Genomic DNA, 60,948 nt, shown 5'->3' with positions numbered 1-60,948 from the left:
CTTTCTTACATGGGTGAAGGGATTCCCAAAATAGACAAGTGAATATTCAAATTTCAATGAGAAGGAATCCATACTGCGTGACAAGTGTTCTCTTTTTATTGCTATTACTGTTTGCCTTATATATTAAGGTGCTCCTCTGTGGGTGCATATATATTTATAATAGTCATATCTTCTTCTTGGATTGATCCCTTGGTCATTATGTAATGTCCTTCCTTGTCTCTTGTAACACTCTTTATTTTAAAGTTGATTTTGTCTGATTTGAGTATTGCTACTCTGCTATTCCAGCTTTCTTTTGGTTTCCATTTGCATAGAATACCTTTTTCCAAATCCTCACTTTCAGTTTGTATGTGTCCCTAGATCAGAAGTGGGTCTCTTGTAGGTAGTGTATATATGGGTCTTGTTTTTGTATCCATTCAGCCAGTCAGTGTCTTTTGGTTGGAGCATTTATTCCATTTATGCTTAAGGTAATTATCAATATGTAAGTTCTTATTGCCATTTTATTAATTGGTTAGGGGTGGTTTTTGTAGGCACTTTTTCTTCCCCTCTTCTTTTTTTCTCTTCTCTTCTGATTTGATGACTAACTATAGTGTTGTGTTTGGATTCCTTTTCCTTTTTTCTGTGTGTATCTATCGTAGATTTTGTTATTTTTTATATTTTTATTTTTTGTGGCACATGGGCTTAGTTGTGCCTTGGCATGTGGTGTCTTCCCAGACTAGGGCTCGTACCTGTGTCCCTTGCATTGACAGGTAGATTCCAAACCACGGTGCCACCTAGGAAGTCCCTATCATAGATTTTTGATTTGTGGTTACCATGAGGTTTCAATATAGCCATCCATATATAAACAAGATTGTTTTAAGATGCTGGTCTTTTAATTTCAATGCATTTCCAATATCCTGCATTTGTGCTCTCCTCTTCTCTCAATTGCTGGTTTTGATATCATATTTGTGTGTGGATGATTTCCTACGTTTACTGTATGTTTGCCTTTACCAGTGAGCGCTTCCATTCATAATTTTCTTGTTTCTAGTTGTGGCTTTTTTTTCTGCCTAGAGAAGTTCCCTTAGCATTTGTTGCAAAGCTAGTCTGGGGGTGCTGAATTCTCCTAGCTTTTGATTTCTCCATCAAATCTGCATGAGCACCTTGCTGGGTAGTGCATTCTTGGTTGTAGGTTTTTCCCTTTCATCACTTTAAAGATGTCCTGCCATTCCCTTCCGGCCTGCAGAATTCTGCTGAGAAATCAGCTGATAATCTTATTGGGATTCCCTTGCATGTTATTTGTTGCTTTTCCCTTGTTGCTTTTAATATTTTTTGTCTTAATTTTATCAATTTGATTACTATGTGTCTCGGCATGTCCCTCCCTGGGTTTATCCTGCCTGGGACTCTGTGCAGCCTGACCTGTTCTTTTTAGGTCAAGTTGAAATAGCCACATTGCTTCCCACCAGGACCAAATGCTCCAGTTCATTCATATGCTGGGAAAATAATAATTGTGATGGAGACGTTTATACCAGGATGGCGGGAATGACAGTGACATAAACTTCCTAATTCCTTAAAGGACCTGATGACCTTACAAGGACTGGGTCTTAGAACATTGATAAATTGTTCAACAGTAACAGGAAACAGATATAGGGTATTTATGATACTGTCCTAATGAGATCCCATTCTTGTACATATTACACAGACATGCAAGGAAAACATCTAAAAGATGGATGATAAGTGCTGAGGGTGAGAAAGGCTTTGGCTTTTACTTTATGCCTTATACTTTCTGGATTGATTGAAAAATATTAAGTGAGCACATATTTAATAATTAGATAGAAAAATAAAGATCATAAAGGGTGAGAAAGAAAAATATGAAAAAGTATATCCAAAGGAGTGTAGTAGATTGAAATCATATAACTGATAAGAATGTTTTTTTGAATTTGTAGAATCATAAAAATACCATTTAGTATATTTTTCTAAGGCCTTGATCTCTCCTCCTCACTTAGAATTAATAGGCAGACTTTAGGTATGCTTAGGTTCAAAATTTTATTTTAAAGAGATTTGTATGCCATAACAAATATCTGTGATACTCTTACTGATCTTTATATATAATGGTCAAATTCTAACAATTTTTGCAGTAGGCTTTCATTACATTTTTCTAAAGAAATGAAAAAGTTCACATTACATACCATTTTGAACTTGATTACTTGCTTACAAATAATTTACTGTAAAATGTTAGTTTCAAAGGAAATTTCTGGGAAATTATAAAGCGACTACAGAGTTCTTTACAATAAAACGTAGGATAAAAATAAATTTTTGTGGGTTGAAAATTTATCAAAATGTATAGGTGGATTATAACTATATTTTGGCAATTTCATGCGTTCAAGGGCACTTTAAAAGTTGTCTAACTAAAGTACTATAGATATAACATTTTAAGTCTAATACCAATGATCACTTCTTCCTGCTGAAACATAGAAATAATTGATCTGAAAACTGTGAGTGCTATGAAGAGTTTGATTTCTTCATAGAGATTCTTTTATAAGTTGGGCTAATCTCTGGAAGGCCTAAAATAGAACAGAGAGAAGAATTAATACAATTAGGATGCTATTTAGGAAAAGTCTGTCATAACGTTAGAAATTTAAACAAAGAGACTCTTTCTTAGGTTGAGATCAGACAATGAAAGTTCAGGCTTAACTACAGCTTCATCTGGGTCAGATGCCATCATGTCCACTAGTACACATAGATTAAAGCATATGAGTCCCAGGAAAATTTTAAAATTCTTATTCCCTCAAGAGCATCATTTTCTCCCACAACATGAATTATTTTTTTCATATACTCTCACCTGCATATACCTTCTGTATAGTTTCAATTATCTAACTTTACCCATATATAACTTATGAAAAGCATATTTGATGATGTGAGAAAGTAAGTAAATTAAGAACACACCCAGAGACAACCCACCTCCAAGGGTAAGTATACACTCTTCTTTTAAAAAAATATTTATTTATTTGGCTGTGCTGGGTCTTCAGTTGTGGCATGTGGGATCTTCTTTTCCATGTGCAGGATCTTTAGTTGCGGCATTTGGGATCTTTCAGTTGTGGCAGGTAGGAATCTTTTAGTTGTGGCATGCAGGCCCTTAGTTGAAGGCATGTGGGATCTAGTTCCCTGACCAGGGATCAAACTTGGGCCCCCTGCATTGGGAGCACGGAGTCTAAACTCCTGGATCACCAGGGAAGTCCCAGAATACACTCTTCTTACAGCTACTGGACTCTCAGTTTATGGCTTTTCTGTGGGTTTGCAGTCACAGAGTCCTTAGGAACTTGCTTGTTTGTTTCCTGTTATCTTGTTTGAAGCTGGGCTTTGTGATTACTCAATTAACTAGCTCTAATCATTGATACTATTCTATTTGACCATTGCTGATACCTTTTCCTTCAGAGATAGAGACTGATGGCTTCATGAATCTGTACTTTGACTCATGTTAATTCTGCGAAGGAGCGAAACAGTTTCTCTTTGTGACATGCTGATAACCTGCCAACACTGTTGACTAGGTCTGAAATCTATTCTTGAAGACAATAAAATTCAACCCCAACTTGGTCTCATCATTTTTCTACAGAAGTCAGGCAACTTCTTTTAATGATAGTTCATGACTTTCCAACTATTCCTGCTTTTCACAAACCAAGGAAGGCATCAAATAATGTTGTAACTCACAAAATGAACACAGTAAATAAACTGACATGCAGTGTTACTCTAAATAGAATATTGTACTCACCACATCCATCTGTTCTGGAGAAGCTGAAGAGAAGGATGCTCTGAAGTAGGGGCAAGGAGCTGAGCTATCAATGTAGAAACTACATCCTGGAACCATGAGTATCTGAGAGAGTTTACAGAAAAAGGCCGATGTACCATTAAAGGAAAACTAAAAATGGAGGTAAATCTAATCTCAGAGTTGGGGAGGACTTTTTAAGTTTAAAAGCAATTAAAGAAATCATAAGAGGAAAATCAATTTATATAAAATTCTGCATGTCATACAATAAAACATATGGCAATTCTATCTCTTCTCTGTATACTGACAAGAATGCACAGAAACAGAAGAAAAACACTTAAATTCTAGCTTTAATGGATAAAGTTCAGCTCCTACAGTTAATAAAAATAGTAATAAACTTGAATAAATGTTTAGTGTAATAGAAAAGTGAAATAAATTCAAACAATGCGATACTCTCTTTGAGTTATCAAATTTGGAGGTGACTTTTAAGCTGGGTCTCAAAAGGTAAGTAGGTGTTCACCAAGCAAAAAGTAGGGGAAGATTCCTTCAGGGAGAAGATACAGAGTGTATAGGCCCCGAGCTGCAAGGATAATTGGACACTCAAAGAGGTGAAAAAACTGCATACCTAAAGTGAAGGGACAAAAATGGTAGGTGGGCGTGTCAAAATGGTGGGACACGTTCTCTTCTTGGTGACCTCTGTATTCTGACAGCTCACTGCCCCAAAACACGGGTCCTATGCTTTCTGGGCATGAAAACACAGGGTTCCCAGCCTCTTTCTAGATGCCTGTGGTCAGGTGATTAAATCCCGGCCAGGAGAGGGGAAGTCGTGGTGCTGCTTCTCGGCCTGGCCCCTGAACATCTCCTCGTGTGACCCACCATGCCCTCTGCATGCTGAGGACATCTTGGATCCATGTGTTGAAAAACACAGAGCAAGAAGGTGGCAGGAAGCTGGGTCCCTGACTCACAGCAGAAGCAGCGGAGTCTGCAGACCACTTTGAAAATTGTGCATGAGTCAGCACCGAACTGGGTTGTGTTAAGTCTCTGAGATTGTTGTCTACAAAAATCATGACATTCAAAACTTTAAGAAGCTGCTTGTTACAAGGTATAAATCTGGGGCTTCTCTGCTGAGGTTAGATGAGCTGGGAATGAAATGATTTGGGGCTCTCTGGGGAGAAGATTTCAAGAGGTGATGAGTTTTTGTGTTTTCATTAACAGTAGAATGAGAACCATCATTTCTCCTAATATCGTGGAACAGTTCAGGGATGTACCAGAAGCAAGTTTCTGCAGAGAAGGAGGGAGTGGTAAAAATCTTGCAAGATGACCAAAATCTGGGCTAAGAGATTATTTAGAAAAGGTAAAGGTTTGTGCAAGAGGGTATATGGAATAAATGAAGGGGACTGAAAAAACTACAACAAAGAATGAAATCTGTATCCTTAGCTCCTAGCCCCGAATACACACAAATAGCCACGTATCAAATGTTCTGGATGATAATGGCACTGATAAGAAAGCAAAGCAAATGTAATAAAGTTGATTTATTGTACTAAAATGCACTTACTTAAGTCATTTAAGTATTTATTAAACACTTTCTATGTGCCGTTATTAGCATTAAAACAATTCATAAAGCAGGAGTCCTGTGCTCAGGTACGGTGATTAGAGAGGATGAGTGAGTTTCCCTGGGGAGTGGACTGGGTCTCGGGTCCAGGCAGCCAGCTCCCAGCTCTGACCTCTAGACTGTCTCTTATGCTCTAGCCTAGGAGTTTGCCAATAACAACATGATCTGTTCTTTTTTACTCACTTCTCAAGAAAAACGTGATACCAGAAACAGATCGTGGTATCTGTTAACAGTGACAAACATGATGAAAGAATTAACTGATAGAGAAAGGATAATTTATTTGGTAAGTTGAAAGCTATACAAGAAAAATATTTAGATTTCTCAGCTTAATCAATGCCCCTGAATGAAATCTAAGTAGACATGATTTCAGTACAGAAGGAGAGAAAAACCCAGAAGAAACCCTTGCAGGAAAACTCTAAATAAAAAAAGCAGGATATAAATTTTCCGTGTAATTTTAATCATGTAAAATAGTCGCACAGCGTTATTTAAAAAAAAAAACACCCCAGATTAAAAAATGGGCAGAAGACTGGAATAGACAGTTTTCCAAAGAAGAAATGCAGATGAACAACAGGTCCATGAAGAGATTCTCAACATCACTAATAATCAGGGAAATGCAAATTAAAACTACAATGAGACACCACCTCACACCTGTCTGAATGGCTATTACGAAAAGGAACACAAATAACTAGTGTTGGTGAGGATGTGGAGAATAGGGAACCCTCCTACACTGTTGGTGGGAACATAAATTGTTGCAGCCACTATGGAAAATAATATTGAGCTTCCTGAAAAAACTAAAAATAGATCTACCATATGATCCAGCAATCCACTCATGGGTATGTATCTGGAAAAAATGAAAACACTAATTTGAACAGATACATGCAACCAAACATTCATTTCAGCATTATTTATACTAGCCAAGATATAGAAACAACCTTTGTCCATCAACAAATGAATGGATGAAGAAGATGTGGTATGTATGCACAGTGGAATACTACTCAGCCATAAAAAAGAATGAAGTCTTGCCATTTGTGACATGAATGGACTTGGAGGGTATTATGACTGGTGAGATAAGTCAGAAAAAGAGAAATACCATGTTAACACTTATGTGCAGAATCTAAAAAAAAAAAACTAAAAAATAGGACAAAAAGAAACAGACATAGCTATAGAGAACAAACTCTTGGTTGCCATGGAAAAGAGGGAAGCAGGGAGGGGCAAGATGGGGTAGAGGATTAAGACATACAAACTATTATGTATAAAATAAATAACATATAAGGATATATTATACAGTACAGGGAATATGGCCAATATTTTACAACTTTAAATGGAGTCTATCTTTAAAAATATTGTCACCTTGTTGTACACCTGAAACTAATGTAATATTGCAAATCAGCTGTACTTTAATAAAAAAACATTTGATAGCCAAAATACTAGATATATACAAGCTCATCAAGAAAATGTATCACACATGGTCATAAAATCTGGGTGGTAAAATTATTGGCTATTTAAAAATTTTTCATTATGCTTTAATGAAGTTTAATGCTACCATAAATGTGCTTTATTTTCATAATCAGGAAGAAAAGTCCTTCTATTGTAAATACTAATGATGTATGGTTTCTGGGGGGAAAGGATGGGAGGGATAAATTGGGAGTCTGAGACTGACATATACACACTACTATATATAAACTAGATAACTAGTAAGGACCTGCTGGAACTCTACTCAATACTCTGTAACGACCTATATGGGAAAAGAATCAAAAAAAGAGTGGATATAAGTATCTGTATAACTGATTCACTTTGCTGTACACCTGAAACTAACACAACATTGTAAATCAACTATACGCTATTAACAAGTAAAAACAAACACACAAAACCCCCCAAAACTAATTGCTAATACTTATGAAGCGTTTACTATGTGCCAGGTATTAGTCTACGTGCTTTACCCATATTGACTGCTTTCATCATCTTAGTGACCTAAGAGGGAGGGATTCCTATCACCTGCACTTTACGGATGAAACTCAGGGAGGGCACCTCACCCAACACTACATATGAGGGCAGGGCTGGAGCTGGGAATCACACCCAAGGACGTGGCTCCCGAGACTGTGCTTTTAGCCACTAAGCTAATCAGTAGCTGAGCTGTGACTGTATTTCCCCTAGTTTAGACCAGGAGACTGATTCTGCACCCAAAATCTATTATGATCTTAGTAGGGAGATGATGTGTGTGATATGCAAACATTATGCCTTGGGTTATTGGGCAGTGATAAACATCTTTTGCCATTTTTCTTAAGATATTACTTTAAAATAAAAGTGTAGCTTTTCTTCCTGTTTTACCTCTTTCTTAATGGCCTTTTCTTCAATCAGGTTTCTTACATCATGAATGCCCTTAATTTTAACCCATAAAAACATTCCAGCATTTGGAACATGCCATTCTGCCAAACCTACAAACAAAAGAAGGAAGAAATATTTCCCAAGGCCATTTTTGATGATGTCAACTATATCACTGAAATGACAAATTGCAGTAACTGTAAACTAGTATTTCCAAAAAGGTCCTTCAGTGATAGAATTTTTAAAAAACATAGTTTTATGAGTCCTGAAAATTGGTGTTCTGAGTTTTATTTCAAAAAGTGAATGGGGAGGGGATGTTGAAAGGGAGAGAGGGGATTTGTGTGTTTATTTATGATTTTAGTGCGTCTCAGAGCAGTGCAGGAAACCCAGTGCCATGCCCACCTCCCTTCCTTAGAACTGTCCCTAAGCCACACACTGCTCTTTCTATTTTAGGAGAGGATTCCTCAACTCTATTTCTAGAGTCTTCTAGTGTTTCAATAAATCCTATCATTTATATAATCATTCAGATGTCCAATGAATTGAAGTTTTTATCACAATGTAATTAAAAGTTCTTAAAAGTCAGGAATTTTAGGTGCATTTGTAGGGTTTATATTTCACTGAATATAAGGATAGAGAAACCAAGAAGGAATAGTAATTATTTTGATTTTAATTATTATCTTTTAAAAAAATCTTGACATTTAGTAAAAGCTTTTTTTCAATTTCACTATAGGAAATGGTAGAATAGTACTCTTATGGAAAAGATACTAATTCTATTTTTAACAGGACTTCATAGGGAAGAAAATGTGAGGGAAATAAGAAGATACTTTGTAGTTACTATTATTTCTGTCAGAGGCATTTTAGTTGTGTAATTAAAGCCATGCAATTCATTTTAGTCTCTTCCTTAATAGAAAATAGAATCTAAACTATTCTGAAATCAAATTAGCAATAGAAAATATTAATGATTAATGAAGTTATGAGAAGACAAATTGTGTAATGAGAAATCTACCTTAGATTGTACTTAGTTTGTACTATTGTACTAACTTGTCTTTATAGAGTCTAGTTAGAAAAGGAATATGTTGTTTATGTCACAATTCTTCCTCTATTTGGAGCAAAATTCTGAAAACCTTTTGAGTACAGATGATGTTATTTAGCTTTAATTAGGTTATTGCTGGTTGATTGTTAGACTAATTGGTATTTTTTCTTTAAACCACAGATACTTGGCAGCAGTCAGGTATAGCAGAAATGGGTAGAATTGTGCCAGGGTTTGTGCTGTTACTTCTGAGATTATTTACAGGGTAACATTTTCTTGTTCCTCCTGGACCCTGTTTCCTTCCCCAGGGTTATTGACAATACCATGTGGTGTTTATCACTTACATAAGGGCTACTGTTCATCCCAGGACAGGATGTAGGTTCCACTCACCACTTAACCACTTGTCTGCAGCAGCCAATAATGCATCCCTCTGCTTCCTATAGAAATCAATAACCCTAGACGAAGAAAAAAAAAATGAAAAGGATGTGTTTGCTACATTGATTGCAGAAACTAAGAAGGTCTGGAGTCCAGTCTATAAGAGTCTATATTCTACCTTGAGGAAAATGTTGAGTTCTTGATGAGGCAGTAGAGCACATTTATTTGACCTGTCAGGCGGTAAACTTTTTACCATTGTGGTTTTCCCATTATTGTGGAACAATTCAAAAATGAAAATTAATAGAGTGAAGTCTCTTTCTATGTAAAGTATGGAACCTAAAATACATTACCTCTCTACGTGAGCCAGGAAGCCGTCTTCTCCCCACTGGTGGAGAAGCTGTGATACCAGGAGCTAAAAGGGATGAGACAGTAATAAGGTCATCAGTCATCCTCTAAAGTGTGTTTTTTGCCAAATGTAACAGCAAACCACTCTTGATTGTGTGTGGAAACCACCCAAAGAAGATGCAACCACCTGCAGGAAGCTTTGTGAGTCAATGGTTTATAATAAGGTTGATTAAGAACAATGGCAACAATAATAGTAAAAATAACAAATATTTATATGTAACTTGCTGTGTGCTGGAAACTGCTGTACCATATGAATATATTTCAGCTCAGTTGATCTTCGTAATACCCTTATCAGGCAGGTCATTATTTCCACTCTACTGATAAACAGACTGAGGTACAGGGCGAAGTTAACTTTGCTGAGGTCACCAGTAGTCCCAGAGTCTGGACTCAGGTCAGACTGTCCAGCCCCAGATTCACCCAATAACTGTGGCCCTGGATGGCCTCTCTAAATATAAAATACATACAGTCAATACATGAATTTATACAATATATTTACAGATTTTCTATCCAAAACGGAATTTCTGGATGTTGTAAATGGATAGTAAAATTCGGTTGATAACAGATACAGAAAACATGAAAAAAGTCCCCAACTTGATAAAATATGGGGACATGTGCACTTTTTGGAACGTATAATATTAAACAAATGTCCATTCTACATAAATTACCACTTTTGCCTTCTTAGGTAGCAGTTCTGTCCTTAAGGTGTGATTGTCAAGATTGCCTTAGGGATGGGTGCAATTATTCCTCAAAGCTCATAAAGAAATTTATACATTCTCCAAAAATAATTTTACTCTATTTTAGTTAAAATACATTCTAGCTGGAGTCTGTAGGGGAGGTCAGCACATGGGCAGGAAAGGCAGACATCAGGCCACCATGCAGTTTTCGAACACTTGCTCTTAGATTCCAGGACAATGGAGCTAATGCTGTGTTACTTCACCAAACCTCTTCCACCCAGTTGAGTCCAACAGAGTATTTACAGGGTTCCTGGACTAGTTCCCAGGACACAAGGTGAAGAAGATTTCTGACTCTCAAGGAGCTTGGCCTACACCATGAAACAGCACCAGGTTCATTCAAATCTCTTTTCCTTTTAGAGCCCACATCTGTGGTATGTGGTCTCCTAATTCAGTCCATGTGGAACTAGAGATGCAATCAGTGATTTCTCTCCCTGCCACCTTCACTCAGTCTTATTTGCCAACATCTATTATCTTTTATGATCTGATTTTAAAACCTCCTGTTTCCTAAATTTTCCTTACCTGGGCAAAAGTGCTGGGGTGCATTGTTGAAACTTGTATGTGTAAAACAATTCTCTCGATCAAGGGCTTTGGGCCAGAAATAAACCCTATTCTCAACCTGCACAAAGAGAGAAAAGGCACAATAACAACCCTGCATTAACAATTAATACCATGTTATGGATTTCACAGGGAAGAAAGTTGTGACCTGGGGAAAGAGGGACCTAGACAGTTAACACATTCTAATAAAACTGCTTCTTATTTAAAATACACATTTAAATTAAATTGTACAGTTAAAATAGAATGCACATCTGACCGGGTATTTCTAAATGTGTTCTTTCGTACGTGCAATTAAAAGACTGACCAGTCCCCCTACAGCTATAGCTTAATAGCCAAGTATCTTTGACCACTGGGGGCAGATTGGGAGACTAGCCTGGTATTAATAGTCATAATCAAATGGGGATAGCAGCATCTTAAAGGAGAAGAACTATTTGCACTAAAGATGCTAAGGTGCAGCCTCTGTCACCTTTCGATGCAGCCTGAAGGCAGAGCAGGGCCTTACCCAGAGGACAGGACTTTGGAAAAAGAGTCAGCTCGGATGACTCGCCCATCGACATCCATGGAGAGAAAAGTTGGTGCCCAAGGCTTTAAATAAAAGAAAAATACTGTTGGTTTGGGACGTCTGTTAGAGACTGTATTCCTACTTTGTGCAGAGAGTGGGAGGAATGGATGTGGAGAACAGTAGGACCAACATCCTTTTCCTTGTTTTCATCTCAGCCCTTTGAAATGGAGTAAGACTGAGATGCATGTTCTTCTATTCGTATCTGCCGATCTTCACGGCTTTTCTGCCAAAGACACATACACACGTCCTCTCACTTGCTCAGGACACCAGTCCTGTGAGTTTACAGGAACCTCACACAGGACCTCCCTGTGCCAAGGCTTGAGATCCAGGATGAACTAGATTTAGGGGAAGGATACAAGAAAAAATAGTCTGGAAAAGACCAAAACGAAGAGGGCCATCAGCATTCAGGGCTGTTTAGAAAGAGAAGGTTGACCCTTAGCCCAACTAGAAACACAAAAGAGGTGCCAATGAAGATGAGCCATGTGGTCAGTGTGCAATGCTGAGACTTCCATATTTACTTCAAAAGTAAATGCCAGCAGGAAAGGGGGGCATGTTTGTGGTGAGGGTGGCCGGCAGGCAGACATGATATTCGGGCAAAGTAGATAAAAAGCCAAGAGTCCTGTTTCTTCGCAGTAGATTTAAAGTGGGGACTGAATCCATGTGTTTGTTCTCTGCAGCCCTGAGGGCAAATAGTATTGGATTTTGAGGAATCGGGCATCGGGAGTCTGTACCACTGCTGTTGTCTCCTCGGAAACAGCAGTGTACATATGTAGTAGAAAGGGATCTAAAAGCCCATTATCCTGCAGGTAAGTTCCAGTGCCTAAGTGACAAGGATGGTGCCGAGCAGGCCGCAAGATACTAGGAATGCCCCCTCCTCTGCCCACCACCACATCACTGACTGAGCACAGTCCTCCTCCTGTCTGAATACAGCTTCGAAGTCTCAGCTCATCAGCCAGGCCAGAGAGACTGAGGTTGCCACCCAAGGAGACACCCCCTCCATATCCCCGGTACGATGTCTGAGGAGCTATGATCTGGATGTGGAGTCAAGACGACACTCACCCTTGACTCACACAACCCTCCGCATGTCTGGCACAGAGAGTCAGCCACTGTTCTAAAGGTAAGGAATTTCTGGAGAGAGCAGTAATACCAGATATGCAAATACTCAGCAACACTGGCTAAAATCAAATCAGTGCAGTCACTTTCAGCCACTTATCTACTGATAGTGGGCTGTGTTGACACTGTCACTTACCTTGTTGAACTGCATAAAATAGTAAGGATCGTCTTCTATGATGAGGAAGTCATATTCTCTTGCGAGCTAAAAAAGGTTAAAGGGGCATAGTTATTTCTTCAGAGCTATCTAAGATGAAAATTGTTTGGAATCATTGTTTGTTTAGCTACTGAGTGCCTGGTGTCCTAGGAGGAGGATGACAACAGGAACCTGCCTTAAGTCTCTCCCCTTACGGAACTTACATTCTGGTGGGAAAGACAAAACAAACATTAGCCAGTAGATAGTGAACAGAGGAGGATTAGGAGGGAGGTTACGAGGGCTGGGCAGAAGGTTAAAGAGGGTGATGTCTCAGAGAGAGAGAAAGTGACAGGGAAGCTACAGGACAGCTCAGGATGGCAGGAAGGATCAGGGCTGTAGATGCCAGGTGAGACGATTTTAGACTAAAGGACTGGGGAGCAAAGGCCCTGGAGGTGAGAAAATACGTGGCATGTTTGAGGGACAGAAGTTTAGAGAAGGTGTAGTTGTTTAAGGGACAGAAGGAAGGCCGTGTGGCTACTGCAGGAAGGATGTGAGAGACCCTAGCTTGAGAACAGAGGCCAGGGTCCCATCACTGTGTGCAGCAAGTGGAAGACTTGATCCTAAGCGTGTTGGGTCTAGGAAGCACCTGGAGGAGGGGCTGTAGGCCTGCACTTGAGCAGGAAGGATGCCAGGGGCTGGCGGGGTGGTGCTTCGCAGGGGAGTACAGGGTCAGGGAGGGAGGGCGGTCAGGGAGGGAGGGCGGTCAAGGAGATGGTGGACTTGGATAATGGTGGTGGGAGCCGTGGGATGGATTGGAGGTCGGGGATGAGGGGAAGACAGAAGGAAGAGAGGGGGAGTAAGAGGTGAGTTTAACAAGACTGACACGTCTTTCAACCAAAATATCAAAGAAGGAAAATCTCATAGTCAACAGGAGTGTGGTAATTTCTTCTTTTTTAATTTATGGGGATCCTTGGCATAGATGATTTCCTTTTTTTAAAAGTTATCTTCCTTGAGAGCAAGAGGGTAATAAGAAAAGGAACTTGAGAGCACTCTTCTAAAGAGTCAGAAAAAAAAAACCACAACCATGTAACACGTTGTTTGAAAATACCTCATAGATTTCCTTTTTGCGGTTAGTTGTTAATGAGTTGCCAGTTGGGTTGTTGCCATTTGGGACAGTATAAAGAAATTTGGGGGTGTTTTTCTTGGGATTCTTTGAGTCTTCTGGTTTCCATTTGGAAAGTATTTCTCTGAGGGAGTCTGGAATAATCCCCTGTTCATCACTGGAAACATTAATTATGTTGCAACCAAGAGGTTGCACCTGTGGAAGACAGAGAAAAGAAAGCCCAAGACTCAGACTTGATACAAAATATCAGTGTCACTGGTTCTTACACTAATGACAATGTTACAATTTATACCCTTTTAAACACAAATCTGTACTCAGCCCAACACCCAAGGTAGGATTGTATTTTCCAATTCCATATTTGCCCCTGGGGACGCTTCTGTTATGGTTCAAAAATATCTTCTGTCAATTCCTAGAGGAAGGATAGACTTCCCTGCTCATATATGTCAGGTTTGGCCAGGGGTCTCGCTTTGGCCAGTAAATTGCGAGCAGAAGTGACAGGTGTTCTTTGCAAGAAGCTTTAAATCCCAGCTTGTGTCTCTTGTTCCCTGTTTCCTCTGCTCTAAGACTGGCAGCATTCCAGATGAGACTGTTTCTGTTAGTCTGGGGCTTGGGATCAAGATGACATTGGACAGAGCGACAGTGGCCTGTCAGTGGACACATTATGTGAGAGAAAGACAGTACTTTGCAGCCTTAGGTCACTGAGATATGGAGGCATCTGTTCCACATCATAACCCAGCCTCTTCTGACTGTATCATCTTTATAATTACAATTAGAAATCTTCATAAAATAGGAGTTTATTACATAATTCTTTTTAACAAAGTAATCTTATAGAGCATATATGATACTAATATATAAAATAGTTATAAGCAGAGGTGATATTCAAAATATTGGACAAGTGGTGTAGCATGGGTGCATCAGACACAGAGCAGGCTGGAATGGGGTGCTGGAGGCCCCCTGCCATGCGCGCATTAGCTCTGTGTCGTACGGGGTTCAGGGTGGTCTTAGGAGAGGGGCCAGGGGAGACAGGGTGGTGCTGGGGCACCAAGGAGCATCAGGGCACTGGCTCACCAAGCCATGTGGATACTATACTGCACTGATTGCAAAGGCCATAGTCACAAGTAGTGGCCTTGCTTATGGACATAGTTTTATGAAAGTCTTGAGTTTTTATGTTTTATGTTTGTGGACGAACATAAAGAAAAAAAATCAGGACTTAATAAATTACAAGCAAAGGAAATCATCCAGAAACAAAAAGACAACCTACAGAATGAGAGAAAATGGTTGCAAACAATGGAACCAACAAGGGATTAATTTCCAAAATATACAGACAGCTCATACAGCTCAATATCAAGAAAAACAACCCATTCCAAAATTGGGCAGAAGATGTAAATAGGCATTTCTCCAAAGAAGACATGCAGATGGCCAACAGGCACATGAAAAGATGCTCAATGTTACTAATTATCAGAGAGATGCAAATGAAAACTACAATGATCTACCACCTCACAGTGGTCAGAATAGCCATCATCGAAAAGTTTACAAATAGTAAATGCGGGAGAGGGTGTGGATAAAAGGGAACCCTCCTACACTGTTGTTGGGAATGTAAATTGATGTAGCCACTATGGAGAACAGTATGGAGATTCCTGAAAAGACTAAAAATAGTTACCATGTGACCCAGTATTCCCATTCCTGGGCATATATCTGGAGAAAACCATAATTCAAAAAGACACATGCAACCCAATGTTTATTGCAGCACAACTGACAATAGCCAAGACATGGAAGCAACCTAAATGTCCATTGACAGATGGATGCATAAAGATGTGGTACATATATATATATATATATATATATATATATATATATATATACACAATGGAATACTACTCAGCAATAAAAAAGAATGAAATAATGCCATTTGCAGCAACATGGATGGGCTAGAGATTATCATATGAAGTCAGATGGAGAAAGACAAATATCATATGATATCACTTATATGTGGAATCTAAGACAAGGATACAAATGAACTTATTTACAAAACTGATTCACAGACATAGGAGCCCTGGTCTGGGAAGATCCCACATGCCGTGGAGCAACTAAGTCCATGTGCCACAACTACCAAGCCTGCGCTCTAGAGCCTCAACTACTGAAGCCCGTGTGCCTAGAGCTTGTGCTCCACAACAAGAGAAGCCCACCACAATGAGAAGCCTGTGCACCACAACGAAGAGTACATACCCTGCTCACCGCGACTAGAGAAAGCCCACAAGCAGCAGTAAAGACCCAACACAGCCAATAAAGAAATACATAAATTTATTTTAAAAAACCCAAAAAATCTATAATGGGAAAGAATCTGAAAAAGAATAATTTTATATATATATATAATATATATATATACGCACATATATCTGAATCACTTTGCTGTACACCTAAAACTAACATGACTTAATAATCTATATTTCAATAAAAATTAAAAAAAACACAATTGAGTGAAGTTCTCAGAAAAAAATTTTTCAAAGGATATGCAGATATACTTATTATGTAGACTTACGCACTAAATGAGAATAATCCAGACCCTACTTTCGGCAAATATAAAAAGTCTTAGGGACTTCCTAGGTGGTGCAGTGGTTAAGAATCCACCTGCTAATTCAGGGGACGCGGGTTCCATCCCTGCTTCAGGAAGATCCCACAACTACTGAGCCCACATGCCACAACTACTGAAGCCTGAGCACCTAGAGCCCATGCTCTGCAACAAGAGAAGCCACCGCAATGAGGTGTCTGCATACCACAATGAAGGGTAGCCCCTGCTCTCTGCAACTAGAGAAAGCCCATGTGCAGCAATGAAGACCCAATGCAGCCAATAAATTAAAAAAAAAAAAGTCTTAGACTTCAAAGGCACATCTATGTGAAAAAAAGAAGCCTATATTGGGCTATGAGATAAACACACACGGACCATCAGCATATTCCTTCACAGCCTGGCAGGAATCTCTGTTTGGGTATGTGAAAATGTGTGTGTATGTATGCTGTTTACATAGACACAAGTTTAATATTTATATGTGTTGTGTAAGCTTACATCTTTGGAGTTTAGGAAAATAATGAATAATTAGTATCCAATGATTAAGGCAATTTTTTTACCTTAGTTTTTAAAATTGTGGTAACAAAACATAAAAAAAATAAATATGTATATAACGAAAAACCTGTTAAATGGCAGATTGTGTGTGATTCATTGGCATTAATGATGTTCACAATGTGTGCATCTCTCACTGTCAATTTCCAAACTATTTTCATCACTCCAAACAGAAACCCTGTAGCCATTAAGAAATAACTCCCCATTTCCCCCTCCCCCAGGCCCTGGTAACCTCTAATCAACTTTCTGTCTTTATGAATTTGCCTATTTTCAGTATTGAGCACAAGTGGAATTATACAAGATTTGTCCTTTTGTGTCTGGCTTCTTTCTTTGAGCCCCTGCAGTGATGGACAGTGTTTCACTCCTCAGAGAGCTGGTGAGGTTGATGGTTAGAAAGTTGTTACACTGAGTTGAAATTGTTTCCCTGTAGTTTCCACCCTTTGGTTCCAGTTCTATCAACCTAAGGACACGCGCAGACAAATCTAACTCCTCTGTCACATGACTAACTTTAACGTACTTGAGGACAATATTCATGTCCCTGTGTAGTCTCTTTCTGGGGAAAAGGGCACAGTTCCTAAAACCATTCATCATGTGTTTCCAATTGCTTGTTCACTCTGGTTGTTTTTTTGTCTGTGCTCCCATCTGTGTTCACATGGACCCGAGAGTATTGTGCCCCAGACAGTGGCCTGTTTTGAGCAGGGCCCAGCAGAGCAGGTGATTCAATTCCTCATTCTGGACATTAGCGTCCCATTAATTAACACTGGAGAGGAAAGTCCTAATCATACCAGGTTACTTTACAATTATTCTACATTGACATATGATCGTCCTTAGGCGTGTGGTAATATAGATGGTAATGAAAAAGGTCTTTGTTGATTAAGTCACAAGAAATGTGGACATGACCTTGCACAACCCAATTTTAGCACTCCTACATTTAAACTTTGTAAAAAGAAATGTATAAATCAGAGGGTACATTTAACAGATTTTGCATATATTAAAGATTCCCCTATTTACAGAAGAAAGATGCTGTTTTATCTTTCAGTGGACAGAAAATTCTGAAGGTTCAGTGGTTTCTTCTTATTTATTATAAGAAAGAGAGTTGCCTTTTGTAGAAATGTGTACTCACAGCATGAATTGTTCCTGAATAAATAGGTTCATTTACGAGGACATTATCTCCAGGATTAACGATCATTTCAAACACCTAACAAAAGAAGCATAGGTTAGCTTGGATAGTATGGTTTCCAGTCTTAGAACTGCAACCAGCCCCCTGCCCCCTTTTTGTTTTAGTTTGAGCTCACTAAGATTCTAGAGAAGGAGTTGGCAAGTTTTCTGTAAATGCCAGATGGTACGTATTTTGTGAGCCCCGGTGTCTGTGTTGCAACTACTCATCTCTGCCTGTATGGTGAGAAGGTGGCCGTAGAGAATACCTCAGCCGATGGTGTGGCTGAGTCCAATAAAACTCTATTTACAGAATCAGACAAGGGCTGGCTTGGCTCTCAAGCCATAGTTTGCAAACCTCCATTCTAGGTTGAAAATATTAATAAAAAAAAAATAGCTGATTTTGCTCCTAAAATTCATTTATTCCTTCTTCGAAAATTTTTAAAATCTTTGCTACAAGCCAGGCCTGTGTGAGGTCTGGGGAGAAAGTGATGAGTATAATGGCATGATTTTTACCCATTTTTACCCAGGTAGCATCATACTGGAAAGCTAGATCCTTATCAAATACCTTCTCAGGCAAATGCATATGGAAAATCACTGGTGAGCACTATTCTATATAGATGCCCAGGTTCTAAGTGCACACTGTAGGAGGACTTGGGCACTCAGGGAACGTAGGGTGTTCAGAGAAGGCTTTCCTGAGGAAGTGGTAAGTTGGTGGTGGGGTGACAATAAGCACACAGTTTGAGAAACTGAAAGAATCCTGTGGCTTGAGGTGGAGTGTGAAGAGGAGAGTGGAGGGAGGTCAGAGGGAAGTGGGCAGAGGGCATCGCAGGGAGGCCTTAGGGCCCAGTGAGCCCAGTGAGAATTTTAACGAGAGGGCGGGATTGGGGAGTCATGTGATCAGACAGGCATTTGAAAAGGTCATTCTGGGTGCAAAATCAAAGTATTGGTACAAAAGAAGAGTAAGAGTATAGGCAGACTCTGGGAAGTTTTTAGGCTCATTTGAGAGGTTTTTGCTGCATTGTAGGGAAAGGTAAGGGGGGACTGGATGGGCTGTTGACGGCAGGGCTGGAGAGAACTGAGGGGCGTTTAGGAAATCAGAACCAAGGGACATAATTGTGGACTGAGGGGGAGTGAGGAAGGAGAGGTGTCAGGAGGGACTCCTGGATTTCTGGCTGTGCAGGTAGGGAGGAGGTGGGAGGGGTGCCATTCACTGGAAAACACCCCAACATTTTCTGTTCTGAGGGAGAAGTAGATGAGTGTGTTTTGGTCTGAGGCGCCTTTGAAACAGCCTGGGATGAGTCAGGTGGATCAGTGGACGGGTGGATGTGGAGGGAGCCTGGCGTTAGTGGCCTGGGTGTGATCACCTGGGTGTGATGCTCAGGGAAGGTGTGTTCGTGAAGGGGAAAGAGATCTGGGGGCCCAGCCTTGCGGGGCTCCCATAAATAATGGACACTGCAAGGGGGGCAGGGCAAGGATGGAGGGGAGTATTCCAGAAAGGAGGGGGGTTCAGCAAGGGTAAAGGAGACTCAGAGGTCAAGGAAGACAAGGCCCGTAAATCTCAGGGGATCTTGAGGACAATATGATGCCTAGTGACATCAGTAGAGCCACAGAAAAGATTTTTCCAGCCTAAATCAGAGGGGTCCATTCTGGCTAAATCTTATATGAGTCACAGAATAATCGTTTCCTACCTTGTGATGTTTCACAATCCCCAGGTCAAGCCTCTCCTCCCTATCATTTTAACAACCTAGAGCTCTTGACAAACAGCATGGCCATTATCCATTGAGACAGAAGATGTGACATTTGTTTTCCCATTTGACTAGGATGTTCCATGTACTTTTCCTCATGAGCTTTTGGCATTTTATGCCAAACAGTATCTTTCTATGTAAAGTTCATTGATTCAAGTTTTACAGGACCCCTGGATCAAACAGATCCCTTGGGTGGCTTGTGTATTATCCATGGATGAGATGATAAACCTCATCACATACATTTCCCATGTCAATTAGGGAACATGAGAAAGTCGAATGAGGAGGAAGTGCTGTTTATTATCTGTGACACAGAGACTTAAAATAATATCCATCCTGCAGAATAAAGTGGAAGAAATAGTAAACCATATTCCCCGGGAGGCCTCTGTAACAAGCATGGCTCTAAGCCAGTGAGTGACTGATGCATTTGGCCATCTATGCTATCTTCCTCTTCGATATCATTGATGTTGCAACAGACAGAGAAGAAACTTTCTTGAGCATCTTTCTGGAAAAGAAAGTGTCCCTTCCTAAGAAAAGAAATTCACTGGAAAGAATTTTTTTCCTACTACTCTGGGCCATGTTTGTCTTCAAGAATAAAACTCAAACAGCAGGTAATCCTTTCATTTTTTTCCTAATTAAGTATAAAAAGAGGGAGGAAAATTATAAAGACATTGATACATTATTCTGGAATAATAATTTAATTAAAATTCATTAAAACTAACAAGTTTTCACATTTGCCTAAAAATGAAGAAGAAAGGTACTCTGGTTTGAGATAAACAAGAGTCATACTTGAATCTGGACGTGAAGAGTGAATATAGAGCTTCTTATCCAGGACTAATTATTCATGAAAAAGAAAAGAAAAAATCAACCGAGACAAAGAACCATATATGCAATCTCTTTATCAGGGGAACCACCCATGGTGGTTGCCTCTTTGGGGTCCTGCAACCCAGGAGAGAGGCAGATGGAGAGGCAGAGAGAGAGACAGAGAGAGAGAGAAGATACTAACCCAGAGGAGAAGTCAGCCAGACACAGACTATATATTTAGACCTGCAGAAGCACAACCATGAGGGAGTCAGGGCACAAGAGGCCCGTGGCACAGACGATGACACCAGCAGACACACAAGGGAATGACGTTTCAGCTCAGGAGTATCAGGATACACCCTCTGAAGAATTTAAAAGTCATACACTGAAATGTTATAGCCACAAGCATAACAGAAATGTAGCCTGAATCTCTGAGCCAGATGAGACTAAGCAGCGCTCACTAAGCTGCAGGAAGGGCTTGAGTTCTCCCTGATTGGGAATCTTGTCCTAATGACTCAGAGCCCTGGATCATTGATGATGGGATCTCTGTTTAAGAGCAGTCAGGTTGGTGAATGTCCTTAAGTTCCATTTATGATTCTAGGTGAAAACAAGGAAGAGTTCCTAACCCACAAAACATGGTGCTCTGTGGTTAAGGGAGAGAGGGCTGTATGGGGGAACATAGTATTTGATTCTTCCCGCAGGTACCCTTCCTTCCAGTCTTACCTTACAGAGACCTTCTTGGCTGCCACATGTGACACATATGTCCATTTGCCCTTGGCTGGGTGGATAATGGATGGTGGGAGGATTATGCAGTTTTATTTGTAACTGTTTTAGCCAGGATAACAGCTCTGGGAGTCTAAAGCACAAAATGCATGTCAAAATTAACAGTACTGAAAATCATAATAGTAGACAGGAACTTTATACCAGGCTACACCAACTTTATAGATTCAATTTAAAAGTCCTCAAATGCTTTTTGCCAATATTAATATCTTTACTTAAAAGACAAGGCAACAGACTTAGAGATTAAGAAATCCACATAAAATTAATCAGCTGGTGATTAAAAGAGCCAAGATTTGAATCTTTAGCTTTCTTATTCCAAGAAGTATTTTTTTCTTTTACAGTAGAGAACTCACAGCATAATATTTTTGTTTTCCTTAGGGAGACTTCCATAAGATAACTAAAAGTTCAGGTTCAGTAAGTTCTTTGCAGTGTGGAAAGAAAAGCCTATGCATACATTATATATAATACAATTCTTATGTCCCCAACATGCATTCACAGAGCAAACAGGCCTTAATAAAGTATAATTAATAGACACTCTGCAAGTTACCCTTCTTCACTGGAAGAAGACCAGCTAAGGGAAGCCTTACAATGTGTGTTGCAGTTACCTTTATAAAATTAAATACATCAGAACTCAGGGCAACATGGTTGCATAGCTGCCTGTCTAGAAAGGGAACAAAATTATTAAAAAATTTCCCCAGAAACTAAACTGGCTGCTTCCTGGGTCATCCTTTTCCTCCTCTCTCCTACCCTGCTTCTTCACCTAGCTATCTTCCCCCTCTCTCTTTTTTTCCAGTCTCAGCTCAAATGGTACTTCCCTCCAAAAATCTCTCCCTCTCCTAGTCATGTAAAGTTGGGAAGCGTCACTAGATTAAGTATTTGGTATCACTGCTGTTGTTAATTATTCTTCTAAAACTCTTCCCTAAACCTCCTAACTGCTGAATACCCAGTTAAAAAGGACACAAGTTGCTTTATCAGCAGGCTGTAGAATATTGTTCATGAAAATGAACCAACAAAATTAAATTATCTACTGATCAGTACCCAGCACTCTGAGAATACTGCAGTGCTCTCTTCATCCTCTCTTCGCTAAATAGGATGGCCTCTCCGTTTTCTATGGTAATAACTGCAGTCTTGAAAGGGAATGTGTTGGGGTTCGGTGCTCCAGTTGCCAGAGAGATGACAGATTTCGGTGCCTTGCCCAATATCTCAGCTTCAACAAATAATGAGGAGAAGAAACACTTTCAGTGAAGACTTTCATAAACAGAGATGGTTCAGCATGTTGCATTAATTAAAGTCTGTAAAACTTTAAAGTGTAACGATTTCCAGTGATAGAATGCTAGTCTGAAAGAAACATAGAAGATGCCTTTTTTTTCTGGACCGATCTCAGGGTGGAGGAACTAAGGAATAGACATGTGCAACTAAGAAGAGAGAGTGACCAGGCAGACAAGCTGAAGGCCACATTAACAGAAAACACTCCTCCACTGGGCCCCTCCCTGCCTGCCAGGCTCCCAGCGCACCCCTCTCTCTCTGGTGTATCCGCCTATCCCCCATCCCCCACTCTGCACGTGTCCGCAAGCTGGGCCGAACCCGAACTCCTGTGCCAGGAAGAGCCCTCCGGACTCTAAGCAGGACGACTGCACAGGGGCCTGTCCTCTATTGCTGATTTCCTGTCCTCGTGCCCGTTCCAGCGCGACTTTTGTGCCAAGTCTGAGCAGAACCAGGTTCAGGCAGCCCTGAGTAGCCCTGCGGGGAAACCTCCCTACTCAGCCCCCCGCCCCGCCCCACACACACCGCGAGGTGGGGGGAGAGCGGGGCCCGCACTCACTCAGGACTCGGATGGCAGAAGGCTTTCTGGCCGCGCTCGTGGCCGTGATGAACCGTGCGTAATTCATTCTCCGATTCTGAGCACCTCCTTGGGTGGTTGAAGACTAGGAACACCAAAGATCCTCGTCAATCCTGCCTCCTAACCCTCGCCTTGGAAAGGGCACCTCTGCTGTCCCCCGTGTCTGGTCTGGCGCTCAGAGCCGCGAGTGGCCGCCGAAGCTCCGCCTGCAGGCTGGGCCCAGGCCTGGTTAGGAACCGGGCGCGTGGCAGGACTGGCCAAGTCCACTGGCAGGGTCAGGACGCGTGACCCTTTGCTGCGCTGAGCGACGCGGCCTATGGCCACCAGCGCCTCTCCAGCCGGTTTCCCGCCTTGTGACCACGCCTCCATCCCTGTCCCGGCTCCCTTATGCGCCTCCCGTCAGGTCCCGCCCTACTGCCGCTCCTCCAGCAGGTTTAGCACACCCACCCGCCTCGCCCACCCAGGCGGATCCCTACCCCCGGCCGGGCATTCAGATACGTCGTCACCCCCCGCAGCGCCTCCACATCCGTACCCGCCCTCCACTCCTCCAGCCTGATCCCCGCCCCTGGCGGCGCCTCCACACCCGTACCCGCCCTCCACTCCTCCAGCCCGGTCCCCGCCCCTGGCGGCGCCTCCACACCCGTACCCGCCCTCCACTCCTCCAGCCCGGTCCCCGCCCCCGGCTGCGCCTCCACACCCGTACCCGCCCTCCACTCCTCCAGCCCGGTCCCCGCCCCCGGCGGCGCCTCCACACCCGTACCCGCCCTCCACTCCTCCAGCCCGGTCCCCGCCCCCGGCGGCGCCTCCACACCCGTACCCGCCCTCCACTCCTCCAGCCCGGTCCCCGCCCCCGGCGGCGCCTCCACACCCGTACCCGCCCTCCACTCCTCCAGCCCGGTCCCCGCCCCCGGCTGCGCCTCCACACCCGTACCCGCCCTCCACTCCTCCAGCCTGGTCCCCGCCCCCGGTAGCGCCTCCCGCTGGAGACCTGGCCAGGCGCCTCCAGCCTGGTCGTCTGGCTTGGCACAGGTGGTGCGGAGAGGATGGCCGCCCGGCGATGCAGCCTGAACCAGGACTGAGTCAATTCAAACCCAGTTGACTCGTGACCCTGCAGCTGGAAAAGCGTCGGGTTGGCAGGGCAGCCGGCCTGGATCTCCCCTAGGGACTGGTGGAGGGCCTGGAGTCCAATGCGCTTAGGTCCTCGAGGGCCACCTGCACCGCCTGGCTCCTTGACCAAACCGAAGGAAAACCCTCTTTTCCTAAGTGTAACTATAGACGCTCTCCTGGGAAGTTACCAAAGCTATCCGGGTGATTTCCAGCGCCACTTTCTCCAATATTGAGCATTTTAGATTGCGGGTGGAGTGTTGATAGAAATTTTGGAAGAATCACTCTGAGGACCTCATCAAATTTTAGTGTCCCCCCCACCCTTGGATTTTTTGACCACTCAGTATAGATTTAGGTCGGAAGTGTAGATTCAAAAAGACTCATGGCTTTGGGGCTAGCACCTTGTCCCCCTTTCTTATGGAATAGTCCTTGTCCTCCCCACCCCCCACCAGTTTTCTCAGTGATTTCTCCTTCCTGAATCATCCAAATGGAATGCAGAGTTCCATGTGAGCCCTGAATGAGAGAGTTTGAGACAATCTCTTTTTTTATTCTTAAATGGGTATTAAAAAGTCATTTCATTTTACCAAATTCCACACTGGATTCATTCATTCGATAAACATTATTAAGTCCTTTCTGGTTGAGTGAGTATTGACCCTCTGCCAAAGGGCTTTCTGAGACATAAATAGTTTGGTCTTGGAGACACTTCTGCCCTTATCTAGGTCCTGGCAACAACAAGATGAGCTAACCCAGGGAATTCTTTATGTCCCAAGCTGAGGAACACAGGGGAATATCATTAGTAAAGCTTCCAGAAACCCAAGAGGGAATGGAGTTGTGGATTCACAGACTTCAAATGGTTTAAATCCCACCTGATGATTTAAATGGGCGTCTTTGCAGAAGTTACTTAATCTTTACTTTAATCTGTGGGCAGGATTAAATCAGAGAATCTCTGAAGCTCCCCAGCACAGTGGCCTGCTCATTGTAAAAGCATTCAGTGAATGTTACCTGCTTTTACAAATGGTAACAATGTTCTTAGCAAACCTGAAGGATTTAGCCTCCAAATGACAATTTTTAAGGCAAATTATGTCCTAAATTAATTCATGTACACAATTAAGGATCTTTGTGAGGTTATCAATATTAAAAAGTGTTGCCTCTGAATGTTCCTAGAAATTAGCTCAAGAAGCTCTAACATCTAAGTTAGAGACCACAGTTAATTATGAAATAAAACTGGAGATGTTACTAGAGACTTCAGGATTTTTCCCTCCCTTTCAATTAATGTGGTTCCGTTAGATATTTAATACAATTTAAACTTCTTCCCTGTGGCAGTAGGAACCTGTTTGGTGAAAGACGTTTGATGTTCTGGGTCAAGAAAAAAACCTAAAGTTTAGCCTTTGCAGCCAAATTCATGCACAGGTCTATGCTGCTTATAATATTTATTACATACAGACATTTTTAAAAAGTGTTTTATTTTTTTTTAATTTTTTATTTTTAAGCTCTTTATTGGAGTGTAATTGCTCTACACTGTTGTGCCAGTTTCTGCTGTACAACAAAGTGAATCAGCTGTATTTAAACATATATCCCCATATTCCCTCCCTCCCGTGACTCCTTCCCACCCTCCCTATCCCACCCCTCTAAGTCATCACCAATCATCGAGTTGATCTCCTTGTGTTCTGCAGCAGCTTCCCACTAGCTATCTATTTTACATTTGGTAATGTATATATGTCAGTGGTACTCTCTCACTTCGTCCCAGCTTCCCCTTCACCTCCCACCCCGTGTTCTCAAGTCCGTTCTCTACATCTGTTAAGTGGGATTTTTTTTTTAAACAAATCCCACACCATCCCCATTCATACACAGGCACTTTCGATCAATGGTAACAAAACTAAAGGCACCAAAACAAAAGAGATTTCAGGCCAGCTCATCATAAGATGCAGGCTCTCAAGCTTCATCAGTTTGCTGAATTTTCTATCTGGCTGCTGGAGTTGGACAGGTGAGAGATTGAGGGTGCTGATTCATTATGAGGTGTTGATGATTTAGGTCAGATAGAGAGGCAGAGAAGTGGAACATCAAAGCAGCTACTGGAATGCAGGGGACTTGAGGGTTGTGTTTAGAAACTGTAGACAGAGAATGGCCACAGTTGTGGGAGAGGGTAGGCAAGGGCTAAACTGGGGACAGCTTGCCTGACGATCAGAAGCTAAAAACTGAAGAGACAGTTGATTGCCAGAGAAATCAAACAGACAAGACTTTGAAATTGTCAGGAGCAACTGCAGAAGTGTGGGATGGGTGAGCAAGGTCACAGGTCAGGCTGCCTTTTAAAGACTTGGCTTAGGACTCTTGGGGAGAAAATGTATTAAAGGGCCAAGTCTTCTGGACCCAGTCACTCTCTAAACATTTATTGAGCGCCTCCTCTGTGCTGGGAGCTGTAACAGGTTTAAAGAGATAACAGAGAGCAGCCACAGGTCTGGAGGCTGGAAGTGCAGGATGAAGGCATCAGGAGGGGAGGTTCTCTCAGATCTGTGACCAGGAATCTGTTCCAGGCTCCTGGCCAGATGCTGGTGGTTTGCTGGTAATGTTCCTTGGCTTGTGTTACATCACCCTGATCTGTCTTCATCTTCACATGGCGTCTCCCTGTTGTGTGCATGTCCATGTTTTCAAACTTCCCTTTCTTATAAAGACATTAGTCACATTAGACTAAGGCTCACCTTCATCGCCTCATGTTAACCTCTGTAGGGACTGTATCTTCAAATAAGGTCACGTTCCTAGGTATTTGAAGTTAAGACTCCAAATTTTTATTTTTTTCTTAATTGAAGTATAGTTAATTTAGAATGTTCTGTTAGTTTCAAATGTAGAAGAAAGTAATTCAGGTATACACATTTATAGTTTCTTTTTCAGAACTTTCTATTATAGGTTATTACAAGATACTGAATATTGTTCCCTGTGCTATACAGTGTGACCTTGTCGTTTATCTACTTTATATAGAGCAGTGTGTATATTTTAGCCCAATCTCCTAATATATCCTCCCCCTCCCTCCACAAACCCCCATTCCCTTTGGTAACCATGTTGTGTTCTGTGTCTGTGAGTCTATTCCTGTTTTGTAAATAAGTTCATTTGTATCATTTTTTTTCCAGATTCCACATATAAGTGATATCACATATTTGTCTTTCTCTGTCTGAGTTACTTCACTTAATATTGTAATCTCTAGGTCTACCCACATTGCTGCAAATGGCGTTAATTCTTTTTGCTATGGTTGAGTAATATGTACCGCATCTTCTTTATTCATCTGTCGATGGACATTTTGGTTGCTTCCATGTCTTGGCTATTGTAAATAGTGCCGGTATGAACAGTGGGGTCCATGTATCTATTTGAATTAGAGTTTTCTCCACATATATACCCAGGAGTGGGATTGCAGGATCATATTTTAACTCCATTTTTAGTTTTTTAAGTAACCTCTATACTGTTCTCCATATTGACTGCACCAGTTTATATTCCCACCAACAGTGCAGGAGGGTTCCTTTTTCTCCACACCCTCTCCAGAGTTTATTTTTTGTAGACTTTTTAATTATGATGATTCTGAGCAGTGTGACATGGTACCTCATTGTAGTTTTGATTGGTATTTCTCTAATAATAAGCAATGTTTAGCATCTTTTCATGTGCCCTGTTGGCCATCTGTATATGTTTATTGGAGAAGTGTCTAGGTCTTCTATCCATTTTCGGATTTTTTTTTTATATTAAGCTGTATGAGCTCTTTGAATATTGTGGAAATTAATGCCTTGTCAGTAGCATCTTTTGCAAATATTTTCTCCCATTCCCTAGGTTGACTTTTCATTTTGTTTACGGTTTTCTTTGCTGTGCAAAAGCTTTTAAGTTTAATTAGGTCCCATTTGTTTATTTTTGTTTTTATTTACATTACTCTAGGAGACAAATCAAAAAAGATATTTCTGCCATTTATGTCAAAGAATGTTTTGCCTATGTTTTCCTCTAGGAGTTTAATAGAATCCAGGCTTACATTTAGGTCCGTAAAGCCATTTTCAGTTTATTTTTGTTAATAGTGTAAGAGAATGTTTTAATTTCATTCTTTTACATATAGCTGTCCAGTTATCCTGGCACCACTTATTGAAGAGACTGTCTTTTCTCCATTGTATATATTATTATGCCTCCCTTGTCACAGATTAATTGACCATAAGTTTATCAGTTAATTTATGGGCTTTCTATCATGTTCCATTGATTTATAAGACTGTTTTTGTGCAGGTACCAGGCTGTTTTGATGACTGTAGCTTTGTAGTATTATCTGAAGTCAGGGAGCATGATTCCTCCAGCTTTATTCTTCTTTCTCAAGATTGCTTTGGCTATTTGGGGTCTTTTGTGTCTCCATACAAAATTAAATACAAATGCTTACAAGTTATTTGTTCTAGTTCTGTGAAAACTGCCATTGGTAATTTGATAGGTATTGCATTGAATCTGTAGATTGCATTGGATAGTATGGTCATTTTAACAATATTGATTCTTCTAGTCTAAGAACATAGTGTGTATTTCCATCTGTTTGTGTCGTCTTCTATATCTTTTATCATCTTATAGTTTTTGGAGTATAGGTCTTTGCCTCCTTAGGTAGGTTTATTCCTAGGTATTTTATTCTTTTTGATGCTATAGTAAATGGGATTGTTTCCTTATTTCTTTCCTGATATTTCCTTGTTTGTGTATATCAATGCAACAGATTTCTGCATGTTAATTTTGTATCCTGAAAATTTATGGAATTCATTGATGGACTTGTAGTTTTCTGGTGGAGTCTTTAGGATTTTCTATGTATAGCATCATGTCATCTGCAAACAGTGAGAGTTTATTTCTTCTTTTCCAGTTTGGATTCCTTTTATATCATTTTCCTTTCTGGTTGGTGAGGCTAGGACTTCCAAAACTATGTTGAATAAAAGTGGTGAGAGTGGCCATTCTTGTCTTGTTTCTGAACATGGAGGGAATGCTTTCAGCTTTTAATTGTTGAATATGATATTAGCTGTGGGTTTATCATCTATGGCCTTATTATGCTGAGATATGGTCCCTCTATGCCCACTTTCTGAAAAGTTTTGATCATAAATGCATGCTGAATTTAATCAAAAGCTTTTTCTGCATTTATTGAGATGATCATATGGTTTTTACTTTTCAATTTGTTAATGTGATGTATCATATTGATTGATTTCTGAATATTGAAAAATCGTAGCATCCCTGGGATAAATCCCCTTGATCATGGTGTATGATCATTTTAATGTATTGTTGGAGTTGATTTGCTGGAATTTTGTTGAGGATTTTTGCATCTGTGTTCATCAGTGATATTGGTGTGTAATTTTCTTTTTTGTGATGTCTATGTATGGTTTTGGCATCAGAGTGTTTGTGGCCTCATAGAATGAGTTAGGTAGTATTCCTTTCTCTGCAATTTTTGGGAATAGTTTCAGAGGAAAGATGTTAACTCTTCTCTAAATGTTTGCTAGAATTCACCTGTGAGACCATCTGGTTCTGGACTTTTGCTTGTTGGGAGTTTTTAAATTTCTCATTCAATTTCAATACTGGTAATTGGTCTGTTCATATTTTCTTTTTTCTCCTAGTACAGTCTTGGTACCTTCCTAAGAATTTGTCCATTTCTTCTAGGCTGTCCATTTTATTGTGTATAGTTGCTCATAGTAGTCTCAAATGGTCTTCTGTATTTCTATGGTGTCTGTTGTAACTTCTTGTTTTTCATTTCTAATTTTATTGATTTGAGTCCTCTCCCTTTCTTTCTTGATGAGTGTGGCTAGTGGTTTATATCAATTTTGTTTATCTTTTCAAAGAGCCACCTTTTAGTTTCATTCATCTGTAGGAAAGCATTAAAGAGGTACTTACATGGGTGGGGAGATTCCTAAAGTGGACAAGTGAATATTCAAATTTAAATCAGAAGGAGACTATGCCAAGTGACAACTGGTTCTCTTTTTATCTCTGTTACTATTTTCCTTATATATTGAGTTGCTCCTATGTGGGTGCCTATGTATTTATAATTGCCATATCTTCTTCTTGGATTGATCCCTTGATCATTATGTAGTGTCCTTCCCTGTCTCTTGTAAAAGTCTTTATTTTAAAGTCAATTTTGTATGTTATGAGTATTGCTCCTCCAGCTTTCTCTTGGTTTCCATTTTTCATGGAATACCTTTTTCCAGCTCCTCACTTTCAGTCTGTATGTGTCCCTAGATCTGAAGTGGGTCTTTTGTAGATAGCGTATATGTGGGTCTTATTTTTGTATCCATTCAGCCAGTCAGTGTCTTTTGGTTGGAGCATTTATTCCCTTTATGCTTAAGGTAAATATTGAAACGTATGTTCTTATTGTCATTTTGTTAATTGTTTTGGGTTTGTTCTTGTGGGCCTTTTTTCTTCCCTCCTTTTTTTCTCTTCTCTTCTGATTTGATAACTAACTATAGTGTTGTGTTTGGATTCCTTTTTCTTTTTTTCTGTGTGTATCTATTGTAGTTTGTGGTAACTATGAGGTTTTGATATAGCAGTCCATATATAAACAAGATTATTTTAAGTTGCTGGTCTTTTAATTTCAATGCATTGCCAATATCCTGCATTTGTGCTCCTCTCTTCTCACGATTGCTGGTTTTGATATCATATTTGTGTGTGGGTGATTTCCTACATTTACTGTATGTTTGCCTTTACCAGTGAGCTTTTCCATTCATAATTTTCTTGTTTCTAGTTGTGGCCTTTTCTTTTCTGCCTAGAGAAGTTCCTTTAGCATTTGTTGCAAAGCTGGTCTGGTGGTGCTGAATTCTCCTAGCTTTTGCTTGTCTGTAAAGCTTTTGATTTCTCTGTCAAATCTGCATGAGAGCCTTGCTGGGGAGAGTATTATTGGTTGTAGGTTTTTCCCTTTCATCACTTTAAAGATGTCCTGCCACTCCCTTCCAGTCTACAGAGTTCTGCTGAGAAATCAGCTGATAACCTTATGGGGATTCCCTTCCATGTTACTTGTTGCTTTTCCCTTGTTGCTTTTAATATTTTTTCTTTGTCTTTAATGTTTGTCAATTTGATTACTATGCATCTCAGCATGTCCCTCCCTGGGTTTATCCTGCCTGGGACTCTCTGTGATTCCTGAAAACTGTTCATTTTAGGTCAAGTTGAAATAGCCACATTGATTCCCACGAGGACCAAATGGTCCAGCTCATTCATATGCTGGGAAAATAATAACTGTGATAGAGATGTTTACACAAGGATGGCAGGAATGACAGTGACATAAACTTCTTAATTCCTCAAAGGACCTGATGACCTTACAAGGACTGGGTCTTGGAACACTGATAAATTGTTCAACAGTAACAGGAAACAGATACAGGGTATTTATGATACTGTCCTAATGAGATCCCATTCCTGTACATATTACACGTACATGCAAGGAAAACATCTAAAAGGATGGATAATAAGTGCTGAGGGTGAGACAGCCAGTGACTTTTACTTTATGCCTTATACTTCCTGGATTGATTGAAAAATATTAAGTGAGCCTATATTTAATAATTAGATAGGAAAAATAAAGATCATAAAAGGTGAGAAAGAAAAATATGAAAAAGTATATCCAAAGGAGTATAGTAGATTGATATCATGTAACTGATAAGAATGTGTTCTTGAATTTATAGAATCATAAAAATACCATTTAGTACATTTTTCTAAGGTCCTGATCTCTCCTCCTCACTTAGAATTAATAGGCAGACTCTAGGTTTGGTTAGTTTCAGAATTTTATTTTAAAGAGACTTGTATGCCATAACCTAATATCTGTGATACTCTTACTGACCATTATATATAATGGTCAAATTCTAACAATTTTTGCAATAAGCTTTCATTACATTTTGTTAAAAATAGAAAAGGTTCACTTTATATACCATTTTGAATTTGATCATTTGCTTACAAATAATTTATTGTAATATGTTAGTTTCAAAGGAAATTTCTGGGAAATCATAAAGCAACTACAAAGTTCTTTACAATAAAATATAGGATAAAAATAAACTTTGTGGGTTGAAAATTTATCAAAATGTATATGTGGATTATAACTATATTTTGGCAGTTTCATGGGTTCAAGGGCACTTTAAAAGTTGTCTAGTTGTATTACTATAAATATGACATGTTTGGTGAAACCCAATCTGTAAGTGTGATACCAATGATCATTTCTTCCTGCTAAAACATATAAATAATTTATCTGAAAACTGTGAGTGTGATGGAGAGTTTGATTTCTTCATAGAGATTCTTTTATAAGTTGGGCTAATCCTTGGAAGGTTTGAAAGAGAACAGAGAGAAGAATTAATGAAATTAGGATGCTGTTTAGGAAAAGTCTGTCATAACTTTAAAAATTTAAGCAACGAGAGTCTATCTTATGTTGAGTTTAGACAATGCAAGTCAGGCTTAACGTCGGCTTTATCTGGGTCAGATGCCATCATGTCCACTAACATATGTGGATGGAAGCATATCAGAGTCCAAGGACTTTTGACAAAATTCTTATATCCTTCAAGAGCATCATTTTCTTCCACAACACAATTTTTTTCTTATAGTCTCTCAGTTGCATATGCCTTTTGTATAGTCTCAATTGTCCAACTTTATTCATATAAAACTTATAAAAAGCATATTTAATGATGTGAGAAAACAAGTAAATTAAGAACACACCAGGGACTTCCCTGTGGGACAGTGGTTAAGAATCTGCCTGCCAGATGGAAGATGCCTTAAAGGACTGGGGCGGGGAGGGTGGGGGGGATTCAAGGGCGGGGAGTCAAGGAAGGGAGGGAATATGGGGATATGTGTATAAAAACAGATGATTGAACTTGGTGTACCCCCCAAAAAATAATAAATAAATAAAATTAAAAAAAAAAAAAAAAAGAATCTGGCTGCCAGTGTAGGGGACACAGGTTTGAGCCCTGGTCTGGGAAGACCTCACATGCCGTGGAGCAACTAAGCCCATGCGCCACAACTACTGAGCCTGTGTGCTGCAACTACTGAAGCCCGAGTGCCTAGAGCCTGTGCTCCACAATAAGAGAAGCCACTGCAATGAGAAGCCCGTGCACCAAAATGAAGAGTAGCTCCTGCTCTCCGTAATGAGAGAAAGCCCAGGCGCAGCAATGAAGACCCAGTGCAACCAAAAATAAATAAAATTAAAAAAAAAGAAAAAGGACACACCAGAGACAACCGATCTCCAAGGATAAGAATACGTTCTTCTTACAGTTACTGGACTTCTTCCCTTTAGCAGCAGGAATCTGTTTGGTGAAAGCTATTTGGCGTTCTGGGCCAAGAAAAAAGTAAAGGTTAGCCTTTGCAGCCATATTTATGCACAGGTCTCTGCTTCTTATAGTATTTATTACATACAGTTTTTTTTTTAAGTGTGGAACTCATCCTTGGACCCTCTCTCTCTCTCTCTCTCTCACACACACACACACACACACACACATACACAGGCACACACTTCCAATCAATGGTAACAAAACTAAAGGAGTCAAAACGAAAGAGATCTCAGGCCAGCTCATCATAAGATGCAGGCTCTCAAGCTTCATCATTTTGCTGAATTTTCTCTCTGGCTGCTGGAGTTGGACAGGTGAGAGGTTGAGGATGCTGATTCATTATGAGGTGTTGATGATTTAGGTCAGGTGGAGAGGTAGAGAAGTAGACCATCAGGGCAGCTACTGGAATGCAGGGGACTTGAGGTTGTGCTTAGAAAACGCAGGCAGAGAATGGCCACAGTGGTTGGAAGGAGTAGGCAAGGGCTAAGTTAGGGACAGCTTGCCTGATGATCAGAAGCTGAAAACTAAAGAGACAGTTGATTGCCAGAGAAATCACACAGACCAGACTTTGAAATTGTCAGGAGACTCTCAGGAGGAGTTCTCCTGGGGTATGGGGTGAGTGAGCAAGGTCACAGCTCAGGCTGCCTTCTAAAGACTTGGCTTAGGACTCTTGGGGACAGAGTAAATTAAATGACCAGGTGTTCTGGACCCCGTCATTCTCTAAACATTTATTGAGCACCTTCTCTGTGCTGTGAGCTGTAACACTTTTTTTAAAATAAATAAATTTATTTATTTATTTATTGGCTGTGTTGGGTCTTCGTTGCTGCACACGGGCTTTCTCTAGTTGCAGCGAGCGGGGGCTGCTCTTCATAGTGGTGTGCGGGCTTCTCATTGCAGTGGCTTCTCTTGTTGCAGAGTAGGGGCTTTAGGCACGTGGGCTTCAGTAGTTGTGGCACATGGGCTCAATAGTTGTGGCTCACGGGCTCTAGAGTTGTGGCACACGGGCTTAGTTGCTCCGCGGCATGTGGTATCTTCCTGGGGCAGGGATTGAACCCGTGTCCCTGCACTGGCAGGCAGATTCTCACCCACTGCACCACCTAGGAAGTCCCTGTGAGCTGTAACACTTTTAAAGAGATGATGGAGACGGGCCACAGGTCTGGAGATTGGAAGTGCAGGGAGAAGGCGTTGACACGGGTGGTTCTCTCTGAGACCTGTGACCGGAAATCTGGTCTAGGCTCTCTGCTAGATGCTGGTGGTTTGCTGATAACTTTTAACATTCCCTGGCTTGTGGTTGCATCTCCTGATCTCTGTCTTCATCTTCACATGGCGTCTCCCTGTTGTGTATATGACCATGGTTTCAAATTTCCCTTTCTTATAAGGACACCAGTCACATTAGACAAGGGCTCACCTTCATCACTTCATGTTAACCTCTGTAAGGATTGTCTTCAAATAAGGTTACATTCCTAGGTACTAGGAGTTAAGACTCCAAATTATTATTATTTTTTTTAAATTGAAGTGTAGTTAATTTGCAGTGTTTTGTAGTTTCAAGTGTGCAGCAGTGATTCAATTAAACATGTATATTCTTTTTCAGATTCTTCTCCATTATAGGTTATTAAAAATATTGAGTATGGATGCCTGTGCTATACAGCAGGAACTTTTTATATATAGTAGTGAATATTTTAATGCCAGACTCCTAATTTATCCCTCTGCTGTCTGCTTTGGTAAGCATAAGTTTGTTTTCCATGTCTGTGAGTCTACTTCAGTTTTGTAAATAAGTTCATTTGTATAATTTTTTAAGATTCCACATGTAAGTGATATAATATTTGTCATTTACTGTGTGACTTACTTCACTTAGTATGATAATCTCCAGGTCTATCCATGTACTGCAAATGGAACTATTTCCTTCTTTGTTTTTATGGCTAATATTCCATTGTATATATATATATATGTACCACATCTTTATCCATTCATCTGTCAAGAGACATTTAGGTTGCCTCCATGTTTTGGCTATTATAACTTGTGTTGCTCTGAAGCTTGGGGTGCATGTACCTTTTCAAATGAGGTTTTCTCTGGGTATATGCCCGGGAGTGGGATTGCTGGATCATATGGTAGCTCTATGTTTATTTCTTAAGGAACATCCATACTATTCTCCATAGTGGCTGTACCAATTTACATTCCCAGCAATAGTATAGGAGGGTTCCCTTTTCTCCACACACTCTCCAGCATTTATTATTTGTAGACTTTTTTTATGGTGGCCATTCTGACTGTTGTGAGGTGATACCTCATTGTAGTCTTAATTTGCATTTCTCTAATAATTAGCTATGTCGAGCATCTCTTCATGTGCCTTTGAGTTTATTTTTGTATATGCTGTTAGAGTATGCTCTAATTTCATTCTTTTACATGCAGCTGTCCAGATTTCCCAGCACCACTTATTGAAGGCACTATCTTTTCTCCATTATATAGTCTTGCCTCCTTTGCCATAGATTAATTGACCTTAAGTGAGTGGGTTTATTTCTGGTTTTCTGTTCTGTTCCATTGATCTATATGTCTGTTTTCCTGCCAATACCATACTTTTTTTGATGACTGTAGCTTTGTGGTATAGTTTGAAGTCAGGGCACCTGAGTCCTTCAGGTTCATTCTTCTTCCTCAAGATTCTTTTGATTATTTGGGGGTCTTTTGTGATGCCATATAAATTAAAAAAATTTTAGTTCTAGTTCTGTGAAAATGCCATTAGTAATTTGATAGAGATTGCATTGAAGTAGATTGCCTTGGATGGTATGATCATTTTAACAACCTTGATGCCTCCCATTCAAGACTCTGGTATATCTTTCCATCTGTTTGTGTCATCTATAATATCTGTCATCGGCATCTTACAGTGTCCAGTGTAAAGGTCTTTTGGCTCCCGAGGAGGTTTATTCATAAACATCTTATTCTTTTTGATGGGGTGGTAAATTGGATTGTTTTCTTAATTGCTCTTTCCAATATTTTGTTGTTAGTGTACAGAAATGCAGCAGATTTTTATATATTAATTTGGTATCTATCAAGTTTGCTGAATTCATTGATGAACTGTAGTAGTTTTCTGGTAGCATCTTTAGGATTTTCCACATATAGTAACATGTCAACTGCAAGCAGTGACAGGTTTACTTCTTCTTTTCCGATTTGGATTCCTTTCATTTCATTTTCTTCTCTGACTGCTGTGACTGGGACTTGCAAAAGTGTGTTAAATAAATGTGGCAAGAGTGGGCATCCTTGTCTTGTTCCTGATCTTAGAGGAAATGCTTTTAGCTTTTCAACATTGAGTATGATGTTAGGTGTGGGTTTGTCATAATGGCCTCTATTATGTTGAGGTGTGTTCACTCTACCCTGATTTTCTGAAGAGTGTTTTTCATGAATGTGTATTGAATTTTACCAAAAGCTTTTTCTGCCTCTATTGAGATAATCATATGGTTTTTTATTCTTTAATTTGTTAATGTGATGTATCACATTGATTTCCAGATATTGAAAAGTCCTAGCATCCCTGGGATAAATCCACTTGATCATGGTGTATGATCTTTTTAATGTGTTGTTGGAGTTGATTTGCTTGTATTTAGTTGAGAATTTTTGCATCTATATTCATCAGTGATATTGGCCTATAATTTTCTTTCTTTCTTTTTTTTTCATATCTTTGTCTGCTTTTGGTATCAGGGTGATGGTAACCTCATAGAATGAGTTTGAAAGTGCTCCTTCTTCTGCAATTTTTGGAATAATTTCAGAAGAATAGGTGTTAACTCTTCTCTAAATGTTTGGTAGAATTCACCTATGAAGGCATCTGGTCCTGGACTTTTGCTTGTTGGGAGTTTTTAAATTACTGATTCAATTTCAGTACTGGTAATTGATGTGTTCTTATTTTCTGTTTCCTCCTGGTTAACTTTTGAGAAATTGTATCTTTCTAAGAATTTGTCCATTTCTTCTAGGTTGTCCATCTTATTGGTATATAGTTGCTTGTAGTAGTCTCTTTTGGTCCTTTGTATTTCTGTGGTGATGTTTATAACTTCTCCTTTTTCATTGCAGATTTTATTGATTAGGGCCCTCTCCCTTTTTTTTTCCTTAATGAGTCTAGCTAAAGGTTTATCAATTTTGTTTATCCTTTCAAAGAACCAGCTTTTAGTTTCATTAATCTTTTCTATTGTCCTTTTAGTCTCTATTTATTTCTGCTCCAATCTTTATGAGTTCTGTCCTTCTACTAAGTTTGTGTTTTGTTTATTCTTCTTTCTCTAGTTGCTTCAGGTGTAAGGTTAGGTTGTTTATTTGAGATTTTTCTTTTTTCCTGAGGTAAACCTGTATCATTATAATACATATCACTTCCCTCTTAGAACAGCTCTTGCTGCATCCCATAGGTTTTGGATCACATGTTTTCACTTTCATTTGTCTCTAGGTATGTTTTAATTTTCTCTTCAATCTCTTCAGTGATCCATTGGTTGTTTAGCAGCATATTGCTGAGTCTGCACGTGCTTGTGTTTTCTGCAGTTTTTTTCTCACAGTTGATTTCTATCTTAATAGTGTTGTGGTTAGAAAAGATGCTTCATAGGATTTCAGTTTTCTTAAATTTACTGAGGCTTGCTTTATGGCACAGCATGTGATCAGTCTTGATGCAATTTCCTTGTGCACTTGAAAAGAATGACTATTCTGCTGCTTTTGGATGGAATGCTCTATAAGTATCAATTAAGTCAGCTGTTCTGATGTGTCATTTAGGACCTGTATTTTCTTACTGATTTTCTTTCTGGATGATCTGTCCATTGATGTAAGTGGGGTGTGAAATTCCCCCACTATTATTGTGTTACTGTCAATTTTCCTTTTAATGGGTGTTAACATTTGCCTTATATATTGAGATGCTCCTATGTTGGGTGCATATTATTTACAATTGTAATAGCTTCTTCTTGGATTGATCCTTTGATCATTACGTAGTGTCCTTCTTTGTCTCTTGGAATAGTCTTATTTTTAAAGTCTATTTTGTCTGATGTAAGTATTGCAACTTTGACTTTCTTTTGATTTTCATTTGTTTTGAATACTTTTTCCATCCCCTCACTTTCAGTCTGTGTATATCTCTAGTTCTGAAGTGAGTCTCTTGTAGGCAGCAAATATGTATATGGGTCTTGTTTTTGTCTTTGTTCAGCCAGTCCAAGCCTTTTGGTTGAAACATTTTGTCCAATCACATTTAAGGTAATTATTGATTTGTATGTTCCTATTTCCATTTTGTTAATTATTTTGGATTTATTTTTGTAGGTGTTCCCCCCTCCCTTTCTTCTTTTGTTCTCTTCTCTTGTGATTTGATAACTATCTTTAGTGTTATGTTTGAATTCCTTTTTCTTTTTTGTGTGTATAGCTATTATAGATTTTTGGTTTGTGGTTACCTTGAGGTTTTTCTATAGCAGTCTACATGTATACAAGTGATTGTTTTAAGTTGCTGATCTCGATTTTAAACATATTTTAGATACGCCGCATTTGTACTCTCCTCCCCTCATGATTACTGTTTTTAATATCATATTTTACATCTAATAGTTTTGTGTATCCCTTAACTGCTTATTGTGGATACAAATGATTTTAGTACTTTTGTCTTTTAACCTCCCTACTAGCTCTGTGCATGGGTGATTTTATACCTTTAATGTATGTTTGACTTTACCATGTATGTTAGCTTTTCCACTTAGTAATTTTATTGTTTCTAGCTGTGGGCTTTTCTTTTCTGCCTAGAAAAGTTCCTTTAGCATTTGTTGTTAAGCTAGTTTGGTGGTGCTGAATTCTTTTAGCTTTTGTTTGTCTGCAAAGCTTTTGATTTCTCCATTAGATCTGAATGAGAGCCTTGCTAGGTAGAGTATTCTTGGTTGTAGGTTTTTCCCTTTCATCACTTTAAATATATCATGCCACTCCCTGGCCTGGAGTTTCTGCTGAAAAATCAGCTGGTAACCTTTTGGGAATTCCCTTATATGTTATTTGTTGCTTTCCTTGTTGCTTCTAATATTCTCTCTTTGTCTTTAATTTTTGTCATTTTGGTTACAATGTGTCATGGTGTATTCTTTGTGGGTTATTCCTGTATGGGATTCTCTGTGCTTCCTGTCTTGGGTGACTGTTTCCTTTCCCATGTTAAGGAAGTTTTCAGGTGTTATCTCTTGAAATATTTTTTCAGGCCTTTCCTCTCTCTCTCTTCTCTTTCTGGGACCCTTATAATACGAATGTTGGTGCATTTAACATTGTCTCAGAGGTCTCTTAAACTGTCCTCATTTCTTTCCATTCTTTTTTCCTTTTTAGGTTCAGTGGCAGTTATTTCTACCACTCTGTCTTCTAGCTCACTTATCTGTTATTCTGATTAATTTAGTCTACTATTTATTCCTTCTAGCGTATTTTTAATTTCAGTTATTGTGCTCTTCAATTCTATTTGATTGCTCTTTATATTCTCTAATTCCTTGTTACAAATGTCTAATTTCTCACTCTGTGCATCCATTCTCCTCCTGAGTTCTTTGGTCATCTTTACAATCATTATTCTGAACTCTTTCTCAGGTAGATTATCTATCTCCTGATCACTTAGATCTTCTTCTCAGGTTTTATCGTGTTCCTTCTTTTGAAACCTATTCCTCTGTCCCCTTTGTCTAAATTGCTATTTGTATTTTTGTGTATGTGGTAGGTTGGTTGCACTTGTCAACTTTGGAGAAGTGGCCCACTGAGGGGGCATCCTATGTGTCTCAGCAGTGCACTCCCCTCTTATCCCTCAAGGGCAAGGGGCCAGCTGGTCCCAGGGTAGCTTCTGACTGGCGTTTGTGGGTTCATTCTGTGGCTGTGGGACTGTAGATTCTTGCTTCTGGTGTGTGCCTTCTGGTGGGTGAGGCTGGTCTACAGGCTTGTGTGGGCTTCCTGGCAGGAGGGGCTGGTGCCTGGCCACTGTTGGGTGGAGCTGAGTCTTGTCCCTCTGGTGGGCAGGGTTATGTCTAGAGGTATGTCTAGAGGTGGCTGTGGGTTCAGGAAGTCTTTAAGCAGCCTGTCTGTTGAGGGTGGGACTGTGTCCCCACCCAGTTTGTTGTTTGGCCTGAGGAGTCCCAGCATTGGCTGCTACCAGCTGTTGGTTGGCGCCAGGTCTTGTTGCCAAAATGTTAGCTTCCAGGAGAGGTCACGCAGATGAATGCTCCCTGGTATATCTGCCACCAGTGTCTATGTCCCCAGTGTGGTCCACAGCCTCTTCCTACCTCCCCAGGAGACCCTCCAAGACCAGCAGGTAGGTCTGGCCCTAGCTCCTCTCAAATGATTGCTTTTGCCATTTGTTCCAGTGAGTATGAGATTTTGTGTGCACCCTTTAAGAATGAATTCTCTGTTTCCTGCAATCCTGTGGAGGTCCTGCAGTCAATTCCTTTTGGCCTTCAAAGCCAAATGCTCTGGGGGTTCCTTTCTCAGTGCCAGACCCTCAGGCTTGCGGGCCTGACGTGAGGCTCAGAACTCTCACTCCTGTGGGAGAACCTCTGTAATATAATTATCCTCCAGTTTGTGGATTGTCCACCAGGGCCGTTTGGGGTATCAGATTTAATTATGTTTTGAGGTTGCCCCTCCTATGCATCTCATGTGGTTCCACCTTTATGTCTTTAGCTGTGGAGGATATTTTCTGGTAGGTTTCAGTCCTTTTCAAAAATGGTTGTTCTGCAGATTGTTGCAATTTTGGTGTGCTCACAAGAGGAGGTGAGTTTTGGGTCTTTCCACTCCACCATCTTGGCTGCTTTCCCAACATATCTTTTTTGAGGGTACCGAATTTAAATCATAACTCATAATTACTAGCAGAAGACTTCTGGCTGACTATTGTAGGAGGATGCAGTTGCCTCCCACGTGTACCTCTCCACAGAGTTGCTTTAGTGTCCTTGGGGCATAGATGGCTGGTTTCCCTCAGCTTGAGTGACCCAAGAGAGAAAGGCAGAGCCCTCAATAGCTTTTATGACCTTCCTCCCTTCCCTTATTCTTTCCTCCCTCCCTCCCTCCCTTCTTTCCTTCTCTTTTGTATTTTGGACAGTACTCATATTTGTTATCTGTAGGAAGTTTGGGTCAGGTAAGAGCATACTTGGTTATATCCAAAGTGGAACTATGGTGGTGGCCTTTTTAAAGTGATGGGAGTGAGTGTGATGTGTTGAGTGATCATGGCTTGGAATCAGACTGGCTGGTTTCAAATATTAGCCTTATCATTTACACTCTGTGTGTCCTTGGACACATTACTTAACCTCTCTATATCACCTAGGCTGTAAAATAGGTTAAAAATGTTACCTATTTCATAGACTTATTATGAGTATTAAGTGCATATAATATACTCTGCAGTGTCTGATATATAATAAGTGCTAATAAATGTAAGGTGTTTTCATTCTTATCAGCAATGTTAATGATGATAAAAGGGGAAACAGAATATTCTGAGAAAGGCTACTTAAGAAGGATGTATCTCAAATTCTTCTCTCAAGCTTAAGGGAACTAAATCCATTATATTAAAAATGATTATTAAATGCGAAGTGCAAACTGTGGGCTGACTTTATTTACTAAGACAGACAACACATAGTTGCTATTATTAATGGGTAAATATATGTGTGGGTATATTCAGTGGTTTCCAAAAGTCAGCAAATAATGACAGAAAAAAGTGAAAAGTATAAATTGTCTGAGCATAGTGCACATATTAAGAACAAAGATCAAGTGCTTAATTTTAAAAGAGATCCTTGTTTCTCACCAACATGTTTACCCTGGAATCTGTTCATGATCTGAGAGAGATTTAAGTTGTAGACAACCAAGCTTATTGGTGAGCATTCTGGGCTTAAAATCCGTAGTAAAGAGAGGTATGTGATACTATCTCACCTACCATTGACTTTTTTTTGCAGGGAGGGGAGGAAGGGGCAAAAATATGCAGGTGGCAGCTGACACAAGATTCAAGATAGGCATCAAGGTATTATTCTTCTTGGCAAGTTGAAGTCCCTGGGGCAAGGACTGAATTGGACAAGTTTTGTTTTATGTGTCCTGTGTCTGGTGCTTTGAGACACAGTGGTGAGGGCTGAGCAGAAAGGCACCCAGTGCATGAGGATATAGGATGACACAGGGGTGCAGTCTTGGAGGGTATAGTCCTCCGAGGAAGATATCCTTCCACTGAGGTTGAAAGGCTGAGAAGTCAGTACAGACAGAGTGGATGAAGGGAGGGCTTTCCCAGCAGCAGGAATAGAATGTGCAAAGGTTTCCCAGATCAAGGAAACATGGTGAATTCACAGAAGGGAAGGGAGGCTAAAGGCTGAAGAGCTGAGTGAGAAGAGATGAAAGTAGGAAAGAGCAGAGGCCAAGTCATACTGTCCTGTTGGCTACAGTCAACATCTTCATTCTTATCCCAAGAATAAGGGAGCTGTTGAAGGGTTCAATTTGGAGGATACAGGTCAGGATGGAAGTGGGGTGGAGGTGCAGAAGAGCTAGAAGGGCAACTTAATAAGTGCCTTTTGCCTTTGAGATGCAGAATGGATTAGAAGAAGCAAAAGTAGGCGAAGGGAGACCAATTAGAAGATTATGATAATAATCTAGATGAGAATTAATTATGATGGTGGAAATTGAGAGGAGTAGACAGGCTAGGAGGTAAAACTGACAGTACTTGATGGATTGGAAATGGATTCCAGGGAGAAGGAAGTGACAAAAATGATTCCTAGGTTTCTGGTTGGCTGAGCTGGGTGGACAGTGGTGCCATTTACTGAGATGGGGATCATGGGAAGAGGCTTAGATTTGGGTGGGCCAGTTGTGAGTCTAGAAGGAATGACTGGACTCCTATTATTTGTACATAAATCAGAATCCCAGGGGAAAGAATGGTGGACACTGCAATCACAAATGCATTAAATGGATTGGGGGAGAATGTAGAATTGGATTTCCGTTGGTTTTTGTTGCCAGTTTGGGCAAGTCCTAGAATGGTGGTGGTAAAGAAAAGGAGGAGCATGACCACCTTCATTTGCAGAGATGAGCTTGTCTTCCAAGCAACCAGTGGACTTTGTGCTTATGTGCAGCTCTCAGCTGAATTGGAGGAAGGGGAGATGGAGTAGAGGGGCCCCCAGGCAGGCAGAGAATATTGACTTTCTTTCCCTTGTCCTTCCTGTCATTACCCTCTCGGGGTGTGGCACCCTCTCTCAGGAAGGGTTAGGACCTGTGGTTCCCCTCATCGTTCCCAGAGCACATATGTGAGCATATTTAGTTTGAAGATTTGGCTTGAGGAAGGTCAGGTGGTAATTAATGAAGAAGTTTGAGGCAATCGAGTTCCTAATTTTCAAACAGATGGTGGGTGGAATTTCATCTTTTGGCTGATTGAGGGAAACAATAATTTATCCCCCTAGAAACAATGCTCCGAATGGTGATTGGATTTTTCAAACATTTCTCTGAAAATGGATTCTGAGTTGAAACTTGGATTCCTGAAAGAGTATATCTGATCAGATTTGGTCTGGTGTGACTTGAGGAAATTTGATTGCATTGTGTCATTATTTCAAAAAGTGTTTACTGAGCACTTGGCATTTTCCGGGAACATGTGTGGTGCTGGAGATGTGCTGGCAGATATGATGGGGGTAGCCCCTGCTCTCATGGGATTTATGTGTTAGAGACATGACTAAGCGTGTGGGGCACCAGAAGGGAAGTATGGAGACGGGGGCAGTGTGGCAAGGCTGAGGAGCCTGATGAGTCCATGATGGAGCAGAGAGAGCAGTGAAGAGGGTGGCAGGAGGTCCCCGAAGGGCTTCTCCTCCATGTGAAGCTGTTGGACTTTATCTTCTTTGTGGTAGATGTGTTTTACTCAAGGGAGTGGTGCCTTCAGATTTGTCTTTAATGGTCGGTCACCCTTGCTGATGACTAAGAATGGATAGGACAAGAAGAAAAATCAACAGATGGAGCCATTTAGGTCTTATATAGTAAGGGAAGGGATGGTAGGGAAAAGGGAGGACTCACAGGGTTTGAGAGTCACTCAGTGGGTAGAATCAGGGTTTGTGATAAATGAATATGCAGGAGAGCAGCCACAGTGGGTGAGTCAGTGTGTTAATTTCCTGTTGCTGCAGAAACAAACTACTACAACTGGGGCAGAAACAAAAATTTATTCTGTCACACTTCTGGAGGCTTGAGATCAAAATCAGGATGGAGCAGGGCCATGCTCCCTCCAAAGGCTTAGGGAGAATCCTTCCTTACCACTGCTAGCTCCTATGGTGCCAGAATCCTTGTCAAAAGGTTTTTCTGCATCTATTGAAATGATCATATTCTTATTCTAATTCCTCAATTTATTGATGTGATGTATCACACTGATTGATTTGCAGGTATTGAAAAATCCTTACATCCCTGGGGGGGTGCATCATGGTGTATGATCCTTTTAATGTATTGTTGGATTCATTTGCCAGTATCTTGTTGAGGATTTTGGTATCTATGTTCATCAGTGATATTGTCCTGTAATTTTATTTTTTTGTGGTATCTTTGTTTGGTTTTGGTATCAGGTGGCCTCATAGAGTGAGTTCGGGAGTGTTCCTTCCTCCTTCCTTCTGAAGAGTTTCAGAAGGATAGGTGTTAACTCTTCTCTACATGTGTAATAGAATTCGCCTATGAAGCCATTTGGTCCTGGACTTTTGTTTGTTGGGAGTTTTAAAATCACAGTTTCAGTTTCAGTACTTAGGATTGATCTGTTCATATTTTCTATTTCTTCCTGGTTAACTCTTGGGAGATTGTACCTTTCTAGGAATTTGTCCATTTCTTCTAGGTTGTCCACATTACTGGCACGTAGTTGCTTGTAGTAGTCTCATGATCCTTTGTATTTCTGTGGTGTCCATTGTAACTTCTCCTTTTTCTTTGCAGATTGTATTGATTTGAGTCCTCTCCCTCTTTTTCTTGATGAGTCTCGCTAAAGGTTTATCAATTTTGTTTATCTTTTCAAAGAACCAGCTTTGAGTTTCATTAATCTTTTCTATTGTTCTTTTAGTCTCCATTTCATTTATTTCTGCTCTGATCTTTTTTTTTTTTTTTTTTTTTTCTGTCTGATCTTTACGGTTCCTTTCCTTCTACTAACTTTAGGTTTTGTTTGTTCATCTTTCTCTGGTTCCTTTATGTGTAAGGTTAGATTGTTTATTTGAGGTTTTTCTTGTTTCCTGAGGTAGGATTGTATTGCTATAAACTTCCCTCTGAGAACTGCTTTTGCCACATCCCATAGGTTTTGGATCATTGTGTTTTCATTTTCATTTGTCTCCAGGTATGTTTTGATTTCCTCTTTGATTTCTTTAGTGATGCATTTGTCGTTTAGTAACATATTGTTTAGCCTCCACGTGTTTGTGTTTTTCACAGTTTTTTTCTTATAGCTTATTTCTTATCTCATAGCATTGTGGTCAGAAAACATGCTAGGTATGATTTCAGTTTTCTTAAATTTAGCAAGGCTCACTTTGTCACCCAGCACATGATCAATCCTAGAGAATGTTCCATGTGCACTTGAGAAAAATGAGTGTTCTGCTGCTTGTGGATGGAATGCTCTATAAATATCAATTAAGTTCACCTGGTCTAATGTGTCATTTAAGGCCTGTGGTTCCTTATTTATTTTCTGTCTGGATGATCTGTACACTGATGTAAGTGGGATGTTTAAGTTTCCCACTATTACTGTGTTACTGTCAATTTCTCCCTTTATGGCTGTTAAGATTTGCCTTATATATTGAGGTTTTCCTACATTGGGTGCATATATATTTACAATTGTCATATCTTCTTCTTGAATTGATCTATCTTCATGTAGTGTCTTTCTATGTCTATTGTAACAGTGTTTATTTTAAACTCTCTTCTGTCTAATGTGAGAACTGCTACTGCAGCTTTCTTTTGTTTTCCATTTGCATGGAATTCCTTGTTCCATCCCCTCTCTTTCAGTCTGTACATGTTTCTAGATCTGAAGTGTGTCTCTTGTAGACAGCATATATACAGGGTCCAGGCTATATCTTTTGGTTGGAGCATTGAATCCATTTATGTTTAAAGTAATTATAGATGTATGTTCTTATTGCCATTTTGTTAATTGTTTTGGATTTGTTTTTGTAGGTCTTTTCTCTTCCTTTCCTCTCTTGTTCTCTTCTCTTATGAATTGATGACTAATTTTAGTGTTGTGTTTGGATTTTTTCCCCCTTTTTTGTGTGTGTCTCTGTTGTAGATTTTTGGTTTGTGGTTACCATGAGGTTTGAATGTAGCAGTCCATATATAAACATATTAAAACAATCTTAAAGGATTGTTTTAAGTTGCTGGTCTTTTAACCTTGGATGCACCACCTGGCCACCCAGTAAACTGAGATATATGTGGAAATAGGAAAATCTTGGTGCAGGTATGGAGGGCTAATCTATTTATTTTTCTAGAGAAGTAGGAGATCCAGTGCTGAAGGAGAAAGGGTGTGTGGGAGAATTGGGCATTTGAGGAGAAGGAAGAGGATTTGAATGTTTATTATGAAGAACAGAGCAGCAGCAGGGTAGCATCCCAGATGTGACACAGGCCCATTTGAAGTTGGTAGCTACAAGTTGGGACCAATCTACACCATTAATGAGATTCTTCTTTATCAACATTTAGCACATGGGGTGCAGACACAAATGAGAAGGGGGTAACTGGATCTACCTGGGATTGGGGTTTTGCATGTGGATGCAATGAGAGGTCTGTGGAAAACATCAGGAAGAGAAGAGTTGAGATGGTACCTAAAAAGTATACAGGGGAAGGGGTGAAATGAAACAGTTGATGGATAAAGAGAAGGTAGAGGGTTCTGTGGACAGGAGGCACCCTGGAACTTGGTGTGGAAGAAGTAGTCTGAGCTGGGTGTCCCTGGAAGTGAAGGAGGCTGGTCCATGATAGTGGCAGGAAAGGCAGATATAGTGTGTGCCCAGAAACAGAGTGTACAGTGGAGCCAAATTACCTGAGTCTCCAGGGAGCAGGAGCTGTTGAAGAAGGTGTAGGAGTGGTGGTGTGGACATGGTCTGGGGAGAAAGGAACATGCCAACCTCATTTCCCACCTGCAAGGTAAGAGGGATATAGGAGGATGGACAGTTGTTACCTGCAGTTGTTACCTGAGGAAGCTACAGGACCAGGTGTCTGCAATAGGTACCCGGGCTTCAGCAAAGCCAGTCTGGTAAATCCAGGAAGTGTGGAGCAGAGTTTAAAGGTTGAAAAGAATTAACGATGACCCAGCCTTCCCAGAGTCTTGGGAGGGGGGAGGGGGTGGGCTTCTCAAGGAAGAAGTCACATAGAGTATTTAAGTGATGAGAGTGTAAATAACCAAAAGGGTTTATGTATCTGGACAGGAACCGAAGAAAACAGGGATGCATGTCCTGGTTGTTATAAGTCAGCTGTCCCCTGAAGTGTTGTTTCTCACAACTTGTTCCATAGACCATTTGCATCAGAATCACTTAGGGGCTTATTAAAAATTCACATTCCTGGGCTCTGCCTCTTACTGACTAAATTAGAACCTGGCAGGAGGAGTGGGGTGAGAGGGTAATGGGCATTGGTGGTATGGTGGGAAGATGCTTGGGAATCTTTTACAAATAAAGAAGGAAAACCAAGGCTCTGTTGGATAGTGGGCACATAATTCATGAGGGGGTGCCTGGACCATTGTGTGGGAGCCTGGAGCAGGGTGGTCAGAAGTGGTGAGCCCAACAGGGCACTGTTGATCTTGATGTTCAGGGACTGTGGATTGGCCTGACCTAAGTGGATTGGAGAAGACTAGGGTTTTAAGTCATACCAGGCTGAACTTTTAATGGCTGAGAATGAGGCTATCCTTAAAGCTGCAAATGACCAAAAAGCTTGGAGATCTGCCCCAGATATTATCAAGGGGCAGAGGGAGGGGAGCCCACAGAGTCTGTTTGTAGCAGTAAAAGGAAGACAAATAAATCTGCTTCCGGGACTTCTCTGGCGGTCTAGTGGTTGAGACGCTGTGCTTCCATGGTGGGGTGTGTGTGTGTATGTGGTGCAGGTTCAATGGGGGAACTAGGATCCTGCATGCTGTGCGGTGCGGCCACAAAATAGAAAAAAACATCTGCTTCCTAAATGTAATGCCATCTAATTTAGCCCCTTCCTTAAAGTAGTTACACTTTCTTTCCTTCAGGGTCCCTCCCTGCCCCAGTTCAGTTTTGACCAGTAGTTCTCCTGCTGGTGGGAAGATTTCTCCTCATTCGTGACCTTCCCAGGAAATCAGATCTCAACTGTTTATGTTCGTTCCTACTTCTAGAAGTTAGACTGAGGCCGGTGCAGCTGACCTGGGCCGGCTCTCGCCTGGTAGGTGGTGACTTTGTGGGTTCTGGCAGCCTCTCGCTACCCAAGCCCTCATCACCCAAACCAGCAATGGATGTTCCAGCTGGAGCCCTGGAGGGTTTTTCTCCACCTGCACCAGTATGTCAGCTATTGATGGGCCAGTGTGACACCTCTCTGTGGTTGTGTGTGGAAACTTGCCCCAGGACATTTGTAAGCCCAAAGGTTGCAGAAACAGGACTCCTAGTGGGTGGTGGGTAGGAAAAAATCCAGCTGTACTTGGGGTGCCAAAGCAGAGGTTACTGCACAGGGACACACTTCAGTCCCATGGGTTCCTAGCTAGTTTGTAACTATTATATAGTTATAAGTGTTTCACATGAGAGCTATCTAGGACACTGAAAATCTGTTAATCTTCATGGCTCTGACACTGCATCACATGTATGTTATCCTCTTAGACTAGAGCCAACACTCTGTCTCTAGTTTCTCTCTAGTTGGACATGGTTGTTAGAAGACGGGCAAGCAGAGGTGGAGAACATTTCACCTCACACGGCTGTGGTCTCAACTGGGAGAATGGAAGAGATGCTATTAAGCAAAACTAGACCCAGGGAGCTGTAGAATTAAGGTGGCGGGTCTCAGGCAACTTTACGGGAAGTACATCAGGCTCGGGAGCCTAACGGTGCTCTTAAGAACTCATCTTGGGGGTGTGTAGGGACAGCTGATTGTTGGATGCTCTTCTGGTCTCCTGGAGCACATGGCCACTGGGCTTTCACTCTGTTTTCCAGCTTCCTTTGTGACCAGGGATGGCCATGTGACCAGTTCTAACCTATGAGAGGTGTTGTGTTCTGTAGGCATAACCAGATTTGACCCATAAAGTAGACACAATCGTTTACTCTCATGCTCTTCCATGTTGGTTTTGCTCTTAGCCTGTGGCCTTAGGAACCAGGGTACTGGCTTTGCATCCATCATTCTTGTCCCAACCCTGTGCAACCTACTAGCTTGGCTTAGTTTCCCTTGTGTCTCCAGTGAAGTGAGCCAGCGCAGTGGTCCTGTGCCCAGGACATCTGCTGTCCCAGCCGTGTGGTATTAATTCAAAACAACTTTGGGGTGATTGCCTCCCAAGGCACAGAGCTAGAGATGCAGCACTGGACCAGGGAGAGCTTTTCTGTTCGGATGGGACTGGTGGTGGGGGGTGGTGTGTGTGCCCATATTCAACTGGAGAGGTGCTGCCCAGGAAGCGTGGAGCCTGCTGCTGGGCAGGGACTTTCATTCAGGGCTGAAGGGGACGGACCAGTTAGAAATGTGGCTCAGGTGTGCCCTCGAGGATGGACTGTGTTTGGTGAAGTGAAGCAGGTGTGCCAGCTGTACTGGAAAATCTTCCCACACAAGGAAGGAGGGAGTGTAACCAGGAAGGCAAACCTGTGCTCGTTGTCTGCGAAGAAGCTTTAAGGGAACGGGTGCAGATGAGGCTGACTGTGGATGATGGCCCAGCTGAGAGGGGAGGACTCTGTCACAGGGAAATTCTCCCCAGAATCCTGCGGACAGCTGCTGACAACCCTAAAGATTAAATCAGGAAAGAGTTGTATTCTAAGGAATTCTGAAATCAGGAGGTCAAGATATGAGAGACAAACTCAATGTACAGCAGGGTATAGATGTGTATATAGATATAGATATCTAACTATATCTATAGCTGTATCTAGACCTAGAGAAAGGAATCCTCTGTCAAAAAGTAAAGGAGCAGGGACATTATAAATGTCCTTTTGACATTATAATTGAATGGGTCTTAATTATGCACAGGGTGGTAAATGTTCATTGATATGAATTGGAGAAAAGGAAAAAGTCTATTTGTAAGGATATGTATGTCCCAAATGACTAAATTTTTTTAAAAAATTTTTATTGGGATATAGTTGATTTACAATGTTGTGTTAGTTTCAGGTGTATAGCAAAGTGAATCTGTTATATATACATATATCAACTTTTTCAGATTCTTTCCCCATACAAGTCATTACTGAGTAGAGTAGTAGGTCAGTATTGAGTAGAGTTCCCTGTGCTATACAGTAGGTCCTTATTAGTTTTCTATTTTATATATAGTAGTGTGTTTATGTCAATCCCAATCTCCCAATTCATGCCTCCTCCCCTTTCCCCCCAGTAACCATGAGATTTTCTATGTCTGTGACTCTATTTCTGTTTTGTAAATAAGTTCATTTGCACCATTTTTTAAAAAGATTCTATGTATAAGCGATATCATATGACATTGGTTCTTCTCTGCCAAATGACTAAGCATGAAAGAATTATGTAAGGCGTGATTCCCTCTCAGGAGGTGGTAGATATATGGGTGACTGCAGCTTGGGGGTGGACTCTGGGACTAGGATTCTACCCACTCTTCCAAGTGGCGTGCTGCTCTAACAGCCTTCCCCTGGATCCCTCCCATGACACATTCTTCTGCAGCCTTGGCTGCAGGGTCTTAATAAGGGAATTAACAGATGATCCAAAATACTTTACATGCATATTGTCCAGCCTCAGTCCTCATATTCATGAGCGCTAATATTTATGCAGAGCCTAACGCGTGTCGTGCTCTTTATTTAGTGCTTTACCTACATGATCTGTTTCTAATTAAGGTTTTAAAATGGAAGCATTCCATGCATACACATCATATACATACACAAATCAGAAGTGTACTATGTGTTATCCTAAAGTGAACAGATCCATGTCATCACCACTTAGGTTAAGAAGTGAGCTCTTCCCAGGACCCCAGAAGTATCCCCATCCCCTCCCCAGTGACAGTTGCTCCCTTTACTCTAAAACCAACCACTCTCCTGACTTCTAACACCACAGGTTGGTTGTAGCTGTTTTTGAACTTTATATCAAATAGAATCAAGCAGTTTTCCTCGTTTTGTTTTCTTTTCCTCAACATCATGTTTGTGAGATTCACTTACATTGTTCCCTGGCGTAGTAATTAACTCAGTCTTGCTGTTGCATTCCGGTGTGTGACTATAGCACAATGTATCCCTTGTGTGTGACCGTAGCACAAAGTATCCCTTGCACTGTTCACGGATTGTGGAAAGTTTTGACTATTTGGCTATTAGGAGTATTGCATTCATGAACATTATTGTACAGATCTTTTGGGCAAAATCTCTATGTATTTTGGATATATACCTAGAGATGAAATTGCTGGGTCATAGGGTATATACATTGTTAGTATTAGTAGAAACTATCATATGGTTTTCCTAAGTGGTTATGTACTACTTTGCCTTTTTGTTAGCAGTGCACGAGAATTCCAAATGCTCCACCTCAGCAACATTGGGCTTTGTCTGCTTTAAAATTTTTAACTATCGTGTCAAATGTCTAGTGATAGTTCATTGTCTGCTATAGAGTGGGTGTCTGTGTTCCCACCCTCCCCCCCGCCCCCCCACCAATTGGTGTGTTGAAATCATAATCTCAGGGTGATGGTAGGAAGCTGGGGCCTTTTGGAGGTGCTAGGGTCATGAGGGTAGAGCCCTTGTGAATGGGATTAGTGTCCTTATAAGAGAGACCCCAGAGAGCTCGCTAGCCCTTCCACCATGGAGGACACAGTGAGAAATCTGCCACCTGGCTGAGGGCCTCACCCGACCATGCTGTCACCCTGATCTGGGACTTACAGACTCTGTGAGAAATAAATTTCTATTTATTTTTTTTTAAAATTTTATTTATTTATTTATTATTTTTTTGGGGGTACACCAAGTTCAATCATCTGTTTTTATACACATATCCCCGTATTCCCTCCCTCCCTCGACTCCCCCGCATCCTCCCTGTCCCTGTCCTCTAAGGCATCTTCCATCCTCGAGTTGAACTCCCTTGGTTATACAACAACTTCCCTCGGGCTATCTATTTTACAGTTGGTAGTACATATATGTCTGTGCTACTCTCTCGCTTCGTCTCAGCTTCCCCTTCACCCCCTGCCCCCACCAAACCTTGAGTTCTCCAGTCCATTCTCTGTATCTGCATCCTTGTTCTTGTCACTGAGTTCATCAGTACCATTTTTAGATTCCGTATATGTGAGTTAGCATACAATATTTGTCTTTCTCTTTCAGACTTACTTCACTCTGTATGACAGACTGTAGTTCTATCCACCTCATTACATATAGCTCCATCTCATCCCTTTTTATAGCTGAGTAATATTCCATTGTATACATATGCCACATCTTCTTTATCCATTCATTTGTTGATGGGCATTTCAGTTGCTTCCATGTCCTGGCTATTGTAAATAGTGCTGCAATAAACATTATGGTACATGTTTCCTTGGGAATTATGGTTTTCTTTGGGTATATGCCCAGGAGTGGGATTACTGGATCATATGGTAGTTCTATTTGTAGTTTTTTTTTTTTCAGCTCTCTAAAGACTCTTTATTAAGTGTGAATTAATAGTCAAAAAAAGGATGACATTTGAGAAATAGTTGCAATATTAAAGATAAGAAAATGCAAGCTATAAAAATAAACTGTTGAAATTTAGAGGTTATTAAATAATATACATGAAGCAAAACAGGTACATTTGTATAAATATATATCTTCTTTAGATTACCATAATTCATTATCTTATAAGTATAATGGAATGTCATCACTTAGATTAAGATAAATATATTCACAAGGTCTATATCCACACTATTATTCTGTAGATGCTATAATTTTTTATTTATTTATTTTTTTAAATTTTATTTATTTATTTATTATTTTTTTGGGGGGTACATCAAGTTCAGTCATCTTTTTTTATACACATATCCCCATATTCCCTCCCTTCCTTGGCTCCCCTCCCCGAATCCCCTCCACCATCCCTGCCCCAGTCCTCTAAGGCATCTTCCATCCTCCAGTTGGACTCCCTTTGTTATACAACAACTTCCCACTGACTATCTATTTTACAGTTGGTAGTATATCTATGTCTGTGCTACTCTCTCACTACATCTCAGCTTCCCCTTCACCCCCCGCCCCCTCCCAAACCTCGAGTTCTCCAGTCCTTTCTCTGTATCTGCGTCCTTGTTCTTGTCACTGAGTTCATCAGTACCATTTTTAGATTCCGTATATGTGAGTTAGCATACAATATTTGTCTTTCTCTTTCAGACTTACTTCACTCTGTATGACAGACTGTAGTTCTATCCACCTCATTACATATAGCTCCATCTCACCCCTTTTTATAGCTGAGTAATATTCCATTGTATATATATGCCACATCTTCTTTATCCATTCATTTGTTGATGGGCATTTCGGTTGCTTCCATGTCCTGGCTATTGTAAATAGTGCTGCAATAAACATTATGGTACATGTTTCTTTTGGGATTATGGTTTTCTCTGGGTATATGCCCAGTAGTGGGATTACTGGATCATATGGTAGTTCTATTTGTAGTTTTTTAAGGAACCTCCAAATTGTTTTCCATAGTAGCTGCACCAACTTACAGTCCCACCAACAGTGCAGGAGAGTTCCCTTTTCTCCACACCCTCTCCAACATTTGTTGTTTCCAGGTTTTGTGATGATGGCCATTCTGATCGGTGTGAGGTGATACCTCATTGTGGCTTTGACTTGCATTTCTCTGATGATGAGTGATGTTGAGCATCTTTTCATGTGTTTGTTGGCCATCTGTATGTCTTCTTTGGAGAAATGTCTATTTAGGTCTTCTGCCCATTTGTGGATTGGGTTATTTGCTTTTTTGGTATTAAGCTGCATGAGCTGCTTATATATTTTGGAGGTTAATCCTTTGTCCGTTGTTTCATAGGCAACTATGTTTTCCCATTCTGAGGGTTGCCTTCTAGTCTTGTTTATGGTTTCTTTCGCTGTGCAAAAGCTTTTAAGTTTCATGAGATCCCATTTGTTTATTCTTGATTTTATTTCCATGATTCTAGGAGGTGGGTCAAAAAGGATGTTGCCTTGATGGATGTCATAGAGTGTTCTGCCTATGTTTTATAGTGTCTGGCCTTACATGCAGGTCTTTAATCCATTTGGAGTTTATTTTTGTGTATGGTGTTAGGAAGTGTTCTAATTTCATTCTTTTACATGTTGCGGTCCAATTTTCCCAGCACCACTTATTGAAGAGGCTGTCTTTTTTCCATTGTGTATTCGTTCCTCCTTTGTCAAAGATAAGGTGCCCATATGTGTTTGGGCTTACTTCGGAGTTCTCTTTTCTATTCCATTGATCTTCCTTTCTATTTTTGTGCCAGTACCATACTGTCTTGATCACTATGGCCTTGTAGTATAGTCTGAAGTCAGGAAGCCTGATGCCACCAACTCCATTTTTCCTTCTCAAGATTGCTTTGGCTATTCGGGGTCTTTTGCATTTTCATACAAATTGTAAGATTTCTTGCTCTAGTTCTGTGAAAAATGCCATTGGTAATTTGATTGGGATTGCATTGAATCTGTAAATTGCTTTGGGTAGTATAGTCATTTTCACTATGTTGATTCTTCCAACCCAGGAACATGGTATGTCTCTCCATCTGTTTTTGTCGTCTTTGATTTCTTTCATCAGTGTCTTAAAGTTTTCTGCATACAGAAATTTTGCCTCCTTAGGCAGGTTTATTCCTAGGTATTTTATTCTTGTTGTTGCAATGGTGAATGGGAGAGTTTCCTTAATTTCTCTTTCTGCTCTTCCGTTGTTCGTGTATAGGAATGCAAGAGATTTCTGTGCATTAATTTTGTATCCTGCTACTTTACTAAACTCATCAATGAGTGCTAGCAGTTTTCTGGTAGAGTCTTTAGGGTTTTCTATATATAATATCATGTCATCTGCAAAGAGTGACAATTTTACTTCCTCTTTTCCAGTTTGGATTCCTTTTATTTCTTTTTCTTCTCTGATTGCTGTGGCTAAAACTTCCAAAACTATGTTGAATAGTAGTGGTGAGAGTGGACACCCTTGTCTTGTTCCTGTTCTAAGAGGGAATTCTTTCAGTTTTTCCCGATTGAGAACGATGTTGGCTGTTGGATTCTCATATATGGCTTTTATTATGTTGAGGTAATTTCCTTCTATGCCCATTTTCTGGAGAGCTTTTATCATAAATGGATGCTGAATTTTGTCAAATGCTTTTTCTGCATCTTTTGAGATGATCATATGGTACTTATCCTTCAATTTGTTGATATGATATATCATGTTGATTGATTTGCATATATTGAAGAATCCTTGCATCCCAGGGATAAGCCCCACTTGATCATGGTGTATAATTTTTTTTTAATGTGCTGTTGGATTCTGTTAGGTAGTATTTTGTTGAGGATTTTTGCATCTATATTCATCAGTGATATTGGTCTGTAATTTTCTTTTTTTGTGACATCTTTGCCTGGTTTTGGTATCAGGGTGATGGTGGCCTCGTAGATTGTGTTTGGGAGTGTTCTGCCTTCTGCAATATTTTGGAAGAGTTTGAGAAGGATAGGTGTTAGCTCTTCTCTAAATGTTTGATAGCATTCACCCGTGAATCCATCTGGCCCTGGGCTTTTGTGTGTTGGGAGATTTTTAATCACTGCCTCAATTTCCATACTTGTGATTGGTCTGTTCATAGTTTCTATTTCTTCCTGGTTCAGTCATGGAAGATTGTATTTTTCTAAGAATGTATCCATTTCTTCCAGGTTATCCAATTGATTGGCATATAGTTGCTTGTAGTAGTCTCTCATGATCTTTTGTATTTCTGAGGTGTCCGTTGTTACTTCTCCTTTTTCATTTCTAATTCTGTTGATTTGCATCTTCTCCCTTTTTTTCTTGATGAGTCTGGCTAATGGTTTATCAATTTTGTTAATCCTCTCAAAGAACCAGCTTTTAGTTTTATTAATTTTTGCTATTGGTTCCTTCCTTTCTTTTTCATTTATTTGTGCTCTGATCTTTATGATTTCTTTCCTTCTGCTCACTTTGGGGTTTCTTTGTTCTTTTTCTAATTGTTTTAGGTGTAAGGTTAGGTTTTTTATTCGATAATTTTCTTGTTTCTTGAGGTAGGACTGTATTGCTATAAACTTCCCTCTTAGAACTGCTTTTGCTGCATCCCATAGGTTTTGGGTAGTTGTGTTTTCATTGTCGTTTGTTTCTAGATATTTTTTGATTTCCTCTTTGATTTCTTTAGTGATTTCTTGGTTGTTTAATAGTGAATTGTTTAGCCTCCATGTGTTTTTTGTTTTTTTTTTTTTTTTTTTTTTTTTTTTTTTTTTTGCAGTTTTTTTTCCTGTAATTCATATCCAGTCTCATGGCATTGTGGTCTGAGAAGATGCTTGATAGGATTTCAGTTTTCTTGAATTTACCGAGGTTTGATTTGTGACCCAAGATGTGATCTATCCTGGAAAATGTTCCTTGTGCACTTGAGAAGAAAGTGTATTCTGTCATTTTTGGATGGAATGTCGTATAAATATCAATTAAGTCGAGGTGGTCTAATGTGTCATTTAAAGCTTGTGTGTCTTTATTTATTTTCTGTTTGGATGATCTGTCCATTGATGTAAATGTGGTGTTCAAGTCTCCCACTATTATTGTGTTACTGTCCATGTCCCCTTTTATAGCTGTTAGCATTTGCCTTATGTATCGAGGTGCTCCTATGTTCTGTGCATAGATATTTACCATTGTGATATGTTCTTCTTGGATGGATCCTGTGATCATTATGTAGGGTCCTTCTTGTCTCTTGTAATAGTCTTTACTTTAAAGTCTAATTTGTCTGATATGAGTATTGCTACTCCAGCTTTCTTTTGACTTCCATTTGCATGGAATATCTTTTTCCATCCCTTGACTTTCAGTCTGTATGTACCCCTTGCTCTGAAGTGGGTTTCTTGTAGGCAGCATATAGAAGGGTCTTGTTTTTGTATCCATTCAGCCAGTCTGTGTCTTTTGGTTGGAGCATTTAATCCATTTACATTTAAGGTGATTATTGACATGTGTGTTCCAATTGCCATTTTCTTAATTGTTTTGGGTTTGTACTTGTAGATGTTTTCCTTTTCTTGTGTTTCCTACTTAGAGAAGTTCCTTTAGCACTTGTTGTAAGGCTGGTTTGGTGGTGCTGAATTCTCTTAACTTTTGCTTGTCTGGAAAGCTTTTGATTTCTCTGTCAAATCTGAATGAGATTTTTGCTGGGTAGAGTGTTCTTGGCTGTAGGTTTCTCTCTTTCAGGACTTTCAGGATATCCTGCCATTCCCTTCTGGCCTGCAGAGTTTCTGTGGAAAGGTCAGCTGTTATCCTTGTGAGTTTTCCCTTATATGTTATTTGTTGCTTTTCTCTTGCTGCTTTTAATATTTTTTCTTTGTGTTTAATTGTCATTAGTTTGATTAATATGTGCCTTGGAGTATTTCTCATTGGGTTTATTCTGTATGGGATTCTCTGTGCTTCTTGGACTTGGTTAATTATTTCCTTTCCCATGTTGGGGAAGTTTTCCACTATAACCTCTTCAAATATTTTCTCAGACCCTTTCTTTTTTTCTTCTTCTTCTGGGATGCCTATAACTTGAATGTTGATATACTTAATGTTATCACTGAGGTCTCTGAGACTGTCTTCCATTCTTTTTATTCTTTTTCTTTTTCCTGCTCTGTGGCATTTTTTGTACTTTATTTTGTTTTCAAGATTTTGTATCCTTTTTACTATCATTACTCTGAATTCTTTTTCAGGCATTTTCCCTATGTCCTCTTCATTTATTTGGTCTTGTAGGTTTCTTTCATGCTGCTTTGCCTGCATGGTGTTTCTTTGTTTCTTCATGGTAGTCAAAACTTTTGGGGTTGCTTGTTCCAGTGATAAAAGGGTTTATAGAAGCCTGTCCAAGCCCCAGACTAATGTCCAAGTGTTGGGTTAAACAAATAGTAAGTCTAGGAAACACATACATGTATAAGACACACAATTATTGAATCCATTAGGACATAAGGCTCTCGAAAGACCTGTCAGAAGAACCCCAGTATGCTATCAGATATTCAAAGAGAAACCCTACAGAAATTGACAATGAAAACAGCACAAAAAAGAAACAAAAGCAAAAACAAACAAACAAACAAATAATACCTTACACTTACAAACACAAATCCAGGAAGATATTGAAAGCTAGGACCAAATATAAAAAAGAGCTAGAGTACCACCAGACAGAATGGAGATCCTCAGAATGAAATTAGACAATTGTGCTAAGAACTAAGATAAAGACAAAAACCTAATATTAAATACCAAGGTGGTGTGTCATCTGGAGAATAGAGCAAGGAGTCTGAGCAGATGAATAGTGTTGCTTATATGTTAAAATAAAATAAACTTAAAATGGATGGAAGACAGGGGAACAGAAGATCATAGTGTACCTGGAAATATGTAAATAAAAGGAAGGGAATAGAAATGTATAAAGAATAGAGATGAAAGGAAGGTAGGAGAGATATATAGTCCGTACTACCAAAAACTTAGCTAGAAATAGAAGTATATAAAAAGGCTAAAAATAAAAATAGAATAAAAAATAGCATTTAAAAATGTTATAAAACTTGTAGATCCCTTAGGATTAAGATCGTGATTAAAAAAACAAACAAACAAAAACTGGAACTGATCCTCGAATGGACCACTTCAATAGAATTGGTACTAATATTTCTGTTTCCTTAGAGCCTCAGCTCTAAGTGTCCTTCTACTCATCTTGGGTTTTTTGTATTATTCTGTGACCAGCAGAGCTTCCTTTATTGTTTGTCTGTAAGCGTTGGTGTGTGTGGAGGGAGAAGGTACAATAGTGATTCCTTCCCCTGGGAGTGTGTGAACAGTGGCACTCTGTCATTTTAGTTGGGCTTGGAGATGCCTTTTGCAGAGGGACGCTGGTGGCTCCAGTGTAAAAAGAAAGTCTCAGAGTTGGGCCTCTCTTGGGGTTTTTTTTTTTCTTTTTCCTTTTTTCTCAGCAGCCTCCCTGCTGCCGGCATTCCAAGGGGTTTTAATCTAGCCCCGCCCGAGGTCCTGAGGGTACTTGTTATCCCTGAGTGCCTTAGGTGGCCCACTGGGGTCCCTTCATTGCCAGCTGCAGGTGCCAAGAGAGAGAGGCTATGCCCGCGGCTCCTTCCCCCCGCCCTTAAGCCTGCAGCATCCTGCCGCCATCATGGCCGGGCAGCTCTCAGGGGTAGGCACTCCTTGCCATGGACATCTTCCCTCCTGTCCTCTCAGTCCGTCACCTTACTGGCACCAATTTTTTCACCCTGAACCAGCTCTCCGGTTCCCACGCTCCCGCTCCCAGACTCTCTGTTCAGCTGTGAATCGACGTCTCAGTCCGGGATTGCTGAGCTGTGGTGTGGACCCTCCATGTGTTTCTCACTCCCTCCCATCTGCCACAGCTCCGCCGCTTCACCCTCTTTGAGCCGTTGTAGATGCCTCCCTAGCAGTTATGTCAGGATCCCTGTGGTTCTTTCTGGTGTCCGAAGTCGCCTGCTGGTGTTCAGTGGGTTCTCTGTGGGAATAATTGCATCTTTTGGTGCATTCCCAATGCATCTGTGGAGAGGGATGCATTCCATGTCCCTCTACTTCGGCGCCATCTTTTCTCCCCCTGTATATAGTAGTTTTAAATAAGCTAGTCCTTATGAGGAAAGGTACATGAAAGTATGGCAATGACTTCCTTTGGAATAGTTGTTTATCTAAAAAACCTGAATGATGATTTGGTTAGAAGCAAGTTGGTATTTGGGGAGGTGGCTTTTTACATACAGTTAATCTCTAAGATTAGTATGTAGTAAATATTACTTTAGAAAACCCCTTGCCTTGACCATAAAATTTAACATTCCTGTTTGAGTAAATAATCTCTCTCCAATGGGAGGATGAAAGGAATGTCTCTGTACAAATGCCCAGGTGGTCAGATCCACTGTCTTGAAGAAACCTCTCAAATGCCTGTGTGGCTGGAGGCTGGGGAGACACCCAAATGATCCTGCTTGTCCATAGGATCTATGCGTTCTGCCTTAATATTAAACCTTTATTCCTGAGTACATTTCACTATGAGGATTAAACATAAGGAGTCATGGTTTCTGCATCTTACGTAGGGGAGGGTCAGATGCAGGAGTCAGAGACCATGTGGCCTTTTATGCTGTAAGGAGCCTGGAAGTCATGGCAGTTTTTGGATTGAGTTACGTTATTCGAGAGGCGGCCGTTCTGGAGCAATAACCAACCAAACAGGGCTTCCTCGAATAGTTTCAGCTGGATCAAAACCTCCGTGAGCAGCCTGGCTCCAGAACGGTTATTGCTCTCAGGTCACAGGACACATCACCATGACAGTAAAGCCAGGGTATCATCTCTGTTTGGAATTTAATCTCACTTTGTTCTGGTTTAAGATGGTCACAGGAGG

General features: G+C 40.4%; 1 protein-coding gene across 5 annotated transcripts; it reads right to left on the bottom strand.

Moving 5' to 3' along the window:
* Window positions 1–2,284: 2,284 nt before the first annotated feature.
* LOC130844135 (kynurenine/alpha-aminoadipate aminotransferase, mitochondrial-like) lies at window positions 2,285–23,594 on the bottom strand. 5 transcript variants are annotated; one of them, XR_009051184.1, is made up of 14 exons: window positions 23,119–23,593; window positions 22,335–22,503; window positions 21,240–21,372; window positions 17,939–18,013; window positions 13,686–13,895; window positions 12,581–12,646; window positions 11,272–11,354; window positions 10,734–10,830; window positions 9,426–9,487; window positions 9,091–9,155; window positions 7,677–7,783; window positions 6,156–6,189; window positions 3,743–3,844; window positions 2,285–2,537 (listed from the first exon to the last, which is right to left on the bottom strand). XR_009051184.1 is itself a non-coding variant. In XM_057720260.1 (13 exons), exons 1-13 carry the CDS (start codon window positions 23,183–23,185, stop codon window positions 2,496–2,498), a joined length of 1,278 nt encoding a protein of 425 aa, XP_057576243.1. In that variant the 5' UTR covers window positions 23,186–23,588; the 3' UTR covers window positions 2,285–2,495. The 5 variants fall into 5 exon arrangements, 3 of the variants coding, with proteins under 3 accessions (XP_057576243.1, XP_057576244.1, XP_057576245.1); XM_057720260.1 differs by lacking the exon at window positions 6,156–6,189 and having other exon boundaries at window positions 23,119–23,588; XR_009051185.1 differs by lacking the exons at window positions 6,156–6,189; window positions 7,677–7,783.
* Window positions 23,595–60,948: the final 37,354 nt, after the last annotated feature.

This window comes from Hippopotamus amphibius, chromosome 2 (genome assembly GCF_030028045.1).
Source record: "Hippopotamus amphibius kiboko isolate mHipAmp2 chromosome 2, mHipAmp2.hap2, whole genome shotgun sequence".
Taxonomy (NCBI): Eukaryota; Metazoa; Chordata; class Mammalia; order Artiodactyla; family Hippopotamidae; genus Hippopotamus; species Hippopotamus amphibius.
This window is presented reverse-complemented; position numbering and strand designations above follow the sequence as displayed.

Bases quoted from the DNA above. Each gene is read 5' to 3' on its own strand.
- LOC130844135 (XM_057720260.1), bottom strand. From the start codon at position 23,185: ATGAATTACGCACGGTTCATCACGGCCACGAGCGCGGCCAGAAAGCCT. The intron at 12,647-13,685 runs GTATTTTCAAAC...AACCTTTTTTAG, and splicing joins GCAAAAAGGAAATCTATGAG to CTCGCAAGAGAATATGACTT. The intron at 3,845-7,676 runs GTAAAACAGGAA...AAACTCTCTCAG, and splicing joins AAAAGGCCATTAAGAAAGAG to ATACTCATGGTTCCAGGATG.